Genomic DNA, 72,089 nt, shown 5'->3' with positions numbered 1-72,089 from the left:
TATTCCGAAAGACTCTGAATTGAGGTAAGCAATTCTGAAAGAAGCTCATAGAGGTCTGTGTGCTATGCATCCTGGAGGGAGTAAAATGTATCGCGACTTAAAGGAGTTGTATTGGTGGCCTGGATTAAAGTGAGAGGTAACGGAAGTTGTGGGAAAATGTCTGACTTGTCAGCAAGTGAAAGCTGAACATCAATTACCTTCCGGACTTTTGCAGCCAGTGAAAGTACCACTTTGGAAGTGGGAGAGGATAACCATGGATTTTGTGCGTGGGTTACCCTTGACACCGTCGAAGAAGGACTCGATTTGGGTAATTGTGGATAGGTTGACCAAATCTGCTCATTTCATACCTGTCCGCACTGATTATTCACTTAAGAAGTTAGCCAAATTATATGTGGCGAAAATAGTGCGACTTAACAGAGTGCCAGTGTCTATTATTTCTGATCGAGAACCTAGATTCACATCTCGGTTTTGGCAAAAGTTGCATGAGGCATTGGGTACGCGGTTGAACTTTAGTACAGCCTTTCATCCTCAGACTGATGGTCAGTCGGAAAGGGTTATTTAGATTCTGGAAGATATGTTGAGGGGATGTGTTATCAACTTTCGAGGCAGTTGGGAGGATTACTTACCGTTGGCATAGTTTGCATACAACAACAGTTATCAGGCAAGTATTCGAATGGCTCCTTATGAGGTACTGTATGGGCGAAGATGTCATACACCTAGTTGTTGGATCGAGTTGGGTGAACGATAGGTTCTTGGACTTGAGTTGGTGGCAGATACTGAGGATAAGGTCAAGTTGATTAGAGACCGGTTGAAGGAAGCAGCTGATAGATAGAAGTCATATGCAGATTTTAAGCGCAAGGAAATTGAGCACTTTGTGGGTGATATGGTCTTCTTGAAGGTTTCACCTTGGAAGAAAATATTAAGGTTTGGGAGGAAAGGCAAGTTAAGTCCGCGGTTCATTGGGCCTTATCGGATTCTTAAGCGAGTGGGTCCAGTGGCTTATCAGTTGGAGCTACCTCTAGAGTTAGATAGGATTCATGATGTCTTTAACGTCTCCATGTTAAGGCGGTATCGTTTTGACCCTACTCATGTTGTGCCGGTTGCAGAGATCGAGGTCCAAATAGACTTAACTTTTGAGGAAGAGCCTGTGTAGATTTTGGATCGAGATGTTAAGATTTTGAGGAGGAAATTAGTTCCGCTAGTAAAGGTGCTGTGGCGTAATCATGGCAGAGAGGAAGCTACTTGGGAGCCAGAAGTGGTGATGCGTCAACAATATCCTCATCTGTTTGATTCAGGTAAAATTTCGAAGACGAAATTTTTTTAAGGAGGGTAGAGTTGTAACGCCCCAAATTTCGGGCTTTCTGTGTTTCTGCGATTTTTAAAATTTGTGTGTGTTTTGGTTGGTTAAAATATATATATTTTAGTAGGTTAGTGGGCCTTTGGAAGGCCCAAACTTAAGTTAAATCCATGGTAGTCTTCGGAATTTTAATTTTATGAACAGGTGATGCAATTGGCGTTTGGGCTTTTAAGAATAAAGGGGTAAAAGATGACACAAAAAGGAGTGTGGTGTAGTGGCAAGGTGGCGCCACTTAGGGGACAAGGAAGTGATGCCATAGAGGAAGCAAAGGGTCCAAGGCTCAAGTCTTGGCTCTTGCAATATATTTTGGTTTTTCTTTTCAATAAATCTGGAAGCAAGTAGGTGCGCTTTAAAGTTTAATGTGTTGAATTTATGACACAAATGAGTTGATGGCCTAGTGGTGGTGGCGTGAGTTGGCATGTGAGAGGACCTTGGTTCGAATCCCATGGCATGCAAAGGTTGATTATTTTGCTATATTAGGATGGCAAGAATTGGTGTTGGTTTTAAACTCTGGTGATGGAGGGATCCCACATCGGGAAGCTAACATAAAAGTAGATGGAGAGCTGGCTTTAAATAGAGCAAACCATTAGGAGAGTAGGCATACCCTTCTTGGCTGTTCCCTTTCTGTAACACCCCAAACCCGGCCTAGATGTTATGGCCGAATCTGATGTACCACATTGAAATAAGAATTCATGTTTCGTTTTAGTGTCTTAAAAAAATGACTTTGGTTAAGCTAACAAAGTGAATGGAAACTGGGCACCAGGTAGGAATCCGTAATAGAGGAGGTGAGCCATGAAGGCTGCTTAAGTACCAAGCTCTTCGAATGGATCCAATCCTAGACATGCCCACAACCATTGCCACACTTAGTTAAATCGAGTTGTAATTTATTTAAGTTGAAATCTTTGATAAATCGGATAATCGTGGCGTGGTGTTATTTTGAAAACAATTATTATTTTGAAAACACGTCCTAAGTCTAGCCCATTTATTATCAAATAGATTAAAGTTATTAAAAATAAAATAATCCCAGAAAAGAAAGAAAATCAAGTCAAAATGGCCTTATTACAACCCAAAAATAAATAATAAATAAAGTAAACTTTATGAAAACCAAACACTTATTCAAAAGCCCAAAGGCGATCACCATGGCCACTCTGAATCCCCTCCGGCTCCAAGTCCCCAAATCAAGGCTCACCTGCAAGGTTAAGGAAAGGGGGTCAGTTTGGAAACTCAATGTGTAACAAGTCCCTTTCAGAGCCCAAAACAATATCAGCCTGCTGGGTTTAAGCCCAAATCCAATCTCAACATATACTGGGCCGAAGCCTTTTCATATTCCATATTTCATAACACTGGGCCGAAGCCTTTACTGTAAACGGTATGGCTTGTAGGCCCATTTCATTATCACGATTAATGTCAATGAAAGAATGAATGCAAGCCCAATTGGGGAGACTACTCGACCCACCATCCGCTACTCTCCACCTGTACCAACCAACACACCATGTGAGGAATGATTCAACCCACCCAACCAACACACCACTGGCAGCATAGCTGCTTTATCATATATCTGGAGGCCTAGCCTCTTTTAATAACTGGGGCAAAACCCTTTTCGGTAAACTGGGGCAAAGCCCTTTTCAATAAACTGGGGCATAAGCCCTTTTCGGTAAACTGGGGCATAAGCCCTTTTGCACTTCCTCCATCCATATAAAAACCCAACCCAATGCATTTATGAATTCATCATGAGCACTTCATACATATCATGTGCATATCATATCAATCATGTATATCATATCCCACGTATCAAATTTATAATTAAACCCTAGGGTTATAATGGTCATTTTTACCTAAGGGCAAAACTATCATTTCCGTATTATAAAGGTCATTTCATAATTTTACCAAAATTTAGGGTTTTCCATGTTCATTATTAGTTACTAACAATTCATATGTTTTAAACAACGATTTTGGCCCATTTTTTAGCGAAATTGAGTTATTGGGCAAAAAAACCCCTAATGGGCCCTACTTAGCCGATTTTGTCATCTAGGCCCATTTAGCCTATATTCCATAATGTTGTTACCAGTCTTAATGCGCAAGTTAACAGGTTTTCATTTTCTACCAATTTTACCCACATGGGCCCGAAAGCCCATTGGGCCCAACTTCTGCCCCTCGAGGCCCAACTTACCGTCATGCCAAAGATCGTGCTCTTACCTGTTCCAAATATCCCGATCATCAACTTAGCGAATCTAACTAACCAATGAGCATTCGCTTGCTCACAAGTCCTCGAAATGCCAGAATTTCGACATTTCGGCTTTTCGGTATTTATCGTTTTAAGCTATGAAAAATGGTTCGTTACACACCTGTTTTGCAATACTCCCCGACGAGATCTCCTACATGATTTCTCCTATAAACAACCGTTAATAGATCAGCTCACAGTAATTGAACCAAATCGAAAATGTAACACCCCGTACCCGAGACCGTTGCCGGAGTCGGACACGAGGGGTTCACAGACTAAATTCGCTTACTATCGCAGTCCATTTTAAAAATTTCCAGGCAGTTGGCTAACTGCGTCACTGTCACCTTAAAAATCATATCTTGAGTTTCACAACTCAAAAATAAGTTTCGTAAATTTTCCCTGAAACTAGACTCATATGCCCATCTACATATTTTTTTCTAGAATTTTTGGTCAGGCCAATTAGTACAGTTTATTAGTCAAAGTCTCCCATGTTACAGGGATCGACTACACTGACCTTTGCGCATTACGACTTGGATATCTCCCTGTACAGGGCTTCAATACTGATTTCATTTCTTTCTATAGAAACTAGACTCAAAAGGGAATCTATGAATATATGGCATGACTTCTAATTATCTCTGGTTAATTTATAATGAATTTCCAAAGTCGGAACAGGGAATCCAGAAACCGTTCTGGCCCTGTCTCACGAGAACCTGAATATCTCTTAACATACTATCCATATGATCGTTTCGTTACTTTCATATGAAAATAGATTCATCAAGGTTCGATTACATAATTTATTCACTATTTAATTCCATTCCTACAAATTTTAGTGATTTTTCAAATACACACCACTGCTGCTGTCAGCATCTGTTTTCAAGGTAAACTTTACCTATTTCGTGGTTACCATGGACCAACTAGAGTTTTGTCATACATAGGTCCACATATGATCATATTTAGCCATTCCAATGGCTGATCATTTGCCCAACACTTCCATTCCAGTCCATAGTCACATCATGAAACCATATATATATACATAAACACAAATGGTCTAATGCCATACTCCACTTCTACGAGCCATTTTCGCATGGCTGTACACACATACATCACAAAAAGTACTTGAAAAACAACAAATGGTAGTCCTATACATGCCATATCCAGAGTTCAACTAAAAGAGTACCCAAAGGGCTTTGATAGTGTGGATGACTTCGACTTCGGTGATCCCGAATCCGATATCTAACGAACAAAATCTATAAAACAGAGAGCCAAAGCAACGGGGTAAGCATTTTAAAGCTTAGTAAGTTTCAAGTAATGAAATCGGCTTTGACTAAAGTATTACATTCACATAGCTAAATGAATCACTTTATTAATACACATTCTCATAAACATACTTACTTCACACTTCATCAACATATATACACAAGGTATTAACCTATCTAAAAGCCGAAAGTTCGTTAGTCGATTGAACGAATACTATTTAAAACAAATCGACTTTTCCGATGCACACGCAAACATACCTTATCGTTTGGGTTTTTCGAGCCTATTAATTGAATTTATTACAGCACAACACGCTCACCTTCGAACCCAAGTTTCTTCGGAATTTAGCCGGATATAACCACAAGCACAATTGCCTTCGGGTCTTAACCCGGGTATAGCAACTCGCACAAATGCCTTCGGGTCTTAGCCCGGATATATCAACTCGCACAAATGCCTTCGGGTCTTAGCCCGGATAAAATCACTAGCATAAATGCCTTCGGGACTTAGCCCGGATAAAATCACTAGCATAAATGCCTTCGGGACTTAGCCCGGATATCATTCAAATGCTCATGCACACATATATCAATAATCATGACACATCCATATTTCATTTTCGTTACTAAGGCTCAAACACAAAACATTTATTAAACCTTTCCAATTTCGGCTCAATAGCCACACACAAAGAGCATGATTTCAATTGGCTTTATAACATAGTCTCTATGCACATTCGGCTATCCGTCATAGTATGACTAATCATTTCAATATAATTCAAGTAGGGTCATTACTCGAAGACTTACCTCGGATGTTGTCGAATGGTTTCGACGGCTATTCGACCACTTTTTCCTTCCCTTTATCGGATTTAGTTCCCTTTTGCTCTTGAGCTTAATTCAAACAAATTTAACTCATTAAAGTCTCATTTTGCTAGCTTATGGCCGAATATGACAAGGAGTTTGATAGGTCATATGGCCACCTTTTAGCTCAAATACGCAATGGTCATACGCATTTTTAATCACATCAAGCAATTTAATACAATTCATTCGAACATCAAAAGAGAAGCTCAAGGTACTTAGCCCATATATACATTAGACATTAGAGTCACATATGTACGAAATTACGAATCGAATTCAACATACTAGCTAATATTTCCCTTAGCCGAATTTTCTAAGTCAAGATAAAGCCATCAATATGCTTACCTATGGCCGAACATACACATCAACTTATGTACTCATTCATGTGGCCGAACATACATGTCTATGTTGGGGCCGATTGCAACACTTAATACATTCTACAAGTATGGTCACTTGTATTGACTAAACACCATTTTGTTTCAAGTTCAAAACTTGGCTAATACACACATATATACACTAGTAAAGCATCCTCTCCCTTTCCATCAATTTAACACATGCATTACTCATTAATATACCAAAAATTATATTTGGCCTTAGCACACAGCTTGCTAGCCGATTCTTCTCCATCTAGCAACCAATGCACATATGTGCTCATTTGTTAGACTCTACTTCATCTAACAACAACCATATTTTCCCTTCTACTTCCTACCATGGCCAAATGCATCACAACACCATACCATTTCAATTTTTGGTTATGGTTAAACAAAGAACTTAATGTCTCACTCAAAAATGCTAAAAAGAAGATTCAAGAATCATCAATCCACCATCACATGCACCATTACAAAGCTTCACTTTTAGCATGCAAATGATATCAACACCAATCCACCTTGGCCGAATATCATCTCCATGACATAGTAAAGATTTGAACCATGGGCAATTTAGAACTCAAGCTAACTACTAAAACATGCATGCATCTCATGGAACATCATCAAACATACCTTAGTCTATCAAACCACCATAGCCGATTTCGTCAAAGCTCTTTTTCCTTCTTTTTCTTTCTCCTATTCGGCCAAGAACAACATGAGAGCTTTTCTCTTCTTTTTTTTTTTTGGTCATGCATGAGAATGATGAACACATTTTTTTCTCTTTGTTTTCTTCCTTCAATTTCTTATTAGTTTATTGGCCATGCTTCTTATTTTATTCTTCCATTAACACAACATGTTTCATGACATGTTTTGCCCATCATCCCTTGTCATGGCCGGCCACTAGTACTTAAATGGGGGGAAATTGACATGCAAGTCCCCCCTTTTTCAACATGCACTAATAGGTCCTTATGTTTTGATCTATCACATTTCAAAAATGTCACACATAAGTCCTATTGACTAAATTCACATGCAACTTACTAAATAGAAGCTTAAAATTTTCACACATTTATTTTAGACAATAAATATCATATTCAAACAATTTGGTGACTCGGTTTAGCGGTCCCGAAACCGCTTTCCTACTAGGGTCACTTTAGGGCTGTCACAACTCTCCCCCACTTAAGAAATTTTCGTCCCCGAAAATCTTACCGGTAAATAGGTTTGGGTATCATTCTTTCATCGAGCTCTCGGTTTCCCAAGTAGCTTCCTCGATCCCGTGTTTGAGCCATAACACCTTTACTAACGGAACCCTTTTGTTTCGCAACTCCTTCACTTCATGAGCTAGGATACGCATCGGTTCTTCTTCATAACTCATATCGGCTTGAATTTCAACCTCTGATGGGCTAATTATGTGTGATGGATCAGATCTATAGCGTCGAAGCATCGAAACATGAAAGACGTCGTGAATCTTTTCAAGTTCAGGGGGCAAAATCAATCGATACGTAACTGGACCAACTCGTTCGGAGATTTCGTACGGCCCAATGAATCTCGGACTCAACTTGCCCTTACGGCCAAATCTGAGTACCTTTTTCCAAGGCGAAACTTTAAGAAACACTTTATCTCCACCTGATATTCAATGTCTTTTCGTTTCAAATCCGCATACGATTTCTGACGATCTGTGGCTGCCTTCAGACTTTCACGGATTACCTTTACTTTCTGTTCGGCATCTTTAATCAAATCAACTCCGAAAATTTTACTTTCACCGAGCTCGGTCCAAAACAATGGTGTACGGCATTTACGACCGTACAAAGCCTCGTAAGGTGCCATCTTAATACTTTATTGAAAACTATTGTTGTAAGCGAATTCAATCAAAGGTAAATACCGTTCCCATGAACTACTGAACTCGAGGATGCAACATCTCAACATATCCTCAAGTATCTGAATTATCCGCTCGGATTGACCATAGGTTTGGGGGTGAAAAGCAGTGCTAAAATGCAGCTTGGTACCCAAAGCTTCTTGCAATTTCTTCCAAAATCGTGAGGTGAATCTCGGATCTCTATCCGACACGATAGAAATAGGTACCCCGTGTAATCTCACAATCTGAGAAACGTACAATTCAGCTAGTTTATCCAATGAAAAATCCGTACGCACGAGGATAAAGTGAGCCGACTTAGTCAGCCTATCAACAACAACCCAAATCGCATCCTTCTTACTTGCTGACAATGGCAGTCCGGACACAAAGTCCATTGTGACTCGATCCCATTTCCACTCAGGTATCATGATCGGCTGAAGTAATCCTGAAGGCACTTGATGTTCCTCTTTCACTTGTTGACATATTAAAGATCTCGAAACAATGTCGGAGATGTCTCGTTTCATACCATGCCACCAAAATCGATGTTTCAAATCATTGTACATTTTCGTACTCCCCGGGTGAATTGACATTCGGCTACAATGGGCTTCGTTCAGAATCATCGAAATGAGTTTCGAATTCCTTGGAACACACAAACGACTTCTGAACCTCAAACAATCATCATCATCAATTTGAAACTCTGATTCCTTGTTCAGAACACACTCAGCCCGTTTTGCAACCAATTCATCATCGACTTTCTGAGCTTCACGAATTTGATGAATCAATAATGGTTTGGCTTTTAATTCAGCTACTAACACATTATCGGGTAGAACAGACAAGTGTACATTCATCGCTCGCAAAGCAAACAGTGATTTTCGGCTTAAGGCGTCCGCAACCACATTAGCCTTTCCCGGGTGATAATTAATGACAAGCTCATAATCTTTCAACAACTCAAGCCAACGCCTTTGTCGCAGATTCAAGTCTCACTGGGTCATCAAATATTTGAGACTTTTGTGATTCGAAAATACATGGTACTTCTCACCAAACAAATAATGTCGCCATATTTTCAAAGCAAATACGATGGCGGCTAGTTCGAGATCATGGGTCGGATAATTTTTCTCATGTGGCTTTAATTGTCTCGACGCATAGGCCACCACTCGACCTTCTTGCATCAATACGCAACCCAACCCAAGTAGGGATGCCTCACTATAAATGACAAACTCTTTGCTTGATTCAGGTTGCATTAAAATTGGAGCTTCAGTCAAATAAGTTTTCAGTTGATCGAAACTTTTCTGACATTTCTCCGTCCATTCGAACTTAACATCCTTTTGAAGTAGCTTCGTCATTGGTGTGGCTATCATCGAGAAGCCTTTGACAAATCGTCGGTAATAACCGACGAGCCCCAGGAAGCTCCGAACTTCGGTAATATTTCTTGGAGGCTTCCAGTTAAGTATGGCTGAAATTTTGCTCGGGTCAACTTGAATACCCAATGCGGATACCACATGACCCAAGAAGCTAACCTCTCTTAACCAGAACTCACACTTACTGAACTTAGCATATAACTGCTTATCCCGTAAAATTTGCAACACTAGTCTCAGGTGCTCAGCATGTTCGGTCTCATCTCTTGAATAGACCAAGATGTCATCAATGAACACAACTACGAACCGATGCAAATATGGTCTGAAGATCCGATTCATCAAATCCATAAATACCGCAGGGGCATTAGTGAGCCCAAACGGCATCACTAAGAACTCGTAGTGACCATATCTCGTTCTGAAGGCAGTTTTGGGTATGTCCGAATCTCGAATTCGCAACTGATAATAGCCCGATCTCAAATCTATTTTTGAGAACACTGAGGCTCCCTTCAGTTGGTCGAACAAATCATCGATACGCGGTAACGGATATTTGTTCTTTATTGTCACTTTATTCAGCTGACGATAGTCAATGCACAACCTCATGGTTCCGTCCTTCTTTTTCACGAACAATACTGGTGCACCCCAAGGTGAGAAACTTGGTCGAACGAAACCTCTATCCGTCAATTCTTGTAGCTGAGCTTTCAACTCTTTTAACTCGGTTGGTGCCATATGATACGGAGCTATCGAAATCGGTGTAGTCCCAGGTACAAGCTCAATACCAAACTCTATCTCCCGAACAGGTGGTAAACCCGGTAATTCTTCAGGAAAAACATCCGGGTATTCGCAAACCACCGGCACAGATTCGGGTTTCTTTTCTAATTCTTTGTCATCAAGTACATACGCAAGGTATGCTTCGCACCCTTTTCTTACATATTTCTGGGCCAACATTGAGGATATTACAGCTGGCAACCCATCCAAGTCCGTAGACTCAACTCGGATTACTTCGTTATTTGCGCACCTCAAATCAATAGTCTTGCTTTTGCAATTCACAACCTCATCATGCACGGTCAACCAATCCAACCCGAGAATAACATCAAATTCATCAAACGGCAAAAGCATCAAGTCCGCCGAAAAACAGGAACCTCGAATTACTAGGGGACATTTCTTAAACACTTTGTCGACAAGCACGTAACGACCCAAGGGATTTGACACCCGAATTATGAACTCAGTAGACTCAATAGGTAAAGTCTTACTGGATGCTAAGGTTTCACATATGTAAGAATGAGTAGAACCGGGGTCAATCAAAGCAATTACATTAGTATCAAAGAGAGTAAAAGTACCGGTAATAACATCAGGCGAAGAAGCATCCTCGCGGGCACGTATAGCATAAGCTCTAGCAGGCGCACGAGCCTCGGAACTGGTCGTAGCATCTCTAGATCCTCTCTGACCACCACTAGCATTGCCCGTATTTCTAGATGGTTTACCTCGAGCAGTGGTAGCACCCGGTTTCCCACTCTGATTTACATTCTGTTCAGACAACCTCAGGCAATCTTTAATGAAGTGGTCAACTGATCCGCACTTGTAACAGGAGCGGTCATGGAATCTACAACTCCCCGAATGCCATTTACCGCAATATCGACATTCCGTTCTGTCTCGACGTTCATTCCCAACACTGGCGACCAAAGTGCCTCGTGTACCCACAGGGGGTCGATCACGATCTCGTCTAAAAAGGCCCGAAGTGCCTCTAGACCGGCCCACATCATCTCGAAATTTCTTCGATGCCTGTTGAAGAGACTTTCCCGAGGATCTTTTACGAAACTCTCCAGTTCCCACATCAACTTTTTGTTTTTCTTTTCTAAGCTCTTCGGCTTTACAAGCTCGCTCGACAAGTACTACGAACTCTCGTATTTCAAGAATACCAACGAACATTTTTATATCTTCATTCAGCCCATCCTCGAAGCATTTACACATGATAGCCTCGGACGAAACACATTCCCGAGCGTATCTACTAAGTCTAACAAATTTTCGCTCGTAATCAGTAACTGACATAGAACCTTGCTTAAGCTCAAGAAATTCCTTCCGTTTTTGATCAACAAATCTCTGACTGATATACTTTTTTCGAAACTCAGTTTGGAAAAACTCCCAAGTTACTTGCTCTCGGGGCACAACAGAAGTCAGAGTACTCCACCAATAGTAGGCAGAATCACGTAGCAAGGAGATAGTACACTTTAGGCACTCATCGGGTGTGCAAGATAGCTCGTCGAGTACCCGGATAGTGTTGTCCAACCAAAATTCAGCTTGCTCGGCATCATCGCTGTCCGTAGCTTTAAATTCAGTAGCCCCATGTTTTCGGATTCTGTCAACTGGGGGCTTATTTGACCTTATTTGGTCAGTTTTCGGAGGTATTGTAGGTGTGGGGGTTGTATTAGTCGGGAATGGAGGTTGTGGAACAACCGTATTAGTTCGAATGTATTGGTTGAACCAATCATTCATCACGCTATAGAAAGCTTGTCTAGCTTCATCATTCGGATTACTAGCATTAGGTTGAGAGTCCGCCGACGCTGTCCCTTGTGCGGGAGCAGGCGCCACACTCTCCACATCATCAGCTATCGCTCGGTTGGGATCGGGATCCATTACTATAAATAAACACAAATTCAAATGTCAGAAATCACCACACTATCAATTAATCACATAATGGCATGTATAGCTAGACCCAAATGTATTACGGTAGTCCTAGAATCGACTAAACCATAGCTCTGATACCAATAAAATTGTAACACCCCGTACCCGAGACCGTTGCCGGAGTCGGACACGAGGGGTTCACAGACTAAATTTGCTTACTATCGCAGTCCATTTTAAAAATTTCCAGGCAGTTGGCTAACTGCGTCACTGTCACCTTAAAAATCATATCTTGAGTTTCACAACTCGAAAATCAGTTTCGTAATTTTTCCCTGAAACTAGACTCATATGCCCATCTACATATTTTTTTCTAGAATTTTTGGTTGGGCCAATTAGTACAGTTTATTAGTCAAAGTCTCCCATGTTACAGGGACCGACTACACTGACCTTTGCGCATTACGACTTGGATATCTCCCTGTACAGGGCTTCAATACTGATTTCGTTTCTTTCTATAGAAACTAGAATCAAAAGGGAATCTATGCATATATTACATTACTTCAAATTATCTCTGGTTAATTTATAATGAATTTCCAAAGTCGGAACAGGGAATCCAGAAACTGTTCTGGCCCTGTCTCACGAGAACCTGAATATCTCTTAACATACTGCCCATATGATCGTTTTGTTACTTTCATATGAAAATAGATTCATCAAGGTTCGATTACATAATTTATTCACTATTTAATTCCATTCCTACAAATTTTAGTGATTTTTCAAATACACACCACTGCTGCTGTCAGCATCTGTTTTCAAGGTAAACTTTACCTATTTCGTGGTTACCATGGACCAACTAGAGTTTTGTCATACATAGGTCCACATATGATCATATTTAGCCATTCCAATGGCTGATCATTTGCCCAACACTTCCATTCCAGTCCATAGTCACATCATGAAACCATATATATATACATAAACACAAATGGTCTAATGCCATACTCCACTTCTACGAGCCATTTTCGCATGGTTGTACACACATACATCAAAAAAAGTACTTGAAAAACAACAAAGGGTAGTCCTATACATGCCATATCCAGAGTTCAACTAAAAGAGTACCCAAAGGGCTTTGATAGTGTGGATGACTTCGACTTCGATGATCCCGAATCTGATATCTAACGAACAAAATCTATAAAACAGAGAGCCAAAGCAACGGGGTAAGCATTTTAAAGCTTAGTAAGTTTCAAGTAATGAAATCGGCTTTGACTAAAGTATTACATTTACATAGCTAAATGAATCACTTTATTAATACACATTCTCATAAACATACTTACTTCACACTTCATCAACATATATACACAAGGTATTAACCTATCTAAAAGCCGAAAGTTCGTTAGTCGATTGAACGAATACTATTTAAAACGAATCGACTTTTCCGATGCACACGCAAACATACCTTATCGTTTGGGTTTTTCGAGCGTATTAATTGAATTTATTACAGCACAACACGCACCTTCGAACCCAAGTTTCTTCAGAATTTAGCCGGATATAACCACAAGCACAATTGCCTTCGGGTCTTAACCCGGGTATAGCAACTCACACAAATGCCTTCGGGTCTTAGCCCGGATATATCAACTCGCACAAATGCCTTCGGGTCTTAGCCCGGATAAAATCACTAGCATAAATGCCTTCGGGACTTAGCCCGGATAAAATCACTAGCATAAATGCCTTCGAGACTTAGCCCGGATATCATTCAAATGCTCATGCACACATATATCAATAATCATGACACATCCATATTTCATTTTCGTTACTAAGGCTCAAACACAAAACATTTATTAAACCTTTCCAATTTCGGCTCAATAGCTACACACAAAGAGCATGATTTCAATTGGCTTTATAACATAGTCTCTATGCACATTCGGCTATCCGTCATAGTATGACTAATCATTTCAATATAATTCAAGTAGGGTCATTACTTGAAGACTTACCTCGGATGTTGTCGAACGGTTTTGACGGCTATTCGACCACTTTTTCCTTCCCTTTATCGGATTTAGTTCCCTTTTGCTCTTGAGCTTAATTCAAACAAATTTAACTCATTAAAGTCTCATTTTGCTAGCTTATGGCCGAATATGACAAGGAGTTTGATAGGTCATATGGCCACCTTTTAGCTCAAATACGCAATGGTCATACGCATTTTTAATCACATCAAGCAATTTAATACAATTCATTCGAACATCAAAAGAGAAGCTCAAGGTACTTAGCCCGTATATACATTAGACATTAGAGTCACATATGTACGAAATTACGAATCGAATTCAACATACTAGCTAATATTTCCCTTAGCCGAATTTTCTAAGTCAAGATAAAGCCATCAATATGCTTACCTATGGCCGAACATACACATCAACTTATGAACTCATTCATGTGGCCGAACATACATGTCTATGTTGGGCCGATTGCAACACTTAATACATTCTACAAGTATGGTCACTTGTATTGACTAAACACCATTTTGTTTCAAGTTCAAAACTTGGCTAATACACACATATATACACTAGTAAAGCATCCTCTCCCTTTCCATCAATTTAACACATGCATTACTCATTAATATACCAAAAATTATATTTGGCCTTAGCACACAACTTGCTAGCCGATTCTTCTCCATCTAGCAACCAATGCACATATGTGCTCATTTGTTAGACTCTACTTCATCTAACAACAACCATATTTTCCCTTCTACTTCCTACCATGGCCAAATGCATCACAACACCATACCATTTCAATTTTTGGTCATGGTTAAACAAAGAACTTAATGTCTCACTCAAAAATGCTAAAAAGAAGATTCAAGAATCATCAATCCACCATCACATGCACCATTACAAAGCTTCACTTTTAGCATGCAAATGATATCAACACCAATCCACCTTGGCCGAATATCATCTCCATGACATAGTAAAGATTTGAACCATGGGCAATTTAGAACTCAAGCTAACTACTAAAACATGCATGCATCTCATGGAACATCATCAAACATACCTTGTCTATCAAACCACCATAGCCGATTTCGTCAAAGCTCTTTTTCCTTCTTTTTCTTTCTCCTATTCGGCCAAGAACAACATGAGAGCTTTTCTCTTCTTTTTTTTTTTTTGGTCATGCATGAGAATGATGAACACATTTTTTTCTCTTTGTTTTCTTCCTTCAATTTCTTATTAGTTTATTGGCCATGCTTCTTATTTTATTCTTCCATTAACACAACATGTTTCATGACATTTTTTTGCCCATCATCCCTTGTCATGGCCGGCCACTAGTACTTAAATGGGGGGAAATTGACATGCAAGTCCCCCCTTTTTCAACATGCACTAATAGGTCCTTATGTTTTGATCTATCACATTTCAAAAATGTCACACATAAGTCCTATTGACTAAATTCACATGCAACTTACTAAATAGAAGCTTAAAATTTTCACACATTTATTTTAGACAATAAATATCATATTCAAACAATTTGGTGACTCGGTTTAGCGGTCCCGAAACCGCTTTCCTACTAGGGTCACTTTAGGGCTGTCACAGAAAACCATCTAATATCAACACTTACACATTCGGCCACCCTCCATAATGACCTTAAGAACCTTACCTTTACCGAAGTTGATGACTAGATCTAGTCACTCCGATGATCCCAGCTAATCCAAGTCGACACTACGCCTTGCAGCTCCTCCACTATACAAACCATAAAAAGATTAAAAGAAGAACCCAATAAGGCCTATACCCATATTCGGCCATCTCCTAAACTATAGGGGTTTCGGCTTTTCTTAACCTCCATAATACCGAATTGATTAAGGCCACGAGCACTTACGAAGGTTCACCTACCCAAACGATTCCAATCCCATGTTAACTCTGATTCAACGCAGTCCCAGCTCCAAAACACTAGCAGAAGTCACACCACAAGGATCCTAAGAATCGGCCACCAAGTCAGCCAAGGGTGCTGTTGATACGGGGTTGCGCGCGGACCAAGATCGAGTTGCCAAGTCACGAGAAACTCCTACGAAAACCCTAAACAATTAGATCTGAAACGAAACAGAAAATTAAAAGATTAGATTTTTGAATTTTCAGATCTGAAATAAAATCCCCAAAACAGTAAAGAATCAAATAGAGAATAGAAATAAGTGTTAATAAGGAATCTTGAAACCCTAGAAGAGATTGCGATTCTGCCCAATTGAACACCCAGATAGTTTTCCCCAAATTTCGGCAATCTACTTTCTCCCAAAAAAGAGTATGGATGAATCGGTAAGAACCCTAGAAATTGGGGATTTTTGGGCTAATTCCTTAAGATAAAAAAAGGCTGAAAACACAATAAGAACAGAAAATAAATTAGATAAAGATTCGGCACAAGCAGAAATAAAGAAAGAATTGACAGTAAGAAATTAAAAGATAAGTCCTAAGAAGCCTTGAAATCCCGAAAGATCTCACAACTCCCTTCAAACGGCTCTAATCTCCCCTCCAAAGAATATCAATGGCAAGAAGAAGGTTGAAGATGGCTCCCACAATCACAAGATTGTTAAAACAACTTCTAAAGAAAACTCAAGAGAGAAATCTTGGAGAAAACTCAAAGAAAATTCTGCTCTCAACAAATCTGAAATTTTAATAATAATGATAAGTGTTTAACAAGGTGGACAGCCATGCCTTTAAATAGGCCTTATAACTAGTCCTAATCTAATTAGAAAACTAAAATAAAAAAACTCCTAATTATTTTAATATGGAAATTCGGTCAAAGGTCATTTTATCTGGGACTCTTGGACTGAATATTGACATAAAAATTTAAACTAAGTAAATAAATAAATAAATAAATAAAAATAAAACTTTACAACTTGGGCCACTTTGACAATTTGGCCTGATTTTCAACTAAGTATGGATGGATTTCTTGATTGGGCTGGGAATTTGCTTATTGGGCCTCGCCTTCAAGAATTTGGGCTTTTGTGACTCGTATCATTCCCCCTTCCTCAAAAAGATTCGTCCTCGAATCTGAAAAATCAAATGAACTCGACTTTCCTCTATCGAACGGGACTAATGGCAATTGAGTCCACTGAAAAGAATAGCCATGAGATAGTAAATAGCAACAGAAACAAGCTTGTAGTTCAATCATAAGCATAACAGAACAGGTATAACGCATGTGAATGGACAGATTCAGATTACCATGCAAACAATCTAATTTACTCACCACTGCCTCATCAAATATTTGAAACAAAGATGGACATGTTTTAAGGCATTCAGTCGTCTCACATTGTTCCCACAAACCATGAATAAATTGCGAGTAATAAATCAAATGGTAAACATAATCGTCACAAGTAGGTATTTGAAAAGATTCACATGGTTCACAGAGTTGCATAATCATACCATGCATTAATCGACGGTCTATAGATTCACTCACACATGCATTATCAAAAACAAGAATCTTTTTATCAACCATCAAAACAGATAGAATAAATAAAATAGGACAGTCAAGCACGTTTCGATCTAAGTGTTCATCAACATGATCTTTATCACTATCCGAGGAGTACAAAAGTGTTTCAAAGGTTTCAAGCATCTTACCTCGATAAGCAGAAGAATAAGGGTTGATTTTACCTTTTTCATTTAAAACAAACCTTCGCTCATCGGGGGCATAGTGTAGTCGAATCTCCGTTGTTGAGTTAACCTTTGTCAAATGGAACTCAAACTTCATGTACAACCACATAAACTGTTTAAGGCACGAATATAAATTGAAAACAAATTTGGAAAATTTCGTTACCTTATTCTCCAAAACAGATTTGGACAAATTCGAGGATTTTACACAAGGTAAATCAAGAGAATAACAAATCACGCTTCTTTTCGTAATGACTTTATCAACCACAATTGAAGAGTAACAATTAATCGGATCAAAATGAGGGGATCTTTTAAGAACTAAGTCACCAAAAGTTTTATCAATAATTTTCAAATCTGCACTGGACTCGGTTTCTAAAATTTCCTTACCTCGCTTACCTTCGGGATCATGTAGTGTGATTTCATCTTTGCCTAAGTTGATCGTATGAAAGCGTCTTTCATTTGAGAGGTATTGAAGTTGAAAGTTATCTTTCGATCTTTCAGGAACCTGAAAAGTAGCAACACAAGAAAAATTCATATCTTGGTTAGTGGAAACATTCCTCACTAGCCTTTCCTCGTCTTTTTCTTTTGTTTCTTTTTCTAACTCATTTTCTCTTCTTTCTTCAACTTCTTTTTCAATTTTCTTTTCTGTTTCACATTCCTTTTCACTCTCAATCTCTTTTTGCTCTTTTTCATTCTCTTTTTCTTTTTCCTCACTTGTTTTAACAGAATTTTTCAGTTTGATTTGGTCCTCATGGACTTGTTCCAGAGTGAGCGGCACTAAGGTGAGTTTCTTTCCTTGATGCTTGAAAGAATACCTATTGGTACGACCATCGTGAGTGACTTTTCGATCCAGTTGCCACGGTTCTCCTAGCAACAAATGGCAGGCTTGAATAGGCATTACGTCGCACACAACTTCGTCTTGATACTTACCGATAGAAAATGCGATGCGCACTTGTTGAGTGACCCTAAATTGGCCTTCGTTGCTAAGCCCTTGTAGTTGATAAGGTTGTGGATGCTTGGTAGTGGTTAAGCAAAGCTTTTCCACCATCGTCGTGCTGGCTATGTTCGAGCAACTTTCACCATCAATAATAACTCTACAAAGCTTACCTTGTACATGGCAGCGAGTATGAAAGAGATGTTCTCGTTGCTGCTCGCTCTTTGGTTTTGCCAAAGATGATTGTCCACGATCATGAAAATCATCATCCATTCTACTGACACGTCGAGGGCCGCGCCTCTGGGGTTGGTTATCCCTATCTTCTTTGATTGGATTTCGATATTGAGGTTCTTGATTCAATTGCACCTCATTGATGGTAGCAGTCAAAGCTCGAAGAGCAGCAGCCTGTTCATCCAACTGTTGTTGGAATTTTTTAAATATGTCACTATTATTATCACCTGTAGACATTTTTTTTTAAAACCTGCAAAACAGTCAACACTCAAAAATAAAAGTTATCAAACATCACCGTTAATCACTCAAAAAGAAAAAATCAAATTCTCAATGAGGTCGAATTCAATCTTGTGAGTTCTTTATCAGAGTTTATATCAACCAATTAGAGAGTGTGAACCAAACTACCAAAGAATCCTAATTTGCACTAGGATGCCAAAAACTGACGAGACACCAATTGATTCGTGTTGCACCGAGGAAGAAGTTGTGCACACGTTTAAATCCTACTAACACAAGAAACAAGAAGGTGTTAGATAACATAAAGGAAGAATAAAGGTAAACAAATGAAAACCTACAGCTAAGAATCAATAAAAAATTGCTGAAAACAGAAAACCCGAAAAACTGCGGAGTAACTTGACAACTTCGTTCGAGGTGTTCCCAATCTCCAAAAATCACGAAATTAAATATGGAGTGTCCTTATATATTGAATTTTTGATCTGGAAATTTTGGGCACCAAATTCAACCCGCTGAATCTTTTTTTAAATTTTTATTGAATTTCGTCTTTTTTTATTATTTTGACTTTTTTGACTGATTTTTTTGCGGGAATAATTTTTTTATATTCAATCACAGTGCCAAAAACATGTATGTAAAATTTCAGATCAATCGGACAACGTTTACCCACTCAAATGAATTTTTTTTGAACAATTTTTCTGAGTAAAACTGTTGTTCGTGCTTTAAAAAATAGAGATCAGTTTAGAAATCAACCAAGAACACCCAAAACGCCCAAAATCTGATACCAAATGATACGGGGTTGCGCGCGGACCAAGATCGAGTTGCCAAGTCACGAGAAACTCCTACGAAGACCCTAAACAATTAGATCTGAAACGAAACAGAAAATTAAAAGATTAGATTTTTGAATTTTCAGATCTGAAATAAAATCCCCAAAACAGTAAAGAATCAAATAGAGAATAGAAATAAGTGTTAATAAGGAATCTTGAAACCCTAGAAGAGATTGCGATTCTGCCCAATTGAACACCCAGATAGTTTTCCCCAAATTTCGGCAATCTACTTTCTCCCAAAAAAGAGTATGGATGAATCGGTAAGAACCCTAGAAATTGGGGATTTTGGGCTAATTCCTTAAGATAAAAAAAGGCTGAAAACACAATAAGAACAGAAAATAAATTAGATAAAGATTCGGCACAAGCAGAAATAAAGAAAGAATTGACAGTAAGAAATTAAAAGATAAGTCCTAAGAAGCCTTGAAATCCCGAAAGATCTCACAACTCCCTTCAAACGGCTCTAATCTCCCCTCCAAAGAATATCAATGGCAAGAAGAAGGTTGAAGATGGCTCCCACAATCACAAGATTGTTAAAACAACTTCTAAAGAAAACTCAAGAGAGAAATCTTGGAGAAAACTCAAAGAAAATTCCGCTCTCAACAAATCTGAAATTTTAATAATAATGATAAGTGTTTAACAAGGTGGACAGCCATGCCTTTAAATAGGCCTTATAACTAGTCCTAATCTAATTAGAAAACTAAAATAAAAAAAACTCCTAATTATTTTAATATGGAAATTCGGTCAAAGGTCATTTTATCTGGGACTCTTGGACTGAATATTGACATAAAAATTTAAACTAAGTAAATAAATAAATAAATAAATAAAAATAAAAATAAAACTTTACAACTTGGGCCACTTTGACAATTTGGCCTGATTTTCAACTAAGTATGGATGGATTTCTTGATTGGGCTGGGAATTTGCTTATTGGGCCTCGCCTTCAAGAATTTGGGCTTTTGTGACTCGTATCAGCTGTGCTTTCGGCTTTTGGGTCACTGAAGAAATAGTGGTTATGGACCAAAAAAGGTGTTGACAAAAGAGTTGAAAGGCTTTTGAAATAACAAGAATCGACTAAAAAGAAAAAGAACAAGTGTATACCTTTATAGATAAGTCGACTTCCCTTGACTCCTTCGGGATTTGGCTTGTTGCTATTCGGTTAGCAATGAAAAGAATGATACGGCTTTTACTATGAATGAAAGAGAGGAAGAATGAGAGGAAAAGAGTTTGTGAAAGAAATAATGGAAGAGAAATGAGAGGGATTTGCTTAAGAACAATCGACACAAGTGAAAAGAAAAAAAAGAGAAAAATGCCACCCTAAAACCCCAATAGCTACAATTTGCACAAAACCTTCCCCTTGACCGGCCATCACTTCTCCCATTTCAAATCTCCTAAAATCTCTCCTAGATACGCTCCCACTTATCTCTTCATCATCCCTAAAATCTCTCCCCTTGTCACTCCTTAATCCATGCACTTGATTAATTCAAACTCCTCCAACAAAATCCACTTGGGTTCCAACGCCTACCCTTCCTGCACATAAAAATAAGTAACCTTATTTGCCAACACAGGGAATCGAACCCAGGCTTCCTCTATGCTCCACACGCCACCTTTTTAGGAGCTTAGTGGCGTCACCCTTGCCACTTTACCAAAGCTCTTTTTGTGATACATTTTACCCACAATTTTACATAAGGTCATCTAGCCAGTACCCCTAACTCTTAAGTCCTAAATTCAAAAATTCTATCGGGTTTTGGCCAACACATGGGCCTTCCATAAGCCCATTTACATACTCAAATTATGAATTTCACAACCACATACCAAATTTTTTAAAAACTTTACTAAAATATTGAGAATCGCAAAAAACCCAAAAATTAAGATGTTACAACTCTACCTTCCTTAAAGAAATTTCAGCCTCGAAATTTACCTGATCCAAATAGCTGAGGGTATTGCTGACGCATTGCCTCTTTGGCCTCCCAAGTAGCTTCTTCCTTGCCATGGTTTCTCCAAAGTACCTTCACTAATGGAACTGACTTCCTTCTCAACACCTTGACGTCGCGATCAAGTATTTGCACAGGTTCCTCTTCGAAAGTCAAATCCGACTGTACTTCGATTTCTGCAACTGGCACGATATGAGTTGGGTCTAAACGATATCGCCTTAGCATGGACACATGAAAAACGTCGTGAATACGATCCAGCTCTGGAGGTAACTCTAGTTGATAAGCCACCGGCCCTATCCGCTTAATAATTCGATAAGGCCCAATAAACCGTGGGCTCAACTTACCCTTCTTACCAAATCTCAATATCTTCTTTCAAGGCGAAACTTTCAAAACGACCATGTCCCCTACAACATATTCAATATCCTTACATTTCAGATCGGCATAAGACTTTTGTCGATCCGATGCCTCCTTTAACCAATTCCTGATCACCATAATCTTGTCTTCAGTATCTGTTACCAACTTTGGCCCAAGTACTTGCCTTTCCCCCAATTTTGCCCAACAAATAGGCGAACGACACCTTCACCCATATAGTGCCTCATAAGGAGCCATCTGAATACTTGCTTGGTAACTGTTGTTATACGCGAACTCCGCCAATGGTAAATAGTCCTCCCAGCTGCCTCTAAACTCAATAACACAACCTCTCAACATGTCTTCTAAAATCTGAATGACCCTCTCTGACTGCCCATCCGACTGAGGGTGAAAAGCCGTACTGAAATCCAATCGCGTTCCCAACGCCTCATGCAACTTCTACCAAAACCGAGATGTAAACCTTGGGTCTCGGTCAGAAATTATCGATACTGGCACTCCATGCAACCACACTATCTCTGCCACATACAACTTAGCCAGCTTTTGAAGTGAATAATCAGTTCGGACGGGTATGAAATGGGAAGATTTCATGAGCCTATCCACAATTACCCAAACCGAATCCTTCTTAGAAGGTGTCAATGGCAACCCACTTACAAAATCCATAGTTACCGTTTCCCACTTCCAAAGTGGTATCTTTACCGGCTGTAACAATCCTAAAGGTAGTTGATGCTCGGCCTTCACTTGTTGACATGTCAAACATCTCCCCACAAATTCGGTCACTTCTCGCTTAAGCCCAGGCCACCAATATAGCTCTCGCAAGTCTCGATACAACTTACTCTCTCCTAGATGCATAGCAAAAGGTCCATTATGTGCCTCTTTCAAAATCATCAATCTCAAGTCGGAGTCCTTTGGCATACAAATTCTTCCTCAAAAACAAAGAACTCCCTCCCTATTTAACCCAAAGTCTGAATTCTCCCCCTTCTCCACTTGCTGAAACCGAGAAACCAATGGCTCATCTTCCAACTGTTGCTTCTTAATCTGTTCTATCCAATTCGGTCTTACTTGTAACTCTGCCAATAAGCTTCCATCGTCATACAAACTTAGACGAGCAAACATTGCCTTCAACTCCGCTACAGCCCTTCGACTTAATGCATCAGCCACGACATTTGCCTTACCTGGACGGTACTCAATCGAACAGTCATAGTCCTTTAACAACTCTATCCACCTTCGCTGTCTAAGATTCAGTTCCTTTTGAGTTAGCAAGTACTTAAGACTCTTGTGATCCGTATAGATAATGCATCTCTCCCCATACAAGTAATGCCTCCATATCTTAAGCGCAAAAATCACCGCTGCCAACTCCAAGTCATGTGTAAGATAGTTTACTTCGTGAGGCTTAAGCTGTCGTGAAGCATAAGCGACCACTTTACCCTCTTGCATCAACACGCAGCCCAAACCTACATGTGACGCATCACTGAACACAGTGAAATCCTTACCAGACTCTGGCTGAATCAACACTGGCGCTTCTGCCAAAACCTTCTTCAGTTTCTCAAAAGCCTCTTGCTGCTTATTCGTCCAAACAAAAGGTGTTCCCTTCCTTATAAGTTTCGTTAATGGTGCTGCCAACACAGAAAATCCTTCCACGAATCTCCGATAATAACCTGCCAACCCCAGAAAACTTCGGATATCTGTTACCGACCTCGGTGGCTTCCATTTCAGAATTGCCTCAATCTTTCGAGGGTCCACCTTGATCCCCTCAGCAGACACAACATGCCCCAAGAAAGTGACTTCCCTCAGCCAAAACTCGCACTTACTAAACTTTGCATAAAGTTGTTTTTCCCTTAGCACTTGCAGTACAACACGAAGATGCTCATCATGCTTCTCTTTCGTTTCCGAATACACAAAGATATCATCAATAAAAACGACTACGAATCGATCCAAATATGGCTGGAACACCCAATTCATTAAATCCATGAATGCTGTTGGTGCATTAGTCAAACCAAAAGGCATTACCAGAAACTCGTAATGACCATATTGAGTCCTGAATGCCGTCTTATAAATATCCACTTCTTTAACTGACTAATGATATCCTGACCGAAGGTTGATCTTAGAAAATACCGAGGCTCCTCTTAGTTGATCGAACAGATCGTCGATTCTTGGTAACGGATACTTGTTCTTGATCGTCAGTTTATTCAACTACCAATAGTCTATACACATCCGCATAGTCCCATCTTTCTTCTTTACGAACAACACCGGTGCGCCCCACGGGGAAACACTTGGTCTTATAAATCCCCTATCCAACAACTCTTGAATCTAAGCTTTCAATTCCACCAACTCCTTTGGTGCCATCCTATAAGGCGCAATGGATACAGGAGCTGTTCTAGGTAACAAGTCGATTCCGAACTCGACTTCTCTGCTCGAGGGTAATCTAGGAAATTCCTTTGAGAATACATCTTGAAATTCCTTAATGGTCCTAACCGACTCTACCGTTATCTCCTCCAGTTCAGTTTGACTTACAAAAGCCAAGTACGCCTCACAACCTTTTCGCATCAACTTCTCGGCCCTTAAAGCCGAAACAACATTGGACAAATAATTCCTTCGTTCCCCTATGACCATTATCTCCTTATCTTTGGCAGTTATTAGTACCATTCTCTTTGCAGCACAATCCAACATCGCCTTATGCTTAGTTAGCCAGTCCATTCCCAAGATAAGATCAAAATCCCCAAATGGCAGCTCCATCAAATCTCCTTCAAAAATCTTACCTTGTGTCTCTAAAGGCACCGCCCTAAAGAGTTTATCTACCTTAACCAAGTGTCCTAAAGGGCTTATCACCGATACCCCACTCACAGTCTCCTCAGGAAGTACACCCAATTCCCCAAATACATCACAAGCAACATACGAGTGAGTGGAACCCACATCAATCAAAGAAGTGCAAGGCGTGCTATGAATGAAGAACATACCAGTTATAACATCAGGAGCTCACCCTCCTCACAACGTCATGTAGCATAAACCAATGTCGGCTGTCGAGCTTCAGCATGTCCAGCACCCCTGCCAGGTGCCCCACGTCCTCATCCATTACCATTGCCACCTCTACCTTGCCCATGACCTCTTTGTGGTGGTGGTCCTCCTCGCTCTGGTTGGACATCCCTTTACTTTGCAGCTAGTTCCTGAGCTGTTCTCTGAGGACATTCTCTGAACTTATGTTCCTTGGACCCACATCGAAAACATGCTCCAGTTTGTTTCCAGCACTCCCCCATATGCACCTTACCATAGTCCCTACAAGCCTGCGATCTAAAAGTATTTACTGGAACTGCTCAAACCGGTTCCTCCATCCTTGGTCTTTTAACGTTTCGATTCGTAGCACTCAAGGGTTTAAAATCCCTCTTAAATCTAGGTCGATCCTTCTCACGATTCTACCGCTCAGTCCGTTTTACCTCCTCGGCTATCTTAGCCTTCTCTACCAATGCAGTAAAATCATGCTCCTTCTGTGGAGCTATTAATATCCTAAGCTCATTGCGGAGACCATCCTCAAATCGAACACTGCACTCATATTTAGTCGCAACTATCTGCTGGAGTATCGACTCAGCCTCAAAAATTCCACCTTATACTCCGCGACAGTCTTGTTACCCTGAGTCAGATTCAAAATTTCCTTTCGACAGGCATCCACATAACTATCTCCAACATACCTCCCCTTAAAAGCAGTTTTGAACAATTCCCAGGTTACTCGCTCAATTGGGGTACTCTCCCTTACGGTGATCCACCATCGGTATGCCTTGTCACATAGCAGCGACACAGCCCCCTTCAGCTTTTGCTCTACAGAGCAATCTAAATCGTCTATAATCTTCTCTGTTGCCTCTAGCCAATACTCTGCCACATTTGGGGCTACTCCAGATACGCCCTTAAAAACTTCTGCTCCGTTAGCCCGCAGTCGCTCGGAGATGGATCCCCTATTCACTGTCCCAGTGCTAGCTCCAGCAACTCTTTTTAAAACCCTTAACATGGCTTGGGATAAAGCATCAACCCCCGCAGCCCGATCATAAGACCCAGTCTCAGTTGCTTGTGGCACGGATGCCTCCTCAGCAGGCCTATGCCCTGAGGATGAAGATTCAGCTTGTACCCTTTCGCGACCACGTCCGCGGCCTCGTCCACGTGTTCCTCTTGTACTCATATTGACTTATCTGATTACAAATTACATGATATTAGTATAATGCTCAATTGTTTATTACGAGATGTCTTATGAAAATATAACAGTTCAAGGATTGTTTTCGCATCGTCGTAGCCTAGCTACAGTTTTCATTCTTACTGTTTTACAGTTCTACCCTTATCTAAAGTATCATAGTAGGGTCTCAGTTCTATTTATAGCATCATATCAATATCACATAACATAAAGAGAGTATACTTACAGACTTGGTGCCAGGGATTCAGTGCGCCACTTCTTTCTCCAAACCAAAAACCACAAACCATGTATTTAATCACAGAAAATAGGTTTTCTTAAAATTTGCAAAAAATATCTTTGTTTTGAAATTCTCGATTTTAGACCCGTTTTTAAAAACCAAAAAACTTAAACCATTTTATCATGTATACCTTTATAAAACATTTTTGAGAAGATCTTTTCAAAACTATTTCCAAAAATACCCTTCTTGGTTTTTTTGAAAAGTTTTTTAGACCCGATCCACAGTAGAGTTGTTGCAACCTACGCTCTGATACCACTAAATGTAACACCCAAACCTAGCCTAGACGTTATGGCCGAATCTGATGTGCCACATTGAAATAAGAATCCATGTTTCGTTTTAGTGTCTTAAAAAAATGACTTTGGTTAAGCTAACAAAGTGAATGGAAGCTGGGCACCAGGTAGGAATCCGTAACAGAGGAGGTGAGCCATGAAGGCTGCTTAAGTACCAAGCTCTTCGAATGGATCCAATCCTAGACTTGCCCACAACCATTGCCACACTTGGTTAAATCGAGTTGTAATTTATTTAAGTTGAAATCTTTGATAAATCAGATAATCATGGCGTCGTGTTATTTTGAAAACAATTATCATTTTGAAAACACGTCCTAAGTCTAGCCCATTTATTATCAAACAGATTAAAGTTATTAAAAATAAAATAATCCCATAAAAGAAAGAAAATCAAGTCAAAATGGCCTTATTACAACCCAAAAATAAATAATAAATAAAGCAAACTTTATGAAAACCAAACACTTATTCAAAAGCCCAAAGGCGATCACCGTGGCCACTCTGAATCCCCTCCGACTCTAAGTCCCCAAATCAAGGCTCACCTGCAAGGTTAAGGAAAAGGGGTGAGTTTGGAAACTCAATGTGTAACAAGCCCCTTTCAGAGCCCAAAACAATATCAGCCTGCTGGGCTTAAGCCCAAATCCAATCTCAACATATACTGGGCCGAAGCCTTTTCATATTCCATATTTCATAACACTAGGCTGAAGCCTTTACTGTAAACGGTATGGCTCGTAGGCCCATTTCATTATCACGAGTAAAGTCAATGAAAGAATGAATGCAAGCCCAATTGGGGAGACTACTCGACCCACCATCCGCTACTCTCCACCTGTACCAACCAACACACTACGTGGGGAATGATTCAACCCACTCAACCAACACACCACTGGCAGCATAGCTACTTTATCATATATATCTGGATGCATAGCCTCTTTTAATAACTTGGGCAAAGCCCTTTTCGGTAAACTGGGGCAAAGCCCTTTTCAATAAACTGGGGCATAAGCCCTTTTCGGTAAACTAGGGCATAAGCCCTTTTCAATAAACTGAGGCATAAGCCCTTTTGCACTTCCTCCATCCATATAAAAACCAAACCCAATGCATTTATGAATTCATCATGAGCACTTCATACATATCATGTGCATATCATACATATCATATGCATATCATACATATCATGTGCATAACATATCAATCATGTATATCATATCCCACGTATCAAATTTATAATTAAACCCTAGGGGTATAATGGTCATTTTTACCTAGGGGCAAAACAGCCATTTCCGTATTATAAAGGTAATTTCATAATTTTACCAAATATTAGGGTTTTCCATGTTCATTATTAGTTACTAACAATTCATATATTTTAAACAGCGATTCTGGCCCATTTTTAGCGAAACCGAGTTATTGGGCCAAAAAACCCCTAATGGGCCCTACTTAGCTGATTTTGTCATCTAGGGCCATTTAGCCTATATTCCATAATGTTGTTACCAATCTTAATGTGCAAGTTAACAGGTTTTCATTTTCTACCAATTTTACCCAAATGGGCCCGAAACCCCATTGGGCCCAACTTCCTCCCCTCGAGGCCCAACTTACCGTCATGCCAAAAATCGTGCTCTTACCTGTTCCAACGATCCCGATCATCAACTTAGTGAATCTAACTAACCAATGAGCATTCGCTTGCTCACAAGTCCTCGAAATGCCAGAATTTCGGCATTTCGGCTTTTCAGCATTTATTGTTTTAAGCTATGAAAAATGGTTCGTTACACACCTATTTTGCGATATTCCCCGACGAGATCTCCTACATGATTTCTCCTATAATCAATCGTTAATAGATCAGCTCACAATAATTGAACCAAATCGAAAACCATCTAATATCAACACTTACACATTCGGCCACCCTCCATAATGGCCTTAAGAACCTTACCTTTACCGAAGTTGATAACTAGATCTAGTCACTCCGATGATCCCAACTAATCCAAGTCGAAACTACGCCTTGCAGCTCCTCCACTATACAAACCATAAAAAGATTAAACGAAGAACCCAATAAGGCCTATACCCACATTCGGCCATGTAACACCCCGAACCCGAAACCGACACCGGAGTCGAACACGAGGTGTTAACTGACTTTAACCCCTTATAAAATTTATTTTCCAGACACTGCCAAATCTGTGTACTAGTCGTTTTAAAAATCATATCTTGAGTTTCGTAACTCGAAAATCAGTTTCGTAATTTTTCCCAGAAACTACACTCATGTGCCCATCTATGTATTTTTTTCTAGAATTTTTGGTCGGGCCAATTAGTACATTTTATTAGTCAAAGTCTCCCAAGTTGCAGGGGTCGACTACACTGACCTTTTCCCATTACGACTTGGATATCTCCCTGCACGGGGCTTCAATACTGATGCCGTTTGTTTCTATGAAAACTAGACTCAGAGAGGAATCTGTACATATATGGTACGACCCCTAATTATCTCTGGTTAATTTATAATGAATTTCCAAAGTTGGAGCAGGGAATCCAGAAACCGTTCTGGTCCTGTCCCACAAAAATCTGATTATCTCTTAATATACTGCCCATATGATCTTTTCGTTACTTCCTCATGAAAACAGACTCATCGAGCTTCGATTACATAATTTATTCATCAATTAATTCCACTCCTACTATTTTTAGTGATTTTTCAATCTCATGACACTGCTGCTGCCAGCATCTGTTACGAAAGTAACTAGGTCCATTTCATGCCTACCCTTGATCCAACTCAATCGAACATTCGTGCCATTTTCGCATGGCTTAAAGTTTACATGCCAAAGTTCAAACACAACGTAATAGCTTATACATGCCAAAATGTTCTTCTAAGCCAACTAAGAAGAAAGTACCAAAACTTGCTATCCGGTGTGATGACTTCGATGACGGCCTGACCCCGCAAAAATAGATGAGTCCAAGCAACCTATAATGGGTGACAAGGAAACACCGAGTGAGTTTATAACTCAGTAAGTCATAAGCTATGCACTACCATCCATCAATAACATTATCACAAGAGAAAACAAAATGGAACGAGGCTAATTACTCCATCCATTCCGAACCATACTCTAGTTCCTCCAACCTATCGGTTCAATTTCATACCAATTTATGCATTCACAATCCACATACTCATCAATAGGATATTCGAGGCATTTTCATAAATCATTTTATTTTCGTTACAAACATACAACTAAACGGCCTTTCACCCATTCTACGATAAATTTTATGTACGTGACTTCAAGTATATTTGTCACGTAGGTTCAAACTTACCAAGCTCAACACCAAGTATAGACATAGCACCTATTAGCCATGAACTCAAGACACTTACCCGATCCGCTGTCCATGATCGACTCAATAGTGTCGCACACATAGTGTCCGTAATGATTCAAGGATGTATATTAAGTCCGCACACTCAGTGCTATATAGTCAACTCGCACACTTAGTGCTACATAATCAAACTCGCACACTTAGTGCTACATAGTTAATTCGCACACTTAGTGCAACATAGTCAATTCGCACACTTAGTGCTACATAGTCCAACTCGCACACTTAGTGCTGTACAATTTAAATCCGCACACTTAGCGCCAATCTCATGGTCATAAATGGTTATACCCGCACATTTAGTGCTGAGATTAACAACTCAACACATCTCACCTCTTTTCTTTTCGTTCAACAATTTCATCATCACATACATACATGTATATATATATATTCATTCCATTCAGCATCATTACATAGATGTTATAACCATTTGAATTAATACCAAATATATGCTTAATGACTTACCTTAAGTCGGATGGAATGCTTCCCAATCAACTACTCAATATTCTTGGCTTTGCCTTTGCTTGTTTCCCCTCCTTTGGATTCTTGAGCTAGAATAAATAAGTTAATAGTTTAATTTATCTTGCAAGATATTCATAAATATGTAAATTTAATGATTCCACTTCTTCTTGCAACCCTCCTTGTTCCAAATATCAAAATTTCAACTAATGTTTAGATTACATCTCAAAGCCGAATGCATTATCATTATCAAAATAACATTTGGTCATCATTTTGTCATTCAACACATTTTTTTTTCACTTCATAAACATTTTGACCGTACACTTCTAAACTAGCAAAAGCTCCCCATTTATTCGTACTATCTTTTAAATACTATCAAGTTCATATACTTCTAATTTCTTAAGTTCAACATCTTAATGCCCATTATAGCCACTCCTATAATCTAAATTTAAAAATCGGCAACACCCACATTTCAACTATCTTAGCCGAATACTCCTCAACACTTAGACCAAAGTATGCACATTAAACTTAATACAACTTTCATTACACCTTTCACCCTAAAACATAATTTATAAATCTTGCCATTCCTTCCATGTTTCGGTCAATTATTCAAATTACCTCATAGCATGAACATTTTTTTTTTCAACTAATCTAGCATGACTCATTCGGCCTTAACAATGAACCACTTTTCATACAAGGACAAAAATAAATCAAATGAACCTTCCATTTAAACCCCATTCTACCTTCTACTCATTCAATAATACATGTAAACAACTACTAATTCTAGTACTTTGATACACGGTTTAGTGCCCAACCATCATAAAAGTTTGAATCTTTCTTAATATTGTCAAAATACATTCACAAATTAACTTAAACATATAAGAAGATTTAACTAACACTTCAAAACTTACCTCCTACTAGCAAGAAGTAGTGCCGAATTGCCTAAATGAGAATTTTCCTTTTTCTCTTCTTTGGTTTCGGTTTTGGCAAGGTGGAGAAGAATATGAACACTCCTCTTCCCTTTTTCTCTTTCATTCCATTTTATTATAATTATTTTAAGTCATTTGTTAACTAAACAAAACATAATAAATTAGAATAAGTGGAGCACCATCACTCCTTGGCCGGCCACCCATCATCTTTTGGGCAATTTGACATGCAAAACCACTCTTTTTGGTACATGCACTAATAGACCATTTTAAATTAGACTATCATATTTTTACAATGTCTCAAATCGATCCCAATTAACAATTTCTCATGCAATTGGTAAAATTAGGGAGTGAAACTTCCACATACTCATGTTCACACATAATAAGCATAGAATATAGCAAGTAATTATTTTTACGACTCGGTCTTGTGGTCTCGAACCCACTTCCCGACTAGGGTCAATTTTGGGCTGTCACAGGCCATCTCCTAAACTATAGGGGTTTCAGCTTTTCTTAACCTCCATAATACCAAATTGATTAAGGCCATGAGAACTTACCAAGGTTCACCTACCCAAATGATTCCAATCCCGTGTTAACTCTGATTTAACGCAGTCCTAGCTCCAAAACACTAGCAGAAATCGCACTACAAGGATCCTAAGAATCAGCCACCAAGTCACCCAAGGGTGCTGTGCTTTCGGCTTTTGGGTCACTGAAGAAAAAGTGGTTATGGACCAAAAAGGGTCTTGACAAAAGAGTTGAAAGGCTTTTGAAATAACAAGAATCGGCTAAAAAGAAAAAGAACAAGTGTATACCTTTATAGATAAGTCAACTTCCCTTGACTCCTTCGGGATTTGGCTTGTTGCTATTTGGTTAGCAATGAAAAGAATGATAGGTTCGGCTTTTACTATGAATGAAAGAGAGGAAGAATGAGAGGAAAAGAGTTTGTGGAAGAAATAATGGAAGAGAAATGAGAGGGAATTGCTTAAGAACAATCGGCACAAGTGAAAAGAAAGAAAAAAAAGAGAAAAATGCCACCCTAAAACCCCAATAGCTGTAATTTGCACAAAACCTTCCCCTTGACCGACCATCACTTCTCCCATTTCAAATCTCCTAAAATCTCTCCTAGATACGCTCCCACTTATCTCTCCCCTTATCACTTCTTAATCCATGCACTTGATTAATTCAAACTCCTCCAACAGAATCCACTTGGGTTCCAACGCCTACCCTTCCTGCACATAAAAATAAGTAACCTTATTTGCCAACACAGGGAATCGAACCCAGGTCTTCCTCTATGCTACACACGCCACCTTTTTAGGAGCTTAGTGGCGTCACCCTTGCCACTTTACCAAAGCTCTTTTTGTGATACATTTTACCCACAATTTTACATAAGGTCATCTAGCCAGTACCCCTAACTCTTAAATCCTAAATTTAAAAATTCTACCGGGTTTTGGCCAACACATGGGCCTTCCATAAGCCCATTTACATACTCAAATTATGAATTTCACAACCACATACCAAGTTTTTTAAAAACTTTACTAAAATATCGAGAATCGTGAAAAACCCGAAAATCAGGATGTTACACTTTCGCTTTGTGACGTGCTCGTTTGGGTTGGGCGTCAGCTAAGAGTGTTTGGAGCGCGGATTAATTGCAGTCTCCTAACAGGTGTGTATTTCTCATTACTTTAGCAGTAGGATGGCTATTTCGGGCTGCGATGGGCTGAAATGGGCCATGTGGTCCCAATAGGTCCGTAGGCCCAAGTGGATAAGTTGTAGAATTACCGAAATACTCTTGTAGGATAGAATTACCGAAATACCTCTGTAGGGTAGAATTACAAATATACCCCTGTAGGATAGAATTTTTGAAATACCCCTGTAGGGTAGAATTATCGAGATACCCTTGTGGGGTAAAATTACCATTTTACCCTTAAGGTGTTAAATGACTATTTTGCCCCTCGTGCGTAAATGACTAAGTTGTGTGATGATTGGGTTTGTTGACGTGGATTTATGTTAGTTATTGTTAATTCGTAAGTCTAATGTGTTAGTGATCGATTGTAGGATTATCGCGTGGGAGATATCGTCATCAATCATCATCAACCAGGTATGTAAACGACACCCTCCCTTAGACTGAATCGGTAAAAGTTGTAATACCGAAACGTTGGTATTTTGTGAACTTACGAGCGTACGAGCGCTCGTGAGACAGTTGTTAATGAATATGGTGCATTTGGATGATTAGAGTGCATAGTGTGCATTTTCATGCACAACGGTATTTTTGGACTTAATGGGCCGAAAATGGGCCAACAGGCCAACTTTGGTAAAAAGACGAGGTAAGTACTTTTGATTACTTGGTAAACGTTAGAATGAGCATGAAACCTTAGCAATAGGTAATAATTACTGAAATACCCTTATGCATGCAAAATTATGATTTTACCCCTAGGGTTATTTTTTTTAAAAAAGCATGATGTTCTATTTCTGTATACGTATGCCATGACATATTATTTCTGTTGCATGGGACATGGGTTCATATTGATGGAGGAAGCGTTCTGGCAGCCTCGCTGCAATCTGGTGGCCTCGCCACATATATCTGTTCTGGTGACTTCGTCACAATATTTGGCAGCCTCGCTGCAATCTGGTGGCTTCGCCACATATATATATCTGTTCTGGTGGCCTAGCCACAATATCTATATCTGGTGACTTCAGCACAATATCTGGCAGCCTCGCTGCAATTTCTGTGGTGTGTAGCGATTGGGTGGGTCGAGTAGTCTCCCCACATGGTGTAAGGCTGGTACGGGGGTGTTATGGATGGATTTGGGTTGGGATTTCTGCATTCATGATATATTTGTTCTGTATTTGCTATGGGCCTATGGGTTTCATTCTGATTTCTGTACTGGGCCAAGGCCTGATAAGTCTGACTCTGAGGTTTGATCTATTTTGGGCTATGGTTGGGTTATGTTACACACTGAGTTTACCGAACTCACCCTTTATTTTAATCTCTGCAGGAAATCCCCAACCATAGTGGGCTTGGAGCCGTGAGGGATTCGGAGTGGCCACATCATCTGCAAAGTTTAGTTTATTTTTATTATTTTTATATTCTGACTTAATTTTGGGTTTTAAGTTGTAATAAGGCCGCTATTTAAATTTCTTTTTCCGCTATGGTTTTATTTTCTGATTATATTTATACTATGTCGAAACTGCTAGTGTTAGGATGCACGGGTTTTCAAAATTAATAAACGTTTCCAAGACTCAACAAGCACAACAAATGGATAGCCTAAAGATTGATAAACCGGGTTTTCATTCAACCGCTCTTTTTACAAAGACCACCCGAATCACTTAAACCAACGAATGCATACTAAGTCGTAAGCCCATGTGACACGTCAGATCTGGCAATAACGTCTGGGCCGGGTTTGAGGTGTTACAGCCATTCTGGGCCGAACTGGGCCACGTAGGCCCAATGGGCCTATGGGCCCCACATAGAAAGAATCACACGATAGTGTGGTTAATGTTGGGTCGGCTGTGCGAATCACACTACTAAGGCCATCTTGGGTTCTATGGGCCATATGGGCTCACATGGGCCCACAATATGGGTCGTGGGCCCATTATCACCGATTGACTGTTAAGGTTGCACAGGTCGCCCATGATGACTGTGGACCTACTGGTGGGCCGGTAAGAGTACCTGGACCCTTATTTACTTGTAAAATGATCGAAATACCCCCATAGGGTAAAATGACTGAAATACCCCTATATGGTAAAATGATCAAAATACCCCCATAGAGTAAAATGACTGAAATACCCCCATAGGGTAAAATGACTAAAATACCCCATAGGGTAATATGACTGAAATACCCCCATAGGGTAAAATGACCGAAATACCCCTATAAGGTAAAATGATTATTTTGCCTTAATGTGTTAAAATGACGATTTTGCCTTTATGTGATAAAATGATGGTTTTGCCCTTATGTGGCAAAATAACTGTTTTTCCCTTATGTGTTAAAATGACGGTTTTGCCCTTATGTGGTAAAATGATGATTTTGCCCTTATGAGGTAAAATAACTATTTTTCCCTTATGTGGTTGGATGACTATTTTGCCTCTATGTGATGTATGTTTATATTTTAGCATGCTATGTATAACTGTATTGAGTACATGTTTAATATTATGATATGACATGACATGTTGCATTATGTATTGCATGGGGATGAGCTTATATATGATTGGAGGAAGTGTATTGTACAGGCAGCTCTGCTGCAAATCATTAATGGGTCTAAGCCTATTATACTAGGAGCTCTACTGCAAATACTATTTAGTGCCGCAACCTGTGCTAATTCTGGAGTGTAGGGATGGGTGGGTTGATTATATCCCCACATGGAGTGTAGGGTTGGACGGGGATAGAGTGTAGAGGCTGGATGGGTAGGACTTGCATACTGCTTACTGTTATTGCACTGTTTACTATAACTGCATGGGCCAAGGCCTAAACACATGACTGTTTCTGTATTGAGATGGGCTAAAGCCCAAACTGATCTTGTCACTGTTACTAAAAGGGGCTTAGGCCTAGACTGTGTTTGTTGTATGATTGATTGCTTATATGGGATTACACACTTAGTTTTCATAAACCCACCCATCTGTTTTAACTGTACAGGTAATCCCCAGTCTTAGGCAGATTAGTGCTGCGAGGGACACAAAGGTGGCCACACAACCGCTCTTGCTTCCTCATTGGATTTTTAATTTATAAGTAGTTTTATTTGGGTATTTTTATGTAATAAGGCTCTATAATTTTTAATTTTTGGGGTTTTATTTACTTTGAGTTATATCTGCTAGTAGTAGGATGCGGGTTTTCAAAAGATATGCATGATTTACCATAATACCATGAATACGCAAAACCATTTCAAAAGCTTCTGCGATAAACGAGATTTTGAAATTAATAACGTTTTAAAGTAAATGCTTTTGATAGTGACGCAAGGTTTAAAATTATTTTCTAGATCACAAAAATAGTTTAAATAGAGAATGGTTTTCTCAACGACTTCTCTCTTTGCTAAAAACACTTCAATGTGACATCTCCAGATTCGGCCATAACATCTAGGCCGGGTTTGGGGTTTTACATAAAGAGTTACATGGTCTAGCGACATGATTGTGTGACCCTGAGTCACATGAGCACAAGGAGTTACATGGTTTGGTCACACGACCATGTCTCTGCCCCATACGGGCTGAGCCCCGTTAAACGGCCTTATGACCCTTGTTTTCAATTTTTACCTTATTTTCATATTTTGATTTAATTTAATCATTGGTTGCTTCTCAATCACTTTTAATGCTTTGCAGGCTCGATTTAAGTCTCATTTTAATTTTGACATGTTTATTGAATGAAATTTTTAATAATTGATTTAAAAGTAAATTTTTGAATTGAAATAATCTATGTTTGTTTTGTTATGTAACCCTAATCCAGTGACAGAGACGGGTAAAGGGTGTTACATTTAGTGGTATTAGAGCTACGATTTAGTCAATTCTAGGACTACCGTAGAACGTTTTAGAATATACATGCCACAAATACCTGTGATAGTGTGATGCTTTTGATTTTATTTGACTTTTTTTTATATATACAAGATGTTGGTCGAATCAAATCATTCTTCAGTGAACAAAGCTGAGAGTAGTGTTCAAGCTTACAATCAGGAAGTGAGTTAGAGTATATCAATTCCGTAATCATTTGATAGTGAAATGAAAAGTGTCTTTTATGGTATGATGAACTAGTGAGTTTACGAAAACTCAGTGTGTGAAATCCCATAAAAGCAAACAATCATAATAAGTGCAATCCAGGCCTAAGCCCTATCGGTTTCAGTTAGGAGACTTAGCCCCTTTTTCAATAACAATAGTAGTTTGGGCCTTAGCCCATTTCAGTAATAGTGACAGCCTAGGCCTTAGCCCATTTTAGAACAGTATACAAGCAAAGAGTCCTACCCAATCCATCCGCTACACACCAGCTCCGTACCAACCCTACACATCATGTGGGGATTAAATCGACCCACCCAACCTTACATACCAGATCGTACTGAATTCAGTACTAAAACAGTATTTGCAGCAAAGCTACCAGTAATAGGCTTATAGCCTTTTAGTACACTTCCTCCAAAAATCAAATATCCCACCCCATGTAATGCAACATAATAACATACGTGTATGCAGAAATATCATGCTCAAAAATAGACATACATAATACAGGGGTATTTTAGTCAATTTACCTCACAGGGGTATAATGGTCATCTTATCATTATGAGGTCTAAGTATACCTACTGACCCAACAATAGGTCCACAGTTGTCTAAGGTGACCCGTGCAACCTTAATAGTCAATAAATGATAATGGGCCTATAGCCCTTATTGTGGGCCCATGTGGGCCCATACTCTCGTATAGCTCACAAAGCCCAGAATTGGCTTTAACCGTGTAGTTTACACAACCAAACCCATAATTTACCAAACTTGGTGCGATTCTCTCCGTGTGGGACCCACGGACCCATTGCGCCTACACGGCCTAGTTGGGCCTAAATTGGCCCAATACTGTTTTGGCTCATGAAATCGTTCATGGCCGTCTCGTTGACAACACAGCCTCATTTTACCATTCAACCTACCACATGGTCGGTCGCACACCCATATGGAGTCGACGATGCACCTTCCAGCTTTTTGGCTTTTGCCGATTTCACATCTAATGGCAGTGATGTGCACACACACACACACACCTGTAACAAGATTGTAGCTGAACGCTTCTGAGATCCAAGCACCTATGGTTAATAACAATACTATTATCAGTCAATTTTCATGGTTAATCCAAAACCATGGTATGAATAATACCTTAATCGATCTATCATTACTTACCAAAAGAGAAATCACAAAACCTCTCTTGCTCCAACCCCAACGTTCTCTCCAATGCTTTAACCTTCATACGCAAACAATTAATCGATTCATAAGAATCTATAATCCCGTCTCACATATACCTAGAACTTAAAACATTTACCTCGAGCAAAAAAATTACTTGTTGAGAGAGGCTAATCAGCCTAACCCCTTGACTATCAAGATCAAACTCCTAGAAACAATCAGTAGAACCATAGAGTTAGAAAACAATCATTAAGATGGAAAAGAATAGCCACGAAACAAAGATGGCGGCAGTGCAACATCTGGATACAAGCCAAGTATTTGCAATCCTAAAACAAAACCCAGTTACCTTATTCCAAAGCAGAGAGTTTCAGTTTCCAAAAGAAAAGAATGATCAGCTAACAATAAGAAAATTGAATGAGTAGAGTGGGAAAGAGACACAAGATATTTGGCCAAAGCACCACAAGGAGCCACAGTTGAAGAAAGGAAGAAGAACTGAGAGAAGATCAAAAAGAGATTCGGCCGAACAAGTCAAGTGAGGGAGGAAGAATGAAAAGAGGTTCAGCAATTGTAGAGAAAGGTCTAGGAGAATGCAACCCAAAATAATACCAAAAGAAAAGATACCGTATGGTCACCCTAGAAGTCGGCTACCAAAACCTTAACAATAAACAGCCTCCCCAAAATCGAAAGTGCAAAAAGCCAAAAACCTAGCTAGCAATCAAAATGAAAATCAAGAAGTGTCAATACAACCTAAACTAAATCCCTTTGAGTTTCTAGAGTCCCTATATGGCACCAACGCTTCCCCTCTCAACACCTCCCCTTGATTTACTCCTAAAACCTCTCCATAATATCCTTAACCGATTATAATCCCAATCCCCCTTTTTCCTCCTAACTTTTAGCTACAAGCTCCCCCACTCCTCTCAAACACCCCAACTGTCCTAGCAATAGAGTCCCACTGCTACACAACCACCCATTTGGCAGTTTGCAAAAATAAGACACCCTTGCATGTTGCAAGACTCGAACCTCAGTATCCTGGCTACTGCAACATGCCACTAGCGATTAGACTAGTAGGTGCCTTATGCTATGCAACCTTTACATAATTTCAAAAGTCTACTGGCTAAGGACAAAGGTTCATTCAATTAAAGCAAAATTTTGCTCAAGCCAAGGCTCAAACCCATGACTTCCCAGACACCCCCAAAGCACACAATCCCAAAGCCAGACATACTTTCATGCCACGGACATACAAAACTAGTTTTAACAGGGATTTTACAAATTAAAAAAAATGGGGCATTACAATTCTACCTTCCTTAAAGAAAATTTCGGCCTTGAAATTTACCTGATCAAAATAGATGAGGGTATTATTGTCACATCACCTCTTCAGGTTCCCATTTGGCTTCCTCAGAACTGTAATTACACCATAATCCTTTAACCAGTGGGACAGACTTTGATACGAGCACGCCCCGGAGCTCATTAAGCTTTGACAATGAGCTCCTCAAGCTACTTGAAGTTCTAATAAGCCGATTGCAGTATAAACATATCCTAGAAGCTATTTTAGCTTCTATTGCAAATCCTTGGCTCGAAACAATGGCCAATGCTTAAAAAATCAGCTCGAAGCAACTATCCAAAGAACCCATGCAGCTGATCCTAGCTTATTTCTAGCTCCTCGAGCTCCGTCCAGCTCAATTCAACTCATTTTGGCTCAACCAAGCTTACTTTCAGCTCGTTCTTTATTTCAATAAATTAAACTAAGTTTTAGTTTTATATTGATTAGTTTACTATAGCTCATTAACGAAAATCCTAGCTCAAATAAGTTTATTAAACGTTTTCACTTAGTTTGAGCTAGCCGAACATAATGCTACTAGCTAGTCTTTAATTAATGTGTTTAGTTTAGTTTAGCATGATATTTATGATGTCTAGTTCATGCTCTTAACATGTTCATTCGAATATATATTGGGATTTAATGTGTTCATGTTTCTTGTAGGTTCAGCCGAATGTATTGAGTACATTTAATGAGATTCATGCACGGCTAGGTACATGGACTATAAGAGGTCATGTGTGAACGAATTTATGCACGGTGGGCTGGCTATTGGTGATCCCTAAGCAACCTTTTGGCCAAGAGTTAAGTTTCTCAAGGTGACCGAATGCATGAAGGAGCCATTAATGCAAGCACATGCATGGCTTAATACATCGTATGGAAGGATGCATGCACAACTAATGTTCAATGGATGGCATTTGAAGGAATTCATGTATTGGGGACGTTCATGCATGTGGGGGCTATTTTATGTACATGTATTGGAAGATTCATAGACCGTAATTAAGGAAGAACATACATTGGGACGTTTCATGCATGTTTTATGCATATCTAAGATGTCTATTCAAGTATTCAAGGTACATTCAAGCTTCATTTGGCCAAGGAAGATGTAAGAGCATTAAAGGGATGCACATTCGCGAACTATGGCTATCCTTCATTACTAAGCATGCATGAATGCATCAAGGAAACAACGTGATGGTTCGGCCATTCATTAATCATTTTCCAAGCACTTTTGCTTGTTTATGAAGCTGACTATTGAAGCTCTATTCAATCGAATTTGGACCTTGTTTTCTAATGGTTTTCTTCTAGTTTATTCTAGAATTTTCTAATCGAATTTAATTAGCTTTTAAGTCTATGCATTGTCCATTCGGCTACTCCAAACTAGGCTATAAATAGTTGTTTACTTTCATCTAAAAAGATTGTTGAACTTTGATTATTGTTTCTTTGTTAATGAAACTATTTGGTGAGATTCTTTTCTCCCTAATTTCATTGAAGACTTGTTGGCTTATGTAGCAAGCCTAGTGGCGTCAACCTGTTTCTCATCTATCTCGAACTTATCACTATTCCTAGTGTGGCATTCCAAACTATACCAAGGTTCCTACTTTGCTAAGTAGTGGGTCGAGGTCTACCTTCTTTCATTCGATCACCTTAAAAGCCTATAAGCAATTGGGTCGATACTCTCTAGTATTGGTTCGTGCTTGCTTTTGAGTTCCTTTCTTTCCATACTTACATTTCATATTTTAATCCTATCTTTGAACCCATTAAATAGCTTCCGCCTTATTTACTTAAAAACATCCTTTTAAACAAAAAGAATGATACTTCTTCATAGACGATCGGGCATCTTACATACGACTTGACTCATCCCCGAGGCAGATCATATCATCTGGTATCAGAGCTTGCAAAACGGGAAGGACCGACATTCGCACCATCATTGGAAATAGGTTCGTAAAGTGAAAATAAAAAAATAATTAAAAAATCTCGAAAAAGAAAATTGTATCAAAAGCATTGTATTTAGCAATCTTGAAATTGAAAAAAAAGAGAAGTATAAAAAATATCAAAGAAAAATAGAAAGTGTTATAAAAAAATATTCGAAGTTATTAAAAAAAGATTGAAACTTTATGATCTTTGTTGATATTTTTGTATTCCCGATCAGGTACGTTTGATTTTCTACCATTCACTTCCTACCCCATCGCCACACTCAAAACCATTCCAATTTTCTTTCATCCTACCCTTAACCCCCTCATCATAATCCTTTTTTAAACCATTTGCAACCGACCCCTAAGAATACGATAAGGCCTTGGCAAGTCTGAAAACGAAGTTGTGAGAGAAAAGTTTGAAAGGTAAAAGGCACGAGCGTGTGAGATTATTCGAGTGAAGAAAAAGCCTATAAAGAGTGTAAACACGAGTGTGAGTGTCACTTTTCTTCTTTCTTTTGGATTGAACTCATGAGGATTTTGTAGTGGGGACTTTATTTCTATTTTACTTAACAATTTTCCTTTTTAGCGATAACAATCATGTCTCGCAACGAATTTACTGAATCGGAATATTAATGTTTGGTGCAAGAAATGCAAAGAATGGTGATTACTAATTTTGACAAATTGCACGAGAGATTAGACCAAGTGGAGAAAGAGACCAACGGGAATGAATGTCATCAAGTCGAAAAGTGGATTCGAAAACATCACGGAGATACACATCCAATGGCTACTTGAGAAGAGACTCCGATTGAGATTTCTTTTCATCAAGGAATTTGAGAAGAAGAGAAGTCAATTTTGATTTTGAATCCTTCCGAGAAGATGTGTGAGATGAAAGATACACCTCTTTAAGAACTCCAAAGAAAACATCCATGGAGGGACCTTTACAAAGGATTGTTCGTGAATTATATGTAAATGATTTTCCTCTTTTGAACAAAATGATTATTCTCCTGAATCTTTTGTAACCTCTTGTAAAAAGAAAACTCTTGTAAAAAGAAAACGAGAAAAGAAAAAGATGAAAAGCAAAAAAAATACCAAAAGAAAATAGAGGCAAGAAAAGATTATGAGAGAAAATGAGAGGATCTTGAATGAAATTGAGAAAAGAAACAAAGAAATGAAAGAAAAAGAAGAAGAGAGGAAACAAAATAAGATTGAAAAAGAGATTGAAGAAGAGATAGAAAAAGAAAAAGAGTTCATTCAAAAGAAAAGAGTGGAAAAAGAAATTGAGGTAAAAGAAACGAGTGTTTCCAAAGAAAAATATTCGAGTGGAAAAGATGTTAGTGAGCAAGCGAGGATTGTTTCCACTTACCCACCTGTTAGATTCTCTTGTGATATCTCTTCCCAGGTTTTTGAAAATCTGTGTGACCAATTCCAACTTCAATACCTTCCCAACGAGCAGCTATTTCGATTGTACGAGAAAGGTAAGAAACCAGAATGACAACTGCCCACTTGAGTCCAAAGGTAAGTGAAGTAAGGACTCTATGATTATCAAGTCACGATCATTTGATTTAAAAACTGCTAATAAAGGTTTTGATAACTTAATTTCTGAAAGGTCTCCATATTTTGATTTGGTTAGTCATTGTTCACCTATTGTGTTAATTACCTTGTTTCAAAAAGATCCAAGAAAACTTTGTCTTATGACATATCTTATCCTTCTATTGGATTGGTTCAGCCTATGCAAATCTTATATGTGTGTGATAAAATTTTTCCACATAAAAATTTTGATGTGTAGGACTGTGATGGATTTAAACATTTGAATAGTCGTATGCTCACAACTCCTTTGTTTGACATACATGTTAAAAGGTTTTCGCCCAAAATGTTTACTTTGTTGGATTGTGTCCATAAAGAGAAAACTTTAAATTTTTGTGCGAAGTTTCCGTGTTTTGATCTGCCTATTCGATTGAGTTTTGTGAAGTATGAATGTTTGCATGTTCTTCTGCCTAAACATTCTTTGATCTACTTTTTTGATTTATTTGAGAAAACAAAATTCTTGTTGTATTTTGGGATAAGTGATCAAAATCAAGTGTTTAAGCCTAGAACGAGCCACTTTAAGTTGATACCAAGAAAAGGTAAGCATCATAATCCCATTATAAATAAATTTGTTGAACCTTTTCATCTACTTCAAAATTTATCTTGAAAACAAATCTTGTGGTTAGTTTACAAAATCAAAATCAAGTTTTTGATTCTGGAAATTTTGTTTTTAATCCCGGAATAGATTAATGCGTTCAACCTGTGAATAACATCTCATCATGTCCTTTTAAGTACCTTATTTATGGTGATATTAACATCTTCCATTTTTGTGGAAATTATATCTTGAAAAGCATAAACTACCTTGTTGTCTTTTCACCTTTTCAGGTTTATTCAAGTTTGAAATATCGATTACATTACCTTGTGAAGGAGCGAAGGTTTGTTCTGCAAGAACGAGGTAAAATCAAATTTTCGTTTTGTAACTTATACGGTAAGTCAAAAATGTCTTTGTTTTGTTTGAAAAGTGAAGAACTCGATGTTGTTAAAAATGACTTGGTGGAAAGTGGCCATATTATTTATCCTGCTACTGTACATCCATTCAACCAAATACGGCAAGGAGAGAATGTTCAAATTGAAAAGCCAAGTAAATGTGTTCTTTGTTTTGGACCCATTGGAATGTTATGGTTGAAACGAGGAATGAAAATTCGTTTGCAAGATTGCGTGACTAATCAATCTTTGGCCCCCTTCTCTTCAATTGGTCGTATTGATGGCATATCGAACTTGTGTGACAATGTGAAGTATCCATGTTATGACCAAATAAGATTTTTTCCATATGACCTTTGGAATAAATTTTATATATGCTATTTGAATACTTTGCATTTGTCATTGTCGAATATGGTTTGTGTGATATCCTTTATCCCATTCGATTGAGGAAAGCCTCACAAGAAGGAACATTTTCAAATGGACAAACGTCTCAACTTGAGGACAAGTCTCCCTCAAGAGGGGGGAATGATACGAGCACACCCTGGACCTCATTAAGCTCTGACAATGAGCTCCTCAAGCTACTTGAAGTTCTAATAAGCTGATTGTAATATAAACGTATCCTAAAAGCTGTTTTAGCTTCTAGTGCAAAACCTTGGTTCACAACAATGGCCAGTGCTCATAAAATTAGCTCGAAGCAACTATCCAAAGAACCCATGCATTGTTGGCAAGTTGATCCTAGCTCATTTCCGGCTCCTTGAGCTCCGTCTAGCTCAATTCAACTCGTTTGAGCCCAACCAAGCTTACTTTCAGCTCGTTCTTTATTTCAATAAATTAAAATAGGTTTTATTTTTATATTAATTAGTTTACTACGGCTCATTAATGAAAATCCTAGCTCAAATAAGTTTATTAAATGTTTTCACTTAGTTTGAGCTAGCTGAACTTAATGCTACAAGCTAGTCTTTAATTAATGTGTTCAGTTTAGTGTAGCATGATATTTATGATGTCTAGTTCATGCTCTTAACATGTTCAGCTGAATATACATTGGGATTTAATGTGATCATGTTTCTTGTAGGTTCAGCCGAATGTATTGAGTACATTTAATGAGATTCATGCACGGCTAGGTACATGGACTATAATAGTTCATGCATGAATGAATTTATGCATGCTGGGTTGGCTATTGGTATCCCTAAGCAACTTTTTAGCCAAGAGTTAAGTTCCTCAAGGTGACCGAATGCATGAAAGAGCCATTAGTGTAAGTATATGCATGGCTTAATACATCGTATGGAAGGATGCATGCACAACTAATGTTTAATGGATGGCATTTGAAGGAATTCATGTATTGGGGACGTTCATGCAAGTGGGGGCTATTTTATGTACATGTTTTGGAAGATTCATGGACTGTAATTAAGGAATAACATACATTGGACATTTCATGCATACCCAAGATGTCCATTCAAGTATTCAAAGTACATTCAAGCTTCATTCGGCCAAGGGAGATGTAAGAGCATCAAAGGGATGCACATTCATGAACTATGGCTATCCTTCATTTACTAAGCATGCATGAATGTGTCAAGGAAGCAACATGATGGTTCAGCCATTCATTCATCATTTTCCAAGCACTTTTGCTTGTATATGAAGCTGACTATTGAAGCTCCATTCAGGTGAATTTGGACCTTGTTTTCTAATGGTTTTCTTCTAGTTTATTCTAGAATTTTCTAGTCGAATTTAATTAGCTTTTAAGGTTATGCATTGTCCATTCGGCTACTCCAAACTAGGCTATAAATAGTTGTTTACTTTTATCTGAAAAGGTTGTTGAACTTTGATTATTGCTTCTTTGTTAATGAAACTATTTGGTGAGATTCTTTTCTCCTTAATTTCGTTGAAGACTTGTCAACCTATTTTTGATCTATCTCGAACTTATCACTATTCATAGTGTGGCATTCCAAACTATACCAAGGTTCCTACTTTGCTAAGTAGTGGGTCGAGGTTTACCTTCTTTTATCCGATCACCTTAAAAGCCTATAAGCAATTGGGTCGATACTCTCTAGTATTGGTTCATGCTTGCTTTTGAGTTGCTTTCTTTCCATACTTACATTTCATATTTTAGTCCTTATCTTTGAACCCATTGAATAGCTTCTGTCTTATTTACTTAGAAACATCCTTTTGAACAAACTGAACGATACTTCTTCGTAGATAATTGGGCATCTCACATACGACTCAACTCATCCTCGAGGTGGATCGTATCATTTGGTAGCAAAGCTTGCAAAACGGGAAGTACCGACGTTCGCACCATCATCGAAAATAGGTTCGTAAAGTGAAAACAAAAAAATAATTAAAAAAAACTCAAAAAAGAAAATTGTATCAAAAGCATTGTATTTAGCATTCTTGAAATTGAAAAATAAAGTATAAAAAAATCGAAGAAAAAATAGGTGTTATAAAAAAATATTCAAAGTTATTAAAAAAAAGTGTGAAAGTTTATGATCTTTGTTGATATTTTTGTATTCCCGATCAGGTACGTTTGATTTTCTACCATTCACTTACTAACCCATCGCCACACCCAAAACCATTCCAATTTTCTTTCAGCCTACCCTTAACCCCCTCATCATAATCCTTTGTTAAACCATTTGCAACCTACCCCTAAGCCTACGATAAGGCCTTGGCAAGTCCGAATATGAAGTTGCAAGAGAAAAGTTTGAGAGGTAAAAGGCACGAGCGTGTGAGATTATTCGAGTGAAGAAAAATACTATAAAGAGTGTAAACACGAGCTTGAGTGTCACTTTTCTTCTCTTTTACAAATTGAACTCGTGAGGATTTTGTAGTGAGGACTTTATTTCTATTTTACTTAACAATTTTCCTTTCTAGCTATAACAATTATGTCTCGCGAAGAATTTACTGAATCAGAATATCAATATTTGGTGCAAGAAATGCGAAGAATGGTGAATACTAAGTTTGAAAAATTGCACGAGAGATTAAACCATGTGGAGAACGGAGACCAACGAGAACGAATGTCATCAAGTCAGAAAGAGGATTCAAGAACATCACGGAGATACACATCCAACGACTACTCGAGAAGAGACTCTGATAGAGATTCCTTTTCATCAAGGATTTGAGAAGAAGAGAAGTCAATTTTGATTTTGAATCCTTCTGAGAAGATGTGCGAGATGAAAGATACACTTCTTCAAGAACTCTAAAGAAAACATCCACGGAGAGATCTTCACGAAGGATTGTTTGTGAATCATATGTAAATGATTTTCCTCTTTTGAACAAAATGATTATTCTCCTGAATCTTTTTTAACCTCTTGTAAAAAGAAAACGAGAAAAGAAAAAGATGAAAAGAAAAAAGAGATCAAAAGAAAAGAGAGGCAAGAAAAGATTATGAGAGAAAATGAGAGGATCTTGAATAAAATCGAGAAAAGAAACAAAGAAATGAAAGACAAAGAAGAAGAGAGGAAACAAAATGAGATTGAAAAAGAGGTTGAAGAAGAGATAAAAAAAGAAAAAGAGCTTGTTCAAAAGAAAAGAGTGGAAAAAGAAATTGAGGTAAAAGAAACGAGTGTTTCCAAAGAAAAATATTCGAGCGAAAAAGATGTTAGTGAGCAAGCGAGGATTGTTTCCACTAACCCACTTGTTAGTTTTTCTTGTGATATCTCTTCCCAGGTTTTTGAAAATCTGTGTGACCAATTCTAGCTTCAATACCTTCCCAACGAGTAGCGATTCTGATTGTAGAAGAAAGGTAAGAACGAGAATGACAACTGCCCACTTGTGTCCAAAGGTAAGTGAGGTAAGGACTCTATGATTATCAAGTCACGATCATTTGATTTAAAAACTGCTAATAAAGGTTTTGATGACTTAATTTCTGAAAGGTCTCCATATTTTGATTTGGTTAGTCATTGTCCACCTATTGATGTTAATTACTTTGTTTCAAAAAGATCCATGAAAACTTTGTCTTATAACATATCTTATCCTTTTGTTGGATTGGTTCAGCCTATGCAAATCTTATATATATGTGATAAAATTTGTCCACATAAAAATTAAAATTTTTCCACATAAAAATTTTGATGTGTTGGACTGTGATGGATTTGAACATTTGAATAGTCGTATGCTCAAAACTCCTTTGTTTGACATACATGTTAAAAGGTTTTCGCCCAAAATGTTTACTTTTCTGGATTGTATTCATCAAGAGAAAACTTTAAATTTTTGTGTGAAGTTTCCATGTTTTGATCTGCCTATTCGATTGAGTTTTGTGAAGTATGAATGTTTGCATGTTCATCTGCCTAAACTTTCTTTTATCTACTTTTGTGATTTATTTGAGAAAACAAAATTCTTGCTGTATTTTGGAATAAGTGATCAAAATCGAGGGTTTAAGCCTAGAACTAGCCACTTTAAGTTGATACCAAGAAATGGTAAGCATCTTAATCCCATTATAAATAAATTCGTTGAACCTTTTCATCTACTTCAAATTTTATCTTGAAAATAAATCTTGTGGATAGTTTACAAAATCAAAATAAAGTTTTTGAGTCTGGAAATTTTGTTTTTAATCCCGAAATCGATTCCTGTGTTCAACCTGTGAATAACATCTCATCATGTCCTTTTAAGTACCTTATTTATGGTGATATTAACATCTTCCATTTTTGTGGAAATTATATCTTGAAAAGCATAAAAAACCTTTTTGTCTTTTCACCTTTTCAGGTTTATTTGAGTTCAAAATATCGACTACATTACCTTGCTAATGAGCGAAGGTTTGTTCTGCAAGAACGACATAAAACCAAATTTTCATCATGTAACTTACAAGGTAAGTAAAAAATGTCTTTATTTTCTTTGAAAAGTGAAGAACTCGGTGTTGTTAAAAAAGACTTGGTGGAAAGTGGCCATATTATTTATCCTTCTACTGTACGTCCATTCAACAAAATATGGTAAGGAGAGGATGTTCAAAATGAAAAGCTAAGTAAATGTGTTCTTTGTTTTGGACCCATTGGAATGTTGTGGTTGAAACGAGGAATGATAATTTATTTGCAAGATTGCGTGACTAATCAATCTTTGGCCCCCTTCTCTTCATTGTTCATATTGATGATGGCATATCAAACATGAGTGACAGTGTGAAGTATCCATGTTATGACCAAATAAGATTTTTGCCATATGACCTTTGGAATAAATTTTATATATGTTACTTGAATACTTTGCATTTGTCATTGCCAAATACGGTTTGTGTGATATCCTTTATCCCATTCAACTGAGGAAAGCCACGTAAGAAGGAACATTTTCAAATGGAAAAATGTCTCGACTTGAGGACAAGTCAACCTCAAGAGGTGGGAATGATACCAGCACACCCCGGAGCTCATTAAGCTCTGACAATGAGCTCCTCAAGCTACTTGAAGTTCTAATAAGCCGATTGCAATATAAACGTATCCTAGAAGCTGTTTTAGCTTCTAGTGCAAAACCTTGGTTTGAAAAAATGGCCAATGCTCATAAAATCAGCTCGAAGCAACTATCCAAAGAACCCATGCATTGTTGGCAAGCTGATCCTAGCTCATTTTCAGCTCTTTGAGCTCCATCCAGCTCAATTTAGCTCGTTTGAGTTCGTTTCAGCTCGTTTGAGCTCAACCAAGCTTACTTTCAGCTCATTCTTTATTTCTAAATTAAACTAAGTTTTAGTTTCATATTAATTAGTTTACTACTGCTCATTAACAAAAATCCTAGCTCAAATAAGTTCATTAAATGTTTTCACTTAGTTTGAGCTAGCCGAACTTAATGCTACTAGCTAGCCTTTAATTAATGTATTTAGTTTAGTTTAGCATGATATTTTTGATGTCTAGTTCATGCTCTTAACATGTTTAGCCAGATATATATTGGGATTTAATGTGTTCATGTTTCTTATCGGTTCAGCCAAATGTATTGAATACATTTAATGAGATTCATGCACGGCTAGGTACATAGACTATAAGAGTTCATACATGAACAAATTTATGCATGCTGGGCTAGCTATTGGTGATCCCTAAGCAACCTTTTGTCCAAGAGTTAAGTTCCTCAAGGTGACCAAATGCATGAAGGAGCCATTAATGCAAGTACATGCATGGCTTAATATATCGTATGGAAGGATGCATGCACAACTAATGTTCAATGGATGGCATTTGGAGGAATTCATGTATTGGGGACATTCATGTAAGTGGGGGCTATTTTATGTACATGTATTGGAAGATTCATGGACCGTAATTAAGGAAGAGCATACATTGGGACGTTTCATACATGTTTCATGCATATCTAAGATGTCCATTCAAGTATTCAAGGTACATTCAAGCTTCATTTGACCAAGGGAGATGTAAGAGCATCAAAGGGCTGCACATTCATGAACTATGGCTATCCTTCATTACTAAGCATGCATGAATGCATCAAGGAAACAACATGATGGTTCGGCCATTCATTCATTATTTTCCAAGCACTTTTGCTTGTTTATGAAGCTGACTATTGAAGCTCCATTCAGGTGAATTTGGACCTTGTTTTCTAATGGTTTTCTTCTAGTTTATTCTAGAATTTTCTAGTCAAATTTAATTAGCTTTTAAGTCTATGCATTGTCCATTCGGCTACTCCAAACTAGGCTATAAATAGTTGTTTACTTTCATCTAAAAAGGTTGTTGAACTTTGATTATTGTTTCTTTGTTAATGAAACTATTTGGTTAGATTCTTTTCTTCCTAATTTCGTTGAAGACTTGTTGGCTTATCTAGGAAGCCTAATGGTGTCAACCTATTTTTCATCTATCCCTAACTTATCACTATTCATAGTGTGGCGTTCGAAACTATACTAGGGTTCCTACTTTGCTAAGTAGTGGGGTCGAGGTTTACCTTTTTTCATCCGATCACCTTAAAAGCCTATAAGCAATTGGGTTGATACTCTCTAGTATTTGTTTGTGCTTGCTTTTGAGTTCCTTTCTTTCCATACTTACATTTCATATTTTAATCCCTATCTTTGAACCCATTGAATAGCTTCTGCCTTATTTGTAATAGCCCAAAATTGGGTCTAGTTGGAACAAAGGTTTTGGGACCACAAAATTCGAGATAGAAATAATTATTTTATGATTATTTTGAGGTCTATGATATGATTGCATGATTGTGTGAAAATTTCGTGAAGAAATTCTATGCATAAAGTGCTCAATTTAAAGTTAGGGACTAAATTCAATAAGTTGCAAAACTTGCATTCTAGAAGTTTCTAGTATGAAATTGCTTTGAAATATTAATTAGGAGGTCTTAAATAGAAATTTTATCAATTTCTAAGTGATGGACAAAAATTAGACATGGATAGAATTTTTTAAAGTTTAGTAAGGAAGGGCATTTTGGTCATTTGGCAATTAAAAGAAATAAAAAGGGAAAATAAAGCCAAAATTGACTTATCTTTTTCATGGAGGCTGAAATTAGCATGGGGGAAGCCATGGCTAGGGTTTTCAAGCTTTCCAAGCTCAACAGTAAGTCCGTTCTAACCCCGTTTTTCAAGTTCTTTACGTTTTTAGAATCCTGGTAATTTGATTAAGCTTATTCTAGCAATAATTTAAGCTAGGGTTCATATTTGGAAAAATACCTATAGGTGAAATGTGTTTATTTTTCTATTTTATGATATAATATGAGGTTTTAAATTATGTTAGACAACTTGTGCTACTCGGTTTTGAGTGAAAACGAGTAAAACAGCTTAATCGGTAAAAATACCTAATAGTCATAAGTAAATGTTAGAGTGAGAATTTGATGTTGTCATAGAAGGGAAAAGTGATCAGCATGTCATAAAACATAAGAATAAGGGATGAAGTTTAATTCCCGGGCCTAGGGGCAAAAGTGTAAATTGTAAAAGTTTAGGGGCAAAATTGTAATTTTTCCAAAGTTTGAGTTAAGGACTGTTTTGAATAGTACATTAATTAAATAAGTAAAATATGATGTTTTAGATCCTGGAAAATGAGATTTGAACCTAGAATGAGAGAAAAATCGAAAATTGGGAAAGTTGGTGAAATGGCCGTTTTAGTATCGAGGTAAGTTCATATGTATAATAAGCATTAATTTATGCATGTTTCAATGTAAAATTGATATATTTATTATGATTTCCGAGGTGTTGAAAGTATGTAAGTTGGTATGATAATAATACAACAATAATGCTGTAATTTATATTTGAAAGTTAAATTTAGTGAATTAATTGAATTATGTTAAATTAAATGATTATGGTGCCAAGTTTATGAATTGATTTAAAAATATGTCTATGGTACATGAAGTGCATTGAATTATCATACATAAATGTGATTTCTATGATTATGGATATTATGGGAAATTGTAAGTTCATATGATTTTTAATAAGTCAATGTGTAATTTAATGTTATTGCCTTGATATTAAATGAGATGTAAGTTTATTTGTAAGTAATACATCAATATTACTTGTATTATGATATTTTATAATAATATTGAAAATATGTTTGTGGATAATTACTTGATTGGTGAAATTGTTGGAAAAGAGAGAGAAATCCCTAGTGAACCTTCGAAAAGATTGGATGATACAGATAGTATGTAGCTAGGTCACATGTATGGTGCTGAGTGCCCATCATGTGTACAAGATAGCTACAAGACATTATGATGTAGCTAGGTCGCATGGGTGATACTATGTGTACACCATGTAAACAAAAGAGCTACGGTATATATGTAGCTAGGTCGCATGCGTGGTTCCAGGTGAAGGACACCATGTAGACAAGAGAGCTACGAGATAAATTGGCTAGGTCACATGGGTGGTCTGAGTGTTCACCATGTGTACAAGAGAGCCGAACTATATGATGGGTCGAGCTATGTGCTGAAACCACCAAGTATCGAGGATTGATCCGAAGTGTTCAACGGGAGACTCTCTATGTATTGCTTTCTGAGTTTTGTGATGAATAAGTGTAGGAACTTGGTTATGTGAATGATGTGTTCATTAAGTGACCAGGATGTGGTAAGGTTATAAACAAGTAAGTTATACATGAGGATGATTTTATGGTGACCTTGTGATCATGGGCCTATACTTGTGATGTATGAAATGTGGTGAAAATGATTTGTGATATGTATGTTAAAATGGGGTTAATACAAAGAAAGTGTGAAAGAGTGAACTAGCAATAAAACTGTTTTGGACAGTAGCAGTAACGTGATTTTGAAAAATCACCAAAAATGGTAGAAATTGAATCAGAGACTGAATAAGATATAAAATTAAATCTTAATGAGTCTATTTTCATATAAAAGAAACAGAGTAAGAAAAAGAGTTCTATATTTTGAGATATTTATGTTTTTGTGAGACTGGTTTAGAATGATTACGTGATCCCCTATTCTGAATTTGGAAAATCACAAAAATTTGGATAAAAATAATTAGAGGGTTAAACTTATATTTTTAAAATCCATAATGAGACTATTTTCAAGATAAATCAACAAGAACATTATCTGAGTTCTGTACTGTGAGATAATTAATTTTTAGTGAAAAGAGGTCAGAACTGTCAGAAAGTGAAATAGGGGAATTTTAAGGAATAAACTGTACTAATTGGCTAAACCAAAAATTATGAAAATTTTATGGTGGAAAGATATGTGAGTCTAGTATCAGGGAAATTTACATATCTTAATTTGGAGCTCTGTAGCTTGAATTATAAATAAGTAAGTGACTATTACTCATGTGGATAGTTTGATGTGAGCATTTATTAGTAAATTGTGAAATCGTACTTACAATAATGCTATATACATTAAGGATGTGGAATGGAGAGGAGGAGGAGGAAAATAAATATATGTGGAATAGATGGAAACTATGGTATATGAAATATTGATATAATGAAATAAATTGTGACAGCCCAAAATTGACCCTAGTCGGGAAGTGGTTTCGGGACCACAAAACCGAGTCTTATAAATAATTAAAGATTATATTCTGTGTTTATGATGTGCGTAAATGCTTGTGTGATAGTTCCATACTTTAATTTGGTCAGTGTATGTGGAATTTATTTGTAGGGACTTATGTGAGACAATTTGGAAATATGCTAGGCAAGTGTTCAAGTGGCCCATTAATATATGTGGGAAAGTGTTTGTCCTTGCATGTCAAATTAGCCAAATTAAAGCATAGTGGCTGGCCATGCTATGGGTGGAAACATGTCACCAACATGTTATGCTAGTGATGTATGCTAAGAAAAATAAAATAAAGAGCATGGTAATTAAACAATGAAAGGAAGGGTGATGAAAAAAAAAATGGTCTCATCCATACCCCCCCTTGTTGCCGTGAGTTGAAGAAAGAAAACAAAAAAAAATGTGTTCATTCTTGAACACCTTTGGCCGAATAGAGGAAAGAAAGGAAGGGGAAGAGCTTGAGAAAATCGGCTATGGTGGTTTGCTAGACTAAGGTATGTTTGATGTTGTTCTTGAGATGCATGCATGTTTTAGTAGTTGACTTGAGTTCTAAAAACCCATGGTTCAATTTTGTGGATTGATGATGATTTTGTGTTTTGCCATTGATGAGTGCTTGAGCTTTTTGATAGTTGTTGATGAAAAGTGAAAGATATGTTAAAGATTAATATGTTTTGTGTTGAAGTTTTTGGTGATTTTGAGTGGTTAGGGCTAAATTACAAAAATAAATTTTTGAAGGACTCAAAGGTGAAATAAATGAAATGTATGGACTTATATGGGTGCTAGGAAGATTCGGCCCTTAAGGAGTGTGACCAAACTTTGTGTATTTTGTGTTTTGTGGAATAAAGACTAAATTGTGAAAGTGCGAAATATTAGGGGTGAAAATGTAATTTACCCATTTATGCGTTATTAGACTAAATTGAATGAAAATATGTTAAAATGAGATTTATTTGAATATGTTAAGATCAAGAAACCAAGGAATTGGATTTAGATCGGGGAAAATCGAAAGTAGTTGAGTAGCCGATCATTTAGTCGACGACATCCGAAGAAAGTTTATAAGCAATTAGATATTAAAATTTCGGAATAAATGTTAGCTATATATGCTGAAATGGAAATATGATAAATGTATATATAGCTGAATGAGATATGTGTGAATTATATGTTAAATTAAGGCTTGGTAAGCTAGCTATTAAGGTGAAATGCTAATGTTAGTATTTGATTTGGTAATAATCTGTTTGGGGACAGCAGCAGTAAGGTGATTTTGGAAAATCGCCATAATTTGTAGGAGTTGAATTAGAAGCTGAGTGAATTATGCCATTAAAGCTTGAAGAGTCTATTTTCTTACAAAAGAAACTATAAAAACAAAAGAGTTACCGATCTTGAGATATTTGAAGTATTGTGGGGCTGAGTCAAAATGACTACTAGATTCCCTGTTCTGTTTTTAGAAAATCATTATAAATTGTACAAAAATGATTATAAGATAAAATTTATATGCTTAGAATCCTTAATGAGTCTAGTTTCAAATGAGATCAACTAAAACACATTTTGAATTCTGTAAAATGAGAAATTTGATTCGTAGTGAAGAGTGGTCAGAATAGTCAAACAGTGAAACAGGGGAAACTTTAAGAAAAATCTGGTATTGATTGGCCAAGCCTAAAATTCTGAAAATTTTATGGATGGAAGATATACGAGTCTATATTCAGGGAAAATTAACGGCTAGTGATTTGGAGTTTTGTAGCTCCAGTTATAAACAATTTAGCGACTACTGCTCAGGAAAACAGCTCGTAGTGAATATGTGATTTTGTTGTAAACATTAATGAAAATTTGCCAATGAGTTATTTATTGATTATTATAAAGCTTACTATAATCTATGTGTGTGAAAGTCAAATCAATATATATATTATTCTGAAAGTAATACTTGAATAGTCGATTAATGACTATTTTAAATTTTGTCGAACTTAAGCTCAAGAGCAAAAAGGGAACTAGATCCGATAAAGGCAAAGAAAAGATCACTGAGTAGCCGAGTTGGAACCGTCTTACCCAACACAAGGTAAGTCATTAAGCATGTAGTTGGTATTATTTCAAATGGTCATAATGTTTATGTATTGATGCTGAATGGAATGAATAAATATACACATATATATATGCATGTACGGATGTGATGATGAAATTGTTGAATGAAAAGAGGTAAGATGTACTGAGTTGTTGGTCTCGGCACTAAACGTGCGGGTATAACCATTTATGACCATGAGATTGGCGCTAAGTGCGCGGGATTAAATTGTACAGCACTAAGTGTGCGATTTGACTATGTTGCACTAAGTGTGCGAAATGAATATGATGCACTAAGTGTGCGAATTGACCATGCGGCACTAAGTGTGCGAGTTTGACTATGTAGCACTAAGTGTGCGATTTGATTACGTAGCACTAAGTGTGCGAGTTGATTATATAGCACTGAGTGTGCGGACTCAATATACATTCGTGAATCATTATGGACACTATGTGTGCGACACTATTGAGTCGATCGCGGACAGCGGATCGGGTAAGTGTCTTGAGTACATGGCTAATAGGTGCTATGCTTATACTTGGTGTTGAGCTCGGTAAGTTTGAACCTATGTGACAAATATACTTGAAGTCACGTACATAAAATTTATCGTAGGATGGGTGAAAGGCCGTTTAGTCGTTTGATTGTAACGAAAATAAATTGATTTATGAAAATGCTTCAATGTCCTATTGATGAGTATATGGAATGTGAATGCATGAATTGATATGAAACTGAATCGATAGGTTGGAGGAACTATGGTATGGTTCGGTATGGATGGAGTAAATTGTCTCGTTCCATTTTGTTTCCTCTTGTGATAATGTTATTGATGGATGGTAGTGCATTGCTTATGACTTACTGAGTTATAAACTCACTCGGTGTTTCCTTGTCACCCATTATAGGTTGCTTGGACTCATCTATTTTTGCGGGGTCAGGCCGTCATCGAAGTCATCACACCGGATAGCAAGTTTTGGTACCTTCTTCTTAGTTGGCTTAGAAGAACATTTTGGCATGTATAAGCTATTACGTTGTGTTTGAACTTTGGCATGTAAACTTTAAGCCATGCGAAAATGGCACGAAGGTTCGATTGAGTTGGATCAAGGGTAGGCATGAAATGGACCTAGTTACTTTCGTAACAGATGCTGGCAGCAGCAGTGTCATGAGATTGAAAAATCACTAAAAATAGTAGGAGTGGAATTAATTGATGAATAAATTATGTAATCGAAGCTCGATGAGTCTGTTGTCATGAGGAAGTAACGAAAAGATCATATGGGCAGTATATTAAGAGATAATCAGATTTTTGTGGGACAGGGCCAGAACGGTTTCTGGATTCCCTGCTCCGACTTTGGAAATTCAATATAAATTAACCAGAGATAATTAGGGGTTGTACCATATATTTACAGATTCCTCTCTGAGTCTAGTTTTCATAGAAAGAAACGGCATCAGTATTGAAGCCCCGTGCAGGGAGATATCCAGGTCGTAATGGGAAAAGGTCAGTGTAGTCGACCCCTGCAACATGGGAGACTTTGACTAATAAACTGTACAAATTGGGCCAACCAAAAATTCTAGAAAAAAATACATAGATGGGCACATGAGTCTAGTTTCTGGGAAAAATCACGAAACTGATTTTTGAGTTACGAAACTCAAGATATGATTTTTAAAACGACTAGTACACAGATTGGGCAGTGTCTGGAAAATAAATTTTATAAGGGGTTAAAGTCAGTTAACACCTCGTGTTCGACTCCGGTGTCGGTTTCGGGTTCGGGGTGTTACATTTTATTGGTATCAGAGCTATGGTTTAGTCGGTTCTAGGACTACCATAGCGCGTATGAGTCTAGCTATACATGCCGAATGTTAATGTTTAAATGTGTGATGACTTCTGACGGTTGAAATGTTTTTGTTTTGATTTGTAAATGGACCCCGGTGAAGAAAGAACCCTAGCGGATGACGTTGAGAGCGTAGCGGCTGCTCCTGCACAAGGGACGCCGCGACGCCGCCTGTTGAACCTCAGTCATCTGCGAATAATCAAGGTGAGGGGGCTAAACAAGCCTTCTTTACCATGATGAATGAGTGGTTCGCCCAATATGCCCGAACCAACCCGGCTGTCCAACAATTCCCAAATTTGAATAATCCACCCCAAGAGCCTGTAATGCCATCAGTCGCTGATCTTGTGAGGCTAAGTAAGCCACCTGTAGACTTGATTAGGAAGCGTGGGGCCGAGGAGTTCAAGGCCATAGTAACTGATGATGCCGAAAGGGCCGAGTTCTGGCTTGATAACACCATTCGGGTGTTCGATGAATTGTCATTCACACCTGACGAATGTCTAAAATGTGCTGTATCTTTGTTGCGAGACTCAGCCTACTATTGGTGGAGGACCTTGATTTCCATAGTCCCGAACGAGCAACTAACTTGGGACTTCTTTCAAACGGAATTCCGAAAGAAATTTATTAGCCAACGGTTCATTGATCAGAAGCGTAAGGAGTTCTTGGAACTCAAGTAAGGCCGTATGACTGTATCTGAATACGAACATGAATTCGTAAGACTCAGTAGGTATGCCCGGGAGTGTGTAGCTGATGAGGTTGCTATGTGCAAAAGGTTCGAGGAAGGATTGAATGAAGATTTAAAGCTACTAATGGGTATTTTGGAAATAAAAGAATTCGTAACACTAGTCGAACGAGCCTGCAAGGCGGAAGAACTTGGAAAGGAGAAGAGGAAGGCTGAATTTGAAGCTAGAGATTATCGTAAAAGATCGACGGGTAAAGCTCCGATCTCAGCTGTAAAGAAGTTCAGGGAGGACATTAATAAGTCGAGGGCGACTGCGAGAATTTCCATCAGGGCAAGACCATCGATGGGCTCCCGAGCTACTTCGGTAGCTAGTGTGGGCAATAATCGTCACGAGAAACCTGAATGTCCCCAATGTGGAAGACGACACCTAGGTGAATGTTGGGGCAAGTCTACTAGCAGGGCCTGTTACGGATGCGGTTCGAAGGACCACTTCATTAGAGATTGCACGGAGCTGGGTGAGAAGAATAAGATTCAAGGTGCAAGACCTAGTGGAGTGACATCTAGAGGTAGACCACAGAGAATTTTAGGAGGCAGGGGTGGTAGTCAGAGGGGGGCCTCTGATACGGCCGATCGAGCCGAGAACCGTACTCCTGCTAGAGCATATGCCATTCGCGCACGAGAGGAGGCATCCTCCCCCGACGTCATCACTGGTACCTTCACTCTCTTTGATACTAATGTGATTGCATTGATTGACCCTGGTTCTACTCATTCATATGTATGCGAAACCTTAGCAACCAGTAAGACTCTACCTGTTGAGTCTACTGAGCTCGTAATTCGAGTATCAAACCCTTTGGGTCAATGCGTACTTGTTGATAAAGTGTGTAAGAGATGCCCTCTAATAATCCGAGAATCCTGTTTTCCGGCCGATTTGATGCTTTTGCCGTTCGACGAGTTTGATGTTATTCTTGGTTTGGATTGGTTAACCGCGCATGATGCGGTTGTGAATTGCAAAAGCAAGACTATCGATTTGAGGTGCGCAAATAACGAAATAATCCGAGTTGAGTCTGCGGACCTAAGGGGGTTGCCAGCTATAATATCAGCAATGTTGGCCTAGAAATATGTAAGGAAAGGGTGCGAAGCATACCTCGCGTATGTACTTGATGACAAGGAGTTAGAAAAGAAACCCGAATCGGTGCCGGTGGTTTGTGAATACCCGGATGTTTTTCCTGAAGAGTTACCGGGTTTGCCACCTGTTCGGGAGGTAGAGTTTGGTATTGAGCTTGTACCTGGAACTACGCCAATTTCGATCGCTCCGTATCGTATGGCACTAACCGAGTTAAAAGAGTTGAAAGCTCAGTTGCAAGAATTGACGGATAGAGGTTTCGCTCGACCGAGTTTCTCACCTTGGGGTGCACCAGTATTGTTCGTGAAAAAAAAAAGAAGGACGGAACCATGAGGTTGTGCATTGACTATCGTCAACTGAATAAAGTGACGATAAAGAATAAGTATCCGTTACCGCGTATTGATGATCTGTTCGATCAATTAAAGGGAGCATCGGTGTTTTCAAAGATAGATTTGAGATCGGGTTATTATCAGTTGCGGATTCGAGATTCGGACGTACCCAAAACTGCTTTCAGAACGAGGTACGGTCACTACGAGTTCTTAGTGATGCCGTTTGGGCTCACTAATGCCCCTGCGGTGTTTATGGATTTGATGAATCGGATCTTCAGGCCGTATTTGGATCGGTTCGTAGTTGTGTTTATTGATGACATCTTGGTCTATTCAAGAGATGAGACCGAACATGTTGAGCATCTGAGGCTAGTGTTGCAAATTTTGCGGGATAAGCAGTTATATGCTAAGTTCAGTAACTGTGAGTTCTGGTTAAGAGAGGTTAGCTTCTTGGGTCATGTGGTATCCGCATCGGGTATTCGAGTTGACCCGAGCAAAATTTTAGCCATACTTATCTGGAAGCCTCCGAGAAATGTTACCGAAGTCCGGAGCTTTCTAGGGCTCGCCGGTTATTACCGACGATTTGTCAAAGGTTTCTCGATGATAGCCACACCAATGACGAAGCTACTTCAAAAGGATGTTAAGTTCGAATGGACGGAGAAATGTCAGAAAAGCTTCGATCAACTGAAAACTCATTTGACTGAAGCTCCAATTTTGGTGCAACCCGAATTGGGTAAAGAGTTTGTCATTTATAGTGACGCATCCCTACTTGGGTTGGGTTGCGTATTGATGCAAGAAGGTCGAGTTGTGGCCTATGCGTCGAGACAATTGAAGCCACACGAGAGAAATTATCCGACCCATGATCTCGAACTAGCCGCCATTGTGTTTGCATTGAAAATATGGCGACATTATTTGTTTGGTGAGAAGTGCCATGTGTTTTCGGATCACAAAAGTCTCAAATACTTGATGACTCAACGAGACTTGAATCTGCGACAAAGACGTTGGCTTGAGTTGTTGAAAGATTACGAGCTTGTCATTGATTACCACCCGGGAAAGGCTAATGTGGTTGCGGACGCCTTAAGCCGGAAATCACTGTTTGCTTTGCGAGCGATGAATGTACACTTGTCTGTTCTACCTGACAATGTGTTAGTAGCTGAATTAAAAGCCAGACCATTATTGACTCATCAAATTCGTGAAGCTCAGAAAGTCGATGATGAATTGGTTGCAAAACGAACTGAGTGTGTTCCGAACAAGGAATCGGAGTTTTAGATTGATGATGAAGGTTGTTTGAGGTTTAGAAGTCGTTTGTGTGTTCCAAGGAATTCGGAACTCATTCCGATGATTCTGAACGAAGCCCATTGTAGCCGAATGTCAATTCACCCGGGGAGCACGAAAATGTACAACGACTTGAAACGTCGGTTTTGGTGGCATGGTATGAAACGAGACATCTCCGACTTTGTTTCGAGATGTTTAATATGTCAACAAGTGAAAGCGGAACATCAAGTGCCTTCAGGGTTACTTCAGCCGATCATGATACCCGAGTGGAAATGGGACCGAGTCACAATGGACTTTGTGTCCGGACTGCCATTGTCCACAAGTAAGAAGGATGCGATTTGGGTTGTTGTTGATAGGCTGACTAAGTCGGCTCACTTTATCCCCGTGCGTACGGATCTTTCATTGGATAAACTAGCCGAATTGTATGTCTCTCAGATTGTGAGATTACATGGAGTACCTATTTCTATCGTGTCGGATAGAGATCCGAGATTCATTGGGCCGTACGAAATCTCCGAACGAGTTGGTCCAGTTGCGTATCGATTGATTTTGCCCCCTGAACTTGAAAAGATCCATGACGTCTTTCATGTTTCGATGCTTCGACGCTATAGATCTAATCCATCGCACATAATTAGCCCATCAGAGGTTAAAATTCAAGCCGATATGAGTTATGAAGAAGAACCGATGCGTATCCTAGCTCGTGAAGTGAAGGAGTTACGAAACAAAAGAGTTCCGCTAGTAAAGGTGTTATGGCTCAAACACGGGATCGAGGAAGCTACTTGGGAAACCGAGAGCTCGATGAAAGAACGATATCCAAACCTATTTACCGGTAAGATTTTCGGGGACGAAAATTTCTTAAGTGGGGGAGAGTTGTGACAGCCCAAAATTGACCCTAGTCGGGAAGTGGTTTCGGGACCACAAAACCGAGTCTTATAAATAATTAAAGATTATATTCTGTGTTTATGATGTGCGTAAATGCTTGTGTGATAGTTCCATACTTTAATTTGGTCAGTGTATGTGGAATTTATTTGTAGGGACTTATGTGAGACAATTTGGAAATATGCTAGGCAAGTGTTCAAGTGGCCCATTAATATATGTGGGAAAGTGTTTGTCCTTGCATGTCAAATTAGCCAAATTAAAGCATAGTGGCTGGCCATGCTATGGGTGGAAACATGTCACCAACATGTTATGCTAGTGATGTATGCTAAGAAAAATAAAATAAAGAGCATGGTAATTAAACAATGAAAGGAAGGGTGATGAAAAAAAAATGGTCTCATCCATACCCCCCCTTGTTGCCGTGAGTTGAAGAAAGAAAACAAAAAAAAATGTGTTCATTCTTGAACACCTTTGGCCGAATAGAGGAAAGAAAGGAAGGGGAAGAGCTTGAGAAAATCGGCTATGGTGGTTTGCTAGACTAAGGTATGTTTGATGTTGTTCTTGAGATGCATGCATGTTTTAGTAGTTGACTTGAGTTCTAAAAACCCATGGTTCAATTTTGTGGATTGATGATGATTTTGTGTTTTGCCATTGATGAGTGCTTGAGCTTTTTGATAGTTGTTGATGAAAAGTGAAAGATATGTTAAAGATTAATATGTTTTGTGTTGAAGTTTTTGGTGATTTTGAGTGGTTAGGGCTAAATTACAAAAATAAATTTTTGAAGGACTCAAAGGTGAAATAAATGAAATGTATGGACTTATATGGGTGCTAGGAAGATTCGGCCCTTAAGGAGTGTGACCAAACTTTGTGTATTTTGTGTTTTGTGGAATAAAGACTAAATTGTGAAAGTGCGAAATATTAGGGGTGAAAATGTAATTTACCCATTTATGCGTTATTAGACTAAATTGAATGAAAATATGTTAAAATGAGATTTATTTGAATATGTTAAGATCAAGAAACCAAGGAATTGGATTTAGATCGGGGAAAATCGAAAGTAGTTGAGTAGCCGATCATTTAGTCGACGACATCCGAAGAAAGTTTATAAGCAATTAGATATTAAAATTTCGGAATAAATGTTAGCTGTATATGCTGAAATGGAAATATGATAAATGTATATATAGCTGAATGAGATATGTGTGAATTATATGTTAAATTAAGGCTTGGTAAGCTAGCTATTAAGGTGAAATGCTAATGTTAGTATTTGATTTGGTAATAATCTGTTTGGGGACAGCAGCAGTAAGGTGATTTTGGAAAATCGCCATAATTTGTAGGAGTTGAATTAGAAGCTGAGTGAATTATGCCATTAAAGCTTGAAGAGTCTATTTTCTTACAAAAGAAACTATAAAAACAAAAGAGTTACCGATCTTGAGATATTTGAAGTATTGTGGGGCTGAGTCAAAATGACTACTAGATTCCCTGTTCTGTTTTTAGAAAATCATTATAAATTGTACAAAAATGATTATAAGATAAAATTTATATGCTTAGACTCCTTAATGAGTCTAGTTTCAAATGAGATCAACTACAACACATTTTGAATTCTGTAAAATGAGAAATTTGATTCGTAGTGAAGAGTGGTCAGAATAGTCAAACAGTGAAACAGGGGAAACTTTAAGAAAAATCTGGTATTGATTGGCCAAGCCTAAAATTCTGAAAATTTTATGGATGGAAGATATACGAGTCTATATTCAGGGAAAATTAACGGCTAGTGATTTGGAGTTTTGTAGCTCCAGTTATAAACAATTTAGCGACTACTGCTCAGGAAAACAGCTCGTAGTGAATATGTGATTTTGTTGTAAACATTAATGAAAATTTGCCAATGAGTTATTTATTGATTATTATAAAGCTTACTATAATCTATGTGTGTGAAAGTCAAATCAATATATATATTATTCTGAAAGTAATACTTGAATAGTCGATTAATGACTATTTTAAATTTTGTCGAACTTAAGCTCAAGAGCAAAAAGGGAACTAGATCCGATAAAGGCAAAGAAAAGATCACTGAGTAGCCGAGTTGGAACCGTCTTACCCAACACAAGGTAAGTCATTAAGCATGTAGTTGGTATTATTTCAAATGGTCATAATGTTTATGTATTGATGCTGAATGGAATGAATAAATATACACATATATATATGCATGTACGGATGTGATGATGAAATTGTTGAATGAAAAGAGGTAAGATGTACTGAGTTGTTGGTCTCGGCACTAAACGTGCGGGTATAACCATTTATGACCATGAGATTGGCGCTAAGTGCGCGGGATTAAATTGTACAGCACTAAGTGTGCGATTTGACTATGTTGCACTAAGTGTGCGAAATGAATATGATGCACTAAGTGTGCGAATTGACCATGCGGCACTAAGTGTGCGAGTTTGACTATGTAGCACTAAGTGTGCGATTTGATTACGTAGCACTAAGTGTGCGAGTTGATTATATAGCACTGAGTGTGCGGACTCAATATACATTCGTGAATCATTATGGACACTATGTGTGCGACACTATTGAGTCGATCGCGGACAGCGGATCGGGTAAGTGTCTTGAGTACATGGCTAATAGGTGCTATGCTTATACTTGGTGTTGAGCTCGGTAAGTTTGAACCTATGTGACAAATATACTTGAAGTCACGTACATAAAATTTATCGTAGGATGGGTGAAAGGCCGTTTAGTCGTTTGATTGTAACGAAAATAAATTGATTTATGAAAATGCTTCAATGTCCTATTGATGAGTATATGGAATGTGAATGCATGAATTGATATGAAACTGAATCGATAGGTTGGAGGAACTATGGTATGGTTCGGTATGGATGGAGTAAATTGTCTCGTTCCATTTTGTTTCCTCTTGTGATAATGTTATTGATGGATGGTAGTGCATTGCTTATGACTTACTGAGTTATAAACTCACTCGGTGTTTCCTTGTCACCCATTATAGGTTGCTTGGACTCATCTATTTTTGCGGGGTCAGGCCGTCATCGAAGTCATCACACCGGATAGCAAGTTTTGGTACCTTCTTCTTAGTTGGCTTAGAAGAACATTTTGGCATGTATAAGCTATTACGTTGTGTTTGAACTTTGGCATGTAAACTTTAAGCCATGCGAAAATGGCACGAAGGTTCGATTGAGTTGGATCAAGGGTAGGCATGAAATGGACCTAGTTACTTTCGTAACAGATGCTGGCAGCAGCAGTGTCATGAGATTGAAAAATCACTAAAAATAGTAGGAGTGGAATTAATTGATGAATAAATTATGTAATCGAAGCTCGATGAGTCTGTTGTCATGAGGAAGTAACGAAAAGATCATATGGGCAGTATATTAAGAGATAATCAGATTTTTGTGGGACAGGGCCAGAACGGTTTCTGGATTCCCTGCTCCGACTTTGGAAATTCAATATAAATTAACCAGAGATAATTAGGGGTTGTACCATATATTTACAGATTCCTCTCTGAGTCTAGTTTTCATAGAAAGAAACGGCATCAGTATTGAAGCCCCGTGCAGGGAGATATCCAGGTCGTAATGGGAAAAGGTCAGTGTAGTCGACCCCTGCAACATGGGAGACTTTGACTAATAAACTGTACAAATTGGGCCGACCAAAAATTCTAGAAAAAAATACATAGATGGGCACATGAGTCTAGTTTCTGGGAAAAATCACGAAACTGATTTTTGAGTTACAAAACTCAAGATATGATTTTTAAAACGACTAGTACACAGATTGGGCAGTGTCTGGAAAATAAATTTTATAAGGGGTTAAAGTCAGTTAACACCTCGTGTTCGACTCCGGTGTCGGTTTCGGGTTCGGGGTGTTACATAAATGATATGTGTTTATAAGAAAACAGCAAGAGAATGATATGTATCATGACATGTATACTTATATATGACTAGTCTCAATGTAATGCTTGTTGGGTATGGAGTTGAATTGAAATGTTTCAGGCAAACATGTTATTTTGCACATCTGAATTGTGTATTTTATAAAGATATGATCTAGTTTTAAATATGAATGCTTGATGATTAAGCTGAAGATATTTGGTAAGATGATAATCTTGGTATAAATGTATAAGTGGTACTATAATAAACAAGGTAAAATGAGTATGAGAGACACATCTATGATGACATACAAATGCTATGTTTGTGGTTTAATTGAGAATATTTAATCATTAAATGAATACCATGTTATATGCTTTTTGATTTTGTATAAGTGTGTAAGAGATTAAGGTTGACCAAAGCTTGGAAAATAGCCTAGGTATATTCCACACAGGCAGAGACACGACCATATGTCTCAGCTGTGTATGGAACACGACTTTGGGACACGGGCGTGTGGAGCCTTAAAGCATGAAATTTCCAAGATTTTTGTAAGTTCTCAGTTTAGTCCCGAACCCTTTTAAAGTATGTTTTGGGCTTCGTAGACTCAAACAAAGGACTATGTGTAAGTGAATGAACGTTTTGAAATATGAATGAAATTTTATGGCCCGTATTTTAGTTTAATGTTTGTATGTTTGTCCGATAACACCTCGTAACTTATCTCGGCCTCGAGTACGGGTAAGGGGTTTTACATTATTTACTTAAAAACATCTTTTTGAACAAACAGAACGATACTTCTTTGTAGATGATCGGGCATCTCACATACGACTTGACTCATCCCCGAGGCAGATCATATCAGACTTCTTCCTCGAGACCTTCACATCACAATCTAAAATCTAAATTGGATCCTATTCAAAAGTCAGATCTGGTCTAACCTCAATCTTCTCAGTCGACACGATGTGGGCAGGGATAGAATGATATCTCCTCAACATAGAGACATGGAACACATCATGAATCCGCTCTAATTCTAGAGGTAGCTCTAACTGGTAGGCAACCGGTCCTACTCATCTCAAAATGTGGTAAGGCCCAATAAACCTTGGGCTTAACTTGCCCTTACACCTAAATCTTAGTAACTTCTTCCATGGTGAGACCTTTAGAAAGAGAAAATCTCCCATAGCATACTCAATTTCCTTACGCTTCAGATCCGCATACTACTTCTGTCTGTCTGTTGCTGCCTTCAGTTGATCCCGAATTAATCTAACCTTATCTTCGGTATCAAATACTAGCTCAGGACCCAGAACACGCCACTCACCCAACTCAGTCCAACATGATGGAGTGCGACACCTCCGACCATTTAGTGCCTCGCAAGGTGCCATCTGTATGCTAGACTGGCAGCTATTGTTGTAAGCAAATTCCGCTAGCGGTAAGTAATCCTCCCACCTACCTCGGAAGTCACTTACACAACTCCTTAACATGCCCTCCATAACTGAATCATCCTCTCTGACTGACCATCTATCTGAGGATGGAGCGCAGTACTGAAGTCCAACCGTGTCCCTAGAGCTTCATGTAACTTCTTCCAAAACCCAGACGTGAAGTGAGGATCTCTGTCACATATTATGGAAACTGGTACCCTATGCAATCTCACTATCTCAGATACATATAGCTTAGCCAATTTCTGTAATGATTAATCTGTACAAACCGATATGAAATGGGTAGTTTTGGTCAACTTATCCACAATGACCCATACTAAATCTTTCTTGGAAGGCGTTAGGGGTAGCCCACTCACAAAATCCATAGTTACTCTATCCCACTTCCACATCGAAATTTTAACCGGCTGGAGCAACCCAGAAGGCAACTGATGTTCTGCTTTAACCTATTGGCAAGTCAAACATTTCCCTACAAAATCAGTAACCTTGTGCTTAAGACCTAGCCACCAATATACCCCACAAAGATCTCTGTACATCTTATTTTCACCTGGGTACATAGCATAGGGGATACTATGCGCCTCCCGTAGTATAGCTTGCCTCAAATCAGTATCCTTAGGTACACAAATTCTACCTCAGAAACAGAGTACCCCTTCACTATTCAACCCAAAATTCACAGTATTACCATTCTCAATCTGATGAAATCAAAGACCCAATGACTCATCTTCCAACTGTTTACTCTTAATCTGCTCAACCCACACTGGTTTAACTTGGAGCTCGGCCAATAATCTACCATCATCAAATAAGCTAAGACGAGAAAACATTGCTCTCAGATCAGTCATAGCCCTATGGCTTAATGCATCGGCCACCACATCAGCCTTACCCAGGTCGTATTCAATCGAACAGTCATAATCCTTAAGCAGCTCAATCCATCTACACTGCCTAAGGTTTAACTCCTTTTGAGTGAGGAGATACTTCAGGGTCTTGTGATCCGTTTGTAAATAATTCTCACCGTACAAGTAATGCCTGCAAACTTTTAATGCGAATACCACGACAGCCAACTCCAAGTCGTGTGTCGGGTAATTCACCTCATGAGTCTTAAGTTGGCATGATGCATACGCTACGACCTTACCCTCTTGCATCAACACACAGCCCAAACCAACGTGTGATGCATCACTATAAATAGTAAATTCTTTCCCAGACTCTAGCTGAATCAAGATAGCGGCCTCAGTCAAAACTTTCTTGAGCTTCTCAAAGCTCTCTTGCTGCTCATAAGTCCAGTTAAAAGGTACGCCCTTACGCAACAGCTTAGTTAAGGGCGCAGAAACCAGAGAGAACCTCTTTACAAATCTTCGATAGTACCCAGCCAGTCCCAGACAACTACGAATTTTTGACACAGTCTTAGGTTGCCTCCAATCTAAAATAGCCTCAATTTTCTGAGGATCAACCCTAATCCCCTCAGTAGACACCACATGACCAAGGAATGTTACCTCACGTAACCAGAATTCACACTTGCTGAATTTGGCTACTACTGCTTCTCTCTCAAAATCTGCAGAACCACTCGGTGATGTTTATCATGCTCAAACTTAGTCTTCGAATACACCAGAATATCATCAACGAACACTACTATGAACCGGTCCAAATAGGGTTGGAACACATGGTTCATTAAATCCATAAAAGCCATCGGTGCATTCGTTAGTCCAAACGACATTATAGAAACTCGTAATGACCATAACGAGTTCTAAATGCTTCTTGTGCACATCAGCCTCTTTAACTCTTAGTTGATGATACCCCGACCGGAGATCTATTTTAGAGAAAACTGACACTCCTCGCAGTTGATCAAACAGATCATCAATCCTTGGCAGAGGGTATTTATTCTTAATGGTCAGCATATTCAATTGATGTAGTCGATGCACATACACATGGATCCATCCTTATTTTTTACAAACAACACTAGTGCTCCCCACAGAGACACACTCGATCGAATGAACCCACTATCCAGTAAATCTTGAATCTGGGCCTTAAACTCCACAAGCTCTTTCGGTGCCATTCTATAAGGGGCAATGGACATCGGAGCTGTACCAGGCAGGAGCTCTATCCCAAACTCAACTTCACGGTTAGGAGATAACCCTGGTAGCTCTTTAGGAAAGATGTCTGAAAAATCCTTGACTGTTCTAATATCCTTTACTGAAGAGTCCCCAACCTCTGAAACATTGGCGTAAGCCAAAAACACCTCGTAACCCTTACGAACCAATTTTTTGGCCCTTAGCGCAGAAATTACATTACTCAGATAGTTTCGTCATTCCCCAATTACCACTACCTCCTCATCGATCTCAGTTCTCAGTACAACCCATTTAGCTGCACAATCCAAGCTTACCTGATGTTTAACTAGCCAATCCATGCCCAATATTAAGTCGAATTCTCCGAAAGGTAGCTCCATAAGATTGGCCAAAAAGACAACTCCTTGAATTTCCAATGGAACATCTCTAAACAACTTATTTACCCGAACAGACTGTCCTAGTGGACTTAGAACAATAATTCCACTCGGAGTATTCTCAACCGAAAACCCCAATTTCTTAGTAACAGTGCAAGCAACATAAGAATGGGTAGATCCTATATCTATTAATGCAGTATAAGGTACTTTATAGATAAAGATCGTACCTGTTATGACATTTGGAGCATCCCCATCCTCTCAACGACGTGCAGCATAAACCAATACCGACCGCCTCTCCTCAATATGACCAGCACCTCTGCCCGGTGCCCCTTGACCAAGCCCAAACCATTACCACCCCTGGCCTGACCACGGCCACTCGGTGGCTGCTGAACACCTCTTTGTGGCTGACCTGTGCCCATACCAGTAGCTTGCATCTGATCTGGCTCTGTGAACAATTCTTAACCCAATGCTATAATGATCCACACCTCAGACATGCACCCAAATTTCTCCAACACTCACCCTGATGGCGTTTCCCACAATCAGCACAGAATTACGGTCCAGTAGTAGCAGTAGTAGGGGCCCTAACTCCGATTGGTCCATCAACTCTAGGCTTTTTCTTAAACCTCTAAAAAGAATTTGATGGTTCAGCACCCCTCTTACCTCTTCCTTTCTGCCTGTTCTGGCGCTCAGTGCATGTCACATCCTTAGTGATTTTTGCCTTATCAACTAGTGCTGCAAAATCTCGCTCCCTCTGAGGAGCTATCAAAACTCTTAAACCATCCCTGAGGCCGTCCTCATATCAAACACACCGCTCGTATTCTGTTGCCACTATCCCACGTGTATAACGGCTCAATCATAAAAATTCAGCCTTATACTTAGCCACTGTCCTATCTCCCTGAGTTAAGTACAAAAATTCCCTCCTACGGGCATCCACATAGCTGGCACCCACATACATATCCTGGAAAGAAGTCTTGAAAAACTCCCAGGTCAAACAGTCGGCTTGAGTGCCCTACTAGATGGTAAGCCACCATTGGTAAGCTTCATCCCTCAGTAAAGATAATACACCTTTTAACTTTTAATTAGGGGTGCAGTCAAGGTCTTCCATGATTCTTTCTGTAACACCCCTTACCCGTATCCGTCACCGGAACAGGGTACGAGGTATTAACAAATCATAGTACATACTATTAAATAAAACCAAGATAAAAATACGGCGTGCAATTAGATCATAAATCATTATAACATATGCCTTTAACAATACTAGCCAATTTCAAAGGCTTCGTACAAAATAGTCGGTCAGATACTATAATTAATATTTTAAACCTAGGCAATTATGACACGTAACAAAATAACTAAGTCTACTATACATGCCATAATTCAAAATATTCAGTTCAAATACCCAAAAGTATTGATAGTGTAGGCAGATCTTCAACAATCCTTGACTCCTGTGCAAGCTGGACGACACTATAAGACAAAAGAGAGAAAAGAAAGTAAGCTTATAGCTTAGTAAGCAAGTATATAAATAATGAATAAAGAATTTAATATGTTTACACAATAACTCAAGTGTATCTACTTTTAATTTCACTATTTACTCTACTTTGGTCAAGCTGTCTCTCCTGCATCATATTCACTAAATAAATTATACCTCGAGTTAAAAAACTCTAAATTCAAATCCGTAAAATTTTCCTGAAACTAGACTCATATTACTTCTTACTAAATTTTTTCTAGAATTTTTGGTTTGGCCAATTAATACAGTTTATTAGTTAAAATTTCCCCTGTTATACATCTTGACTGATCTAACCTCTGTTCACTACGAATTGAATTTATCCCAATAAAAAAATTCAAATAGCCATGAAATCTATTTCATTTAAAACTAGACTCAATAAGTGATACGGACGCACGCGGACCAAGATCGATTTGCCAAGTCACGAGAAACTCCTACGAAAGATCCTAGACGAACAGATCTAAAATCAAAAACAAAGATTAAGATTAAACCGAATCAGATTTGAATTTAAAATTCCCAAATTCAATTAAAAGAGCAGCAAGAAGAAAAGAAATAGAATCGATGAATCAAACTAAATTGAGAAGAAAGAAAAGATGCGAATCTGCCAAGGAATTGATTCGGCCAAGAATGCCCAATTTCCAGCAATCAATTGATTCCCAAATTGAAAGAAATCCAATCGGCCAAACCCTAGGAATTGGGGATTTTTGGGTTCGAATGGGTGCTGCCAATAGGAGAACAACTTAAACGATGAGATCTTGAGTTTAATCAATGCTGGAAAACAAACAAGAACAGCAAAATATTAGATGAGAAATCGGCACAAGTATAAGCAAAGAAAAGTAAAGAAAGAAATCGAAAACAACAAG

Source organism: Gossypium hirsutum, chromosome A05, assembly GCF_007990345.1.
Source record: "Gossypium hirsutum isolate 1008001.06 chromosome A05, Gossypium_hirsutum_v2.1, whole genome shotgun sequence".
NCBI classification, from domain to species: Eukaryota; Viridiplantae; Streptophyta; class Magnoliopsida; order Malvales; family Malvaceae; genus Gossypium; species Gossypium hirsutum.
This window is presented reverse-complemented; position numbering follows the sequence as displayed.